Source organism: Notechis scutatus, chromosome 2, assembly GCF_049901735.1.
Source record: "Notechis scutatus isolate UNSWTSFEM ecotype Mainland chromosome 2, rNotScu1.2, whole genome shotgun sequence".
Classification (NCBI taxonomy): domain Eukaryota; kingdom Metazoa; phylum Chordata; class Lepidosauria; order Squamata; family Elapidae; genus Notechis; species Notechis scutatus.
In genome coordinates, this window is record NC_142010.1 from 193,177,639 (window position 1) to 193,249,727 (window position 72,089).

At 39.6% G+C, this 72,089-nt stretch overlaps 1 long non-coding RNA gene across 1 annotated transcript; it reads left to right on the forward strand.

Moving 5' to 3' along the window:
* The first annotated feature begins 9,693 nt into the window (after positions 1-9,693).
* Positions 9,694-39,274, forward strand: LOC148132456 (uncharacterized). The gene is made up of 4 exons (XR_015747344.1): positions 9,694-9,740; positions 30,992-31,117; positions 37,865-37,936; positions 39,140-39,274. It is a non-coding gene; the product is annotated as an uncharacterized LOC148132456 (long non-coding RNA).
* Positions 39,275-72,089: the final 32,815 nt, after the last annotated feature.

The window sequence follows — 72,089 nt, forward strand, 5'->3', positions numbered from 1 at the left end:
AGTCTCACATGTTATACAAAAGCTCATTATTCTCATATAATTTCTGGCAGCTAGAGAGATTATCTCAGTTTACACTGACATGACTTGGAAAATGGTCAAAGTGTTTAGATGCTTCATGTTCTTCTCTATCCTATTTCAGTCTGACCTAGTCCTAGTTCACATTTAACCTGATCTTTTAACCTCCCTCCTTCTCTGATATTTTTACTGCTGTATCAAGACCATTTAAATCCCAGGAATTCTGGAAGTGTATATTTCCAAGGTACTTGACCTTATTATTTGTATGTTAGCTGGATCGTCATCCTAATGGCCTTTACCTCATTGGTATAATCATTGACCTATAAAAGCATCCAGTTATAATAATTAGTTGCATATGTTTATACAGTGTGCACATTTAGTAAGAACTGGAGCAGTTACACTCACTTTACCATACCAATTCAACAGGTGGTGAAAAAGGAGTGGTTATTTGGATTCCCAGCTTAAGGGCATGGGTAAAGCTATGAAATTGAGTCATTGGATACAAGATAAATTTTATAATAAAGTAAATAAATAACTTAAAGCAAAGGGAAGAATGGCTTGTAGAGGCTACTTTTGTTGCTTGTTGTTGAAGCTGTGATTATTTATGGTCCCAAGCTCCTCAACTAATCAATGGGATATCAAAGAGAGTTATTGTATCCCTAAACCTCTTCAGCATAATTGCATACATTCTGCGGCAAGCTGTTGAGTAGTTGGTAAGATGACTAGTTGTTAGAAACTCAGTCATCCTGAGCAAACCTGTTGGGACAAGAGGGGAAGTAGCATGGATTCTCCCACCTCTCAGAAACCCTAGTTAAACATGACTAAGAATTATTGGAAGTAGTAAAGTTGGGTGGGGTTGTAGATTGTGAATGGATCCATATATCTTTGCATGTTGCTTCAAATGTGGGAATTAATAGGCTTGTGGGAGGTAGCCTTAGTAATATTCTTGTTTTTTCCCCCCTTTCCTTTCTTATATTTACAACTGAAATGATATAGCAATAGAATCTGGAAAGATTCTGACAGTGTTTACACATCCCTCCCTCTTATAGCAAAGATAGTCAAGGCTAAGTCACCGAAAGTTTCTTTCTGTCTTCCTTTCCAGGATTTAATTAATGTTTTACTGCTTTCCTTTTCCAAGGTCATCACTGTGGTTTTCACAGAGAAGTGTGTGGGCCATCTCATGGAAGCACCACATTTTCAGGCTCTGAGAGGCCTTCCTTTAGTAAATGCAATTTCCTAGGAACTGCAAGCAACACTTAATTTTGTCATGTTTGTGTGTATTCCTTTCAAGCTGTTTCTTCTTTTTAACCACTGGCACTAATGACCTACAGATGACCCTTTAGTTGTGTAACTAAACAGTTCCAACTTCTTGTTGGTTGACCTGATACCCAAGGAAGGAACTGGGGATGGGGGACAGGTTTTTGGGAGATTAATGTCCCAAAAGCACATCTGGTTGTGGTAAAATGTGCCACAACCCCCATCCCCCAGAGTCACATGACTGCATTTTGGGTGCTTCCTCACCTTTATCATAGGTTGTAGCATCCCACACTTTTGTGGCAGCAATTTATGACATTTTTTTTGCAAGTTTCCAGCAAAAAACCTACCCACTTGGAAGAATGGGTTCACACTTATGACTGCAGTCTTCATTTAACAACCACAATGATTCACTTAACATCACCAGGAAAAATGTCATAAAACTTGTAACATGGCTGCTGTCAGGTTTCCAAGTGATGAAATCTCCACAGCAACAAGAAAACAGCAAAGTCTATCTTCCATAATAATTTCTTTTATTTAAAATAGCAAATTGGCAAAGTCTGTTGTAATTCCAGATCTGACACAACCCGGAATTATACCACATAATATTGGAAGTTAGAAACAACCTCTAAAAGTCACATTCTCCAATAGAAGTAAATCAATGTTGCCTGGTGTCATCAAACTCCACCTCCAGGTCTCAGCAAGGTCAGCTTTCATTCCCTTGGGAAGAAACACCACCTAGCCTGAACAATTCTCTCTATCGCCACTCCTCCCACCTTAGGAATGTGGCAAGCTTGAAACCTTTCTCCCCAATATCAGCAAAGAGAAAGAAAGAAAAGGAATATATAAAAAGGCTAAATAAAATGTCTACACATATGTCAATTTTGGGCTTGACACCTGCCTCAACTTAAATCAAGGCAGTGGGGCCCAATTGTGGTCATAAGTTTTATTCCTCTAGAGTTGTCAGATATTGAAACAGGAAAGGAGGACATGGAGAGGTGGACAGGTGTGGAGAAAAGAATAACACAATGATTGTTTAACTTTCTTGGCATCCATGACAAAAATTACAAACACGTGCAAAAATTGTACTTAGGCCTACATGTATATAAAACTTCTTTTTCCAGCATCAGAAAGATTGGATTTTTTTTCAATTGCAATATTTTTCCAACAAATCTTTATTTTCAAAAACATATGCCGTATGAATATAGAATCCACAACAACATGGGTTTTTTAAAAAAATTCAGCATAGAAACACTGCAGACTACACTGATCATAGATTTAAAGGGTCTGGATTCAAGGTGATAGGCGGAAACAAGAAATAAATTAAATCATGTAAATATAGGCCAGTGGTAGTCAACCTGGTCCCTACCACCCACTGGTGGGCATTCCAGCTTTCATGGTGGGTGGTAGGGGTTTTGTCCCCTACTTTATAAATCACCATTACTGTGGAACTGGTGGGCGGTTAGAGAAAACTTTACTACTAATAGAGATACAAAAGTGGGAGGTAGGTATAAAAAGGTTGACTATCCCTGATCTAAGCTATCAAGGCTATTAATGGATGAGGGAGAGAAAGAAACAGACAATTTACAATGTCAAAAGACATGAAAGTTTCAATGACTTCTATTGTGAAAACAGGGAAACGTCCAAGATATTCAAAACGTGTCAAGAATGAAAGACCAGGTCCGCATGTGAAGGTTTAATTTAATGGATTCATTGCTAAAATCCTATGTACAGGTGTTAGAAGAAAGGAAGTAGGGGAAAAGACACTGGAAACATGGAGGCTGTTTTGAAAGATGGTTTAATGGTGGACAGGATCACATGCCTTGGAGCTCTTGGGTGAAGAAAAAGGGAAGAGATGCTGAGAGTGCCTGGGTTTTATGTCTTCTGTTGGGCTTTGAATTTAAGCTTGTGTTCTGATTGGTTGTCAGACTCCCATGGGGCCATGCAAGGGCAACTCTGTAGGCCAGGGTGGGCAAACTACGGCCCGCGGGCCACATCCGGCCCGTTGGTCTTTTTATGCGGCCTGCCGAAGATTGGTCCGTATGTAACCGCGGCCACTTTATCTATCTATCTATCTATGTTGTGCAAATTGAACTATGATGCCAAACTTGAGTTTTGGAGGGTGTCTCGGAGAAAAAATAGTTATTTTTCCTACCCTGAGTACGGCAGGTGTCTCTTCCACTTAAAAACAAAACTCTTTCCTCCCTCGCTTTGAAAAGGGAACTGTTAACAAATGCAGTTTTTTATATGTATCGTATCTTATGCTGACCCGGCCCGTCCGTCAAATTTTAAAAGTCAATGCGCCCCGAGCCAAAAAGTTTGCCCACCCCTGCTGTAGGCTGTCTTGAATCCCAGGCTTGGTTGAGCCTTGCTGGATGATGTAATGAAAAGGCTTTGGGATTCCTATTATGGCTCTGCCTGAAGGAGGTAGATCTTTGTTATGTAGAATAGACTGGTTCAGGCCTTAATAGCCCATTGACAAAGATGTGGGGGAGCTTCTGCCTCTATTTTAGCATATCCTAAAATATTTCATTTTTCTAAGAGAGGGGTGGGTTTTAACTTCCAACACAGGAATCTTCTAACTAACGATCAGCACCTGGTTAGAGTTAGATAAGGGTCAACAGCAGTCCGGAGGGTGGGGTGGGGGGCTTAGACTTAGCTTGTTTGTGATTACATAGTGATTCTAGGCTGATCCCTCTTTTCATCCCTCCCTCAGCTCTGCCAGTCCTTCTCCTACATAAGATTAGACAATATTTGATTTTAAGACTATGCTTCAAAAGACATGAAGACAAACAAACAGACAAAAAAAGGAGAGACCTATCCTCTTTTAGCCCAATGTCTGATAATCCTATATTCCATTCCATGTTAGCCAATTGGCATCCTCTCTAGCAGTAAGGCCTGAAGTTTCTGCAATGAAAAATAAACCCTTTCCCTGCTTTTCCTGGCTTTTCTATTCTATACCCAGGAGATGTATATGTTATTTTATTTATACATTCTAATATTTTCTCCTATCTACCAATGTGCTTTTGGACTTTTGGTGACTCAACTGCCTTCCCTAAAAATATCCATGACCTTGAATTGGATATATGTTGGCGCATATCCAACAACCTTCCTCTGTTGTGTGAACACTTCCAATGAGGATTCATGGCAAACTAGACAATTACGAAGGAACAGAGATGACATTATGGTGAAATCAGTGTTTTCTGGCCAGCCAAGTCTCTCTGGGTAAAGGAGAGATTATGAGATTGCCACTAGCACTCTGGACAGCTGCTCATTATGAGTAAACAACAAGTATTAAGGTTCCTGCAGCTTGTGAGTGGAGAGGTTGGAAGTTGAGGGATTTCCACCAAGCTCATAGCCACAAAGTAGCCGTGCAGATACAAAATTCTGCCAAACTTCATTTCTTAGTCTTTTTTAAAAAATCGATTTTAATTACATATCAACTATTAAGAACTTTCTGATTAACAAGTTTGATGATATGTACCAGGGGAACCTATTTTAATCCTTATCAAAAGAAGTTTCAAATATGTTGAAACATATTTTTATAAAAACAGTCTCTTTGGGAGGGAATAAACAGTAAAAGAGTGATTAGAACATTAATTTTTGAAAGTTATAAACAGTCTAAGGATCCAGTTGAATTTGAAGTAAGATTTTGAATGTAATCAAAATTATCCTTCCTGTAGGAAAATGCTGTTGTTTTGGATTCTTATCAGAAAACATGATAGGATGGGAATGTGAACATTGGATAGTAGATGGAACTAAAGATTATAACTAAGAGAGAAGAACACTTAAATTTGACTGCTCACAATGGAGTAAAATACTTTTACAGTTGAATTTATTGAATGATATTTGTATAATGGATCCAGACGTTTATCTTTGCCATTATAGATAGACTGTCTTTAAAAGATATTTTGGAAAAAGAGCAAGTTTTACCAGACAAGTCTAAGAAAATCTTGAAAGTGAATTTGAAAATGACAAAATATAAGAACGATATGGAAAAAGATGCTACATTGGATATACAAATGAAATAGTCTGATGACTTAATAATGAAAAGGAATACACAAAGGGCAAACCAAAAGAGTGATTTGGATAATTTTCTTCTATTGGATTTATCAATGAGACTTGTTAAAGTTCTGAATGGTTTTGTGAGAAGAGACAAATAAAAAAATAAAAAGAAAACAATATTTGGGATATTATTTGAAGAGCTTAAAGATTAAGAGTGTTAAAATAAAAGAATATAAAGTAGGTTTATTTAATCAAGGTTATACTCCATTTTGTACCATTTCTGGGAGCCCTTAATGAATGCTTGCTGACTAGGACTGAATAATGAAGTTTTAACTATCTTTTATAGATAAGAGGTGAGATATGGGATAAAGAGATAATTCCTTATATTTTAAAAGAAGGTGATAGGTTGTTATACAGGTAGTCCTCAATGTACCTAAACAATTGTGACAATTGTGCCTAAAATTTCCACTGCTAAGCAAGGCAGTTGTTAAGTAAGTTTTGCTCCATTTCTTCCCACAACTGTTAAGTGAATCACTGTAGTTGTTAAGTTAGTAACATATTTGCAAAGTGAACCTGGCCTCAAGGGATGCTGCAAAGGACATTAAGTGTGAAAAACAATCATAAGTTACTTTTTTCTGTGCCGTAACTTTGAATGGTCATTAAACAAATGGTTGTAAGTCAAGGACTACCTCTACTTGTTTCTATTTATTGTTTTTACACTTGTGTCAGAGGCTCTGAGGTGCTTCCAGGTTGAAAGGATTAGCTGGTGACAACACTGTCACCCTGGGGACGTCCAGTTGGGGACTCCTTTCATGTCCCTGGCAGGAATTGGAGTGAAGGACGAGAACTCAACCCCGTCCCATGGCAGCTTTGAGGTCTCAAATGTGGGCTTGCTAACCTCCTGCTCAGGGTTCCAACTACTTGAACCATTGTGCTCCTTTATTGTGGCAAAGAGAGAAAAGAGATAAGCACGAAGCCTAAACTAGAATTACCATATTTTACACTCCATAAGATGCATCTGACCATAAGATGCACTCTGGGTTTTGGCCTCCATGCGTCCCATTTTTGGCCTCCATGCATCCTATTTGTTACCTCCATGCATCCCATTTTCAGCCTTCGCGCACCCCATTTTTGGCCTCTGCGCACACCGTTTTCGGCCAAAATGGGCCAAAAAACGGGACATGTAGAGGCCAAAAATGGGCCAAAAATGGGATGCACGGAGGCAAAAATGGGCCAAAAAATGGGGCACATGGAGGCCAAAAATGGGGCACACAGAGGCCAAAACCAGCTGAAGGGTGGGGGCTAGCAGGTGGGTGGGGCTTCGGCAATATTCGCTCCATAAGATGCACAGACATTTCTATCCACTTTTGGGAGACAAAAAAGTGTGTCTTATGGAGCAAAAAATATGGTAAGTCTAGCTCAAGCCTGTCAAACTGGCAGTTTGCAAGCCAGTTGTGTCATGTGCAGGCCATGTCCACCCCAGCTCCGCAAAGGCAAAAAATGTTGTCATACATCACGATACGTCACATGATGCGATCAAGTTTGACACACCCGTGGTCTAGCCAGTATAAAATCAGAACTGAATGTGCTATACGTCTCATCTGGTGTGTGATCATCACATGGAAGTGCACTTCCACGTACAAACTGGGCCTAGCATAACTTATTCCTTAAATTCCTGCAAAGCCTGTTTGTGAAATAAGAATTTGCATGGTTAAAAAAGTAGATGCCAATTTTGGTTGTTGCGGAAATTCTTATAAAGCAGCAGCTCGCTTTAATGTCTGTTTCGTACCTATCAACTATGATCCAAAGAAACATCTCAGCTCTAAGAAACAAAAGCATTCATTATATGATATTAAGGAAATGTTTTTGAAAGATTATATAAGATTATTCTAGCCTACAGGACTTACTTTCAGTCAATGCCATTTGACAGCAGGCTTACCTCTGAAGCATTTTATAGGGCAACTTGACATATTCCGGGCAGGTTATTTGCATATTGATGAATTTATAGTTAAACATATTGTAATTTTACAAGGAAGGAGAATAAACAATGATAAGACACTTTTTATAGAATACAGGGGACAAAACATGGCCGAGGGGACATAAATTATATAAAGAAAAATTAGTAATTGGTGTACAGATGATATAGAAGGAAAAATTCAATATGCCAGCTCCACAAGCTCCATAGATCTATGACAATTTATGATATAGATTAGGTACATATTTTAAGAAATCTCTCTCTAAGTTAAATACATATTCAAAAGAAAAAAAATGGAAAAATATTTTTCTTGGCACCAGGACAGCAGAAATATTGATCTGAGTCAGATTTGTGCTTTGATATTAAGTGGTTCACTAGCTTGCCAATTTCAGATCAAGAATGAAGACAGCTTGAAATTATGAAGCTAGTCTTCTTGAACTTTCTGCTGTTGTGCTAAATATTTTGAGAATGCGGAGGGATTAAGATTGTGCCGACATGTTCTTCTCTTTTTCCAGTCAATATTTCCTGCTTCAAGTACAGGTAGTCCTCGACATATGATCACAATTGAACTGAAAATTTCTGTTGTTAAGTGACACATTTATTAAGTGAGTGGTGCGCCATTTTATGATGTTTCTTGCCAAAGTTGTTAAGTGAATTATTGCAGTTGATAAGTTAGTAACCATGTTGTTAAGTGAATCTGGTTTCCCCATTGATTTTGCTTGTCAAAAGGTTGCAAAAGATGATTCCAGCAATGGTTATAAGATTGCTAAGCATCTAAATTTTGATCACATGATCGTGGAGATGCTGGAAATGTAACTGTGAAAAAATGATCATAAATCACTTTTTTCAGTGCCGCTGTAACTTTGAACGGTCACTAAATGAACTGTTGTAAGTCAAGGATTACCCGTATTAAACATTTGAAGCAGGCATCTCTTCAGCTATGGACATCTAATGGCTTAACAATTATTTTCCTTTCTTTGATCCCTGAGCAGTGTGCAATTCTGTAAACATTCGCAGAAAATTTAAAAACCAGAAAATCCAGCTGCCTCTTGAAAAAGCAAGTGGTTTTCAAATTTTTTTACTACCTGTTCTGTGGGCGTGGCTTGGTGGGTGTGGCAGGGGAAGGATACTATAAAATCTCCAGTCAGAGGTGGTATTTGCCGCTTCTCCAAACTACTCAACATTTCCACTACCGGTTCTCCAGAACTGGTCAGAACCTGCTGAATACCACCTCTGCATGGATGACTGAGAATCTCCATAAACATCCTAAAATTGTCACCTAGTCATAATTTCTATCAACTGCTTGTAGTAACTATGACAGTCAAGCCAGAATAAAAGTAATATTCTGTATACATATTCTGTTTTCCGTATTCTAAGAACATACCCTGACAAAGTGGGGAATGGCATGTAATGAAAAAGCAGTGGTGACTAATCGCAGGAATTATTTCATTGAAGCTGTGAAACTTGCCAAAACATTGGCGTGTCTTCCTTCTGTGTAGTTTGATTTAAAATGTCAGCTTCAGCATCAACTTAATTTTTCATAGAACAGTTCTTAACACTGTGCCCAGTGTCATCTCCTAACAAAAAATAATAATAATAAAATTGGTTTTCCTCAAGAGATTTGACTCTTCTTTTGCAATGCAAATATTTTCAAGTGTACTAAACATGTTCTAGCACCTCAATAGAGACACAAAACTATCTGCATGCAAAATTACACAGAGTAGGCAGGCTGGCACAAGTTTATACTAGCACCATATGTGCTAAAGAATTTGAGCCAGGAAACAATGGATGTCTGGACATGATTTACAATTAAAATTTAATTAGATATTGTAATTCAAAAAGAGCTTAAATTGAAAGTTCCCATGAAAATTAATGCTGAAGGTGAAATAAATTGTAAACCCAAATCATAGATGTTTTGCACATACTAATCCATCTCAATAAAGTAAGAGATTGTCTCAAAATTTATTGTTTCTAATAGAAATGACCTTCAGAAGAAGTGAATGGTTGTATACCTTAAACCAGGGGTGTCCAACCTTGGTCACTTTAAGACTTGTGGACTTCAAATCCCAGAATTCCCCATGGTTGGCTAGGGAATTCTGGGAGTTAAAGTCCACAAGTTTTAAAGCTGTCAAGGTTGGATACCCCTGCCTTAAAGCTCTGCTCTACCATTACCTCATGAATATGCTGTAATGAAAAATACATATTGCAGCTGTCCAGTGTTAACTGCAGAACTTCATTATGCTAGTGATAGTTTTGTGAATTGCTGGGCACTGATAGCTGTTTGAGGAATCTGCCCATTTATTGTGAGTGTTACCAGTGATGGTATGCTGCTGGTTCACAACGGTCCTAGCGATCCAGCAGCACTGGTCAGCAATTGGCCCCACCCACCCGCACGTGCCCTTTCCTGTCCTATATCTTCTTTGTTTGTAGCTCAGCTGATAGACGTGGCAGAGTTGCTGTGCTTCAGCTGTTTTACTCACCAGGGCTGACGGTAAGATAAATTTTCATTTACTTTTCAGTCTTTCAATTACCTTTTTAGAATGCTCCGCAAGGGCGAGAACACAAAGAACATTTTAGAACAGGAAACGCATGCCCATAGAACTGGTAGTAAAATATTTTGAATTCCACCACTGAGTGTTATCATTGTTTTTAGATGTTACGTAGTTGGCACACAGGTTAAGACCATCAATCCATCTTCGTGAGGATATATCCAATGGTGAAATACTCCAAAACTCCATAAGAGCTAGATGAAGGCAACTAGATATAGAATTATCCACAATTCTGGATAAATTTTTCTGAAACATTTTAAAGATTTTTCAGAAGGGATTGGCAATTGTTTTATTGCTACATATTTTAATTAGATGTATTTGCTCCTTTCATGATGTATTAAATGCTGCACGAGTCAAAAAGGGGTCTGTGAAAATGTTTGCAGACCCCTCAGGTTCCGGACATGAACTGTTTCAAGTACTTCCCTCGAGGTGACGCTATAGAACACTGCACACCAGAACAATTAGATACAGGAACAGTTTTTTTTCCGAACGCCATCACTCTACTGAACAAATAATTCCCTCAACACTGTCCAATTATTTATGGAATCTGCACTACTATTACTGTTAATCAACTTGACCAATAAAGACTTCTAAACATTATTTCATTCTCCTGCTTTATTTGTTTTTTTAGAGTTGCTTTATAAAGGCTCTGCATATTGATTGGCTATTTTAAGATTAGGAATGTTTTAATAGAACTGAAATGTATTCTTATTACAAGAGCTCAGATCTTGTAAATGGGCAAATTTAAAGAGGAACAACTGCATTTTTACTCTCCCTGTCCTTTTCCAGAAACCTTTGTGAAGGAACAGGAGACTTGAATGTGGAATAAGGCACAGAGAATACAAGAATTGCACTCAATCAGTTTAGATCCTAAAAGGTTAACTGAAGCTTAAAGAAGGAATAGTTGGTATACCTTATTTCCACTGAGAGCCACCAAAATTTCATCCCTCATTATTCATGAGGGCCTTTAATCGTCTGGAGAAATTATTTAGGAATTGCAGAAGATGGTACATGGGAAAAAATATTATGGTCTCTACAACTGTTCTGACCCAACCCTGTTACCAGCAAGAAAACCTCAAACAAACGCAGCAACTCAAACCTTCACAGCTTTAATCTACAAATAAATTTCTTTGTAGATAAAAGATGGCTTGCAGCCAATTAGTCCAACCAGAAAAGCCTTGACAGAATTCTTCAGATAAGCTGGAGTCTCTACACACAATGCTGGATCCTTAGAAAGTTTTTGCTTTCTGCAAAAGCAAAAAACATTTGAAACCAGGCTTATATTCCCTGGAGGGAGGGCCATTACTCCCGAGTTGCCTGTGCTGCTCCAGCTGTTCTCTTCTACGAATTATCCTGCGCTCACGTGCACTTGGCACAGGATTCTCGGGAACCTCATCACTGCTGCCAGCCCCCACAATCTCTGAAGGCAGCAGTCCAGTCCCTGATGGTCCTGGCCCATCATCAGAGTCATTGCTCTCCTCAGCCATCTGCACCTGCTGCCGGCTAACCACAACAACAACATAGGTAGGGTAGGCAAGGGTAGAGATGGGCAATTATGGCCCCTTTATGACCTATGGACTTCAACTCCCAGAATTCCATGCTGGCTCAACAATTCCAAGATTTGAAGTCCACAGGTCACAAAGAGGCCATAATTCCCTACCCTGCCTAATTGGGTAGACCTGGATTGTTAAACCCGTGTCGTCACAGTGTTGTCACATGACGTATTGTGACTTTTTTCCGCTTTGCTAAACCGGCCGTGAAATGGCCAGCGCGTGATGCATCCAGCCCACGAGCCACGAGTTTGACCGTCCTGGGGTAGACTAAAACAAAATTTGTGGTTCTGTGTGTTGTCATAGCATAATAATTGTGTTTAGATGCGAACTAAGCCAATTGTGTTAACTCATAGCTTTGATTTTTTTAAAATGGATTTCCAGACCTTGAAGCAGAAACTTAGCAGGATAGCTGGTAGTCTTACTTTTTCAGAGTGTTTACCTGTATTTAAGGAGCAAAAACTGTGAGAGGGATCTTGGAATCCTAGTGGACAATTATTTAAATGTGAACCAGCAGCATGCTGCAGCTGCCAAAAAGGTCAGCACAGTCCTAGGCTGCATTAACAGAGATCACAGGAAATGTTAGAACCACTTTAGCACAGTTGAGAAAGTCCAGGAATATTTCACAAGAACAGTTCTCCACTCCTCTACTCGTTGTGGAATACCTTATGCCACCAGACTTGAAATTCTAGACCTAGAAAACCTTGAATTACACCATCTTTGGTCTGATCTAAGTATGGTATATATAAAATAATACATTGCAATGTCCTACCTGTCAATGAATACTTCAGCTTCAACCATAACAACACAAGAGCACACAATAGATACAAACTCAAGGTTAACCGCACCAAACTTGACTGCAGGAAATACGACTTCAGCAACAGAGTGGTCAATGTCTGGAATACTCTACCTGACTCTGTAGTTTCTTCCCCAAACCCCAAAAACTTTAACCTTAGACTGTCTACTATTGATGTCACCCCTTTCCTAAGAGGTCTGTAGGGGGCGTGTATAAGCGCACCAACATGCCTACCATCCCTGTCCTATTGTTTCTTTTATTTTTCTTATATGTTCCCATTTCATGTATTCATAACTATGTATATACTTATACCTATTATCTTGTAAGCGATTGACAAATCAAACAAATAAATAAATGAATAAACTTCATACTGCCCTGGTAAGACCACATTTGAAATATTGCATCCAGTTTGGGTCACCATGTTGTAAAAAAGAAGTTGAGATCTAGAAAGAGTGCAAAGAAGACCAGCAAAGATGATTACAGGACTAGAAACTAAAACATATGACAAATGGTTGCAAGAATTGGGTATGTCTAGTTTAATGAAAAGAAAGACGGGTGAAATGATAGCAGTGTTCCAACATCTAAGAGCCTGCCACAAAGAAGTCAGAGTCAAGCTATTCTCCAAAGCACCTGAAGGCAGGACAAGAAGCAACAGGTGGAAACTAATCAAGGACAGAAGCAACCTAGAACTAAGGAGAAATTTCCTGACAGAACAATTAATCAGTGGAACAACCTGCCTTCAGAAGTTGTAAATGCTCCAACACTGGAAGTTTTTAAGATTGGACAATCATTTATCTGAAATATTGTAAGAGTTTCCTGTTTGAGCAGGAGGCTGGACTAGAAGACCTCCAAGGTCCCTTCCAACTCTGTTGTTCTGTTCTGGATTTATCATGTTTTGAGAACACAGAAATTGTAATTTGTTAATTTAGGTGTAGAGTTTATCTTATTGTATATATCCACTCAGAAAGTTCTTTCTCCCAGCTTAAGACAAAAAGGGTGCAGACAGTCCTCAATCTGCGACCATAATTGAAACCCAGAATTTCTGCTGCTAAGTTAGTATGATGAATGATTTTACGACCTTGTTTTCTGTGGTTGTTAAGTGAAGCAAACAGTCATCAAGCAAATTCGGCTTGATTTAGCTTGTCAGAAGGCAGCCGGGAAGATTGCAAAAGGCGATCAGCTGACCCAGGACCTTGCAATCATTGCTGATTGCCAAGTGCCCACTTTTGATCACATGGCTGTTTTGTCAGTGCTGTGGTATCTTTAAATTGTCGCTAAACAAATAACACTAGCACTTAGACTTATATACCACTTCACAGTGCTTTACAGCCCTCTCTCTAGTTTATAGAGTCAGCATATTGCCCCCAACAAATCTGGGTCCTCATTTTACCCACCTTGGAAGGATGGAAAGCTGAGTCAACCTTGAGCCTGGTGGGATTCAATCTGCCAAATTGCAGGCAGCCAGCAGGCAGCAGAAGTAGCCTGCCGTACTGCATTCTGACCACTGTGCCACCACGGCTCATAATAGTTGTAGGTCGAGGACTACCTGTAAGGGGATATGCACCATTAGCAAATGCTTTGCCCATATTTAGCTCTCTTTCAATACAGAATCCTAAGGTCCAAGCTTAACTCTTTCAGAACCATGGTCCGTTTGGCTCAGAGTCAAGCAAGGTGAGAAGGAAGGAACAGAACATCGGTTCTGTTTCGTAGCTTGCTCTTTTCATCCTTTGGAGAAAAGAAAAGGTTATGCAAGGCAGCGAGCTCAGGTTTTCAAGGATTTCAGCCTTTCTTTGCTATTCTAAGTGCTGAAAAATGCTTTGTTTTTTGAAATGAGAAATGAAGCCGTCCTATTCCAACATTCCACATATAAATACCTCAGTTTGGAGACTTAGAATGTAAATGAGGGCCTTCTAAGCCAGTGGACTTCAACTCCCAGGATTCCTCAGCCAGATTTGCCAGGGTTGGAGACCCCTGTTCTAAACAATAGTGGGAGAGAAGAATTTGAAGTACTTGACTGGATTTGCGTACAGACGAAGGAGACATTTTCAGCCTCATCCTTTTGAAGGTATGGCACTTCCATCTCCTGTACATCCTAGCCAGTTTTTTAGATAAACATAGTGAAATCAGAGAAACAAAGTTTTGTTCACTTCATGTTTTCCATCTCTGTTCTTAAAGGAGCACGATTTGTGAATCAAGTTTTACTGAGCGTGTGTAAGACATTTTTAACTGGATCCAATTGTGTTACTTAAAACAGTTAACCTACCCAGGCACTTATCATATACAGGTAGTCCTCGATTTACAACAGATCATTTAGTGACCATTCAAACTTATAACGGCACTGAAAAAGGTGACTTAATTACTGACTTTCACAGTAATGACTTTTGCAGCATCCCCAGGGGCACATGATCAAAATTCAGATGCTTGGCAACTGACTCATATTGTCATGCCCCTGATGGAGACTGACTCCGAGGGAGAGGGGGAATAGCTGACAGGGAGTGGAAGTGTGGCTCCGGAGATTGTGGAGGAGGCTGGGAAAGAGCAGAGGCCGGCTGGGCAGTCAGAGGAAGACCCAGGCCCATTCCTTCTTCATCCTAGGGCATGCAGGGAGGAATGGAGAAGGGAACAACATGGCTTATGGGAAAGGAAGCAGCCATGATCCCCCTCATTGGCTGCAGCTGAAGGGAATAGTATAAAGGAGGGGCATTTAAAACACAGCATTGCTAGAAGCAAAGTGTGTTTTATTTCTGGCTGAGGTTTATCTTGGTTGGCGTTCTTCCAACAAACTGTGCCTTGTTATCTTCTTGAAGTTTGTAATTACTTATCCTGGTCTGTTGTGGAAATTCCTTCAGTGCAGTTTGTTTTGGTTTTTTATTTCTCTGTTATCTGTTCTTTGAGTTTGGACTGTATTTCTTTCTTTTGGAGACTATTTTGGAAAGAGTTTAATCTCCAACTGCGAACAATTGAACAATGAAGCCAAGTTGGAGGCATTAAAGGAAGTTTATTTACGTTTGGGAATTTATTACATGTGTGCCGCTTCCTGGGTCATCACACAGATTTATGATGATTGTAGTGCCCCGGGGTCATGTGATCACCTTTTGTGGCCTTCTGACAAGCAAAGTCAGTGGGGAAGTCTGACTCACTTAAAAACTGGGTTAGTAAATTAACAACTGCAGCGATTCACTTAACACGCGGGTGTCAAACTCACTGCATCACATTGCCGTCACGTGATGCTTCACGATGTTTTTTCCCCTTCGCGGAGCTGGGGTGGGCGTGGCCTGCGTGTGACACATCCAGCCTGTGGGTCACCAGTTTGCACCCCTGATTTAACAACTGTGACAAGAAATATAAAATGGAACAAAACTTATTTAACCAAGGTCTCACTTAGCAACACAAATTTTGGGCCTTAGTTGTGTTTAGCAACTATTCCAGGTCGCAATGGCACTGAAAAGTGACTTAGAATAGAATAGAATAACAGAGTTGGAAGGGACCTTGGAGGTCTTTTAGTCTAACCCCCTACCTAGGCAGGAAACTCTACACCACTTCAGACAAATGGTTATCCAATCTCTTCTTAAAAACTTCCAGTGTTGGAGCATGCACAACTTCTGAAGGCAAGTTGTTCCACTGATTAATTATTCTGTCAGGAAATTTTTTCCTTAGTTATAAGTTCCTTCTCTCCTTGATTAGTTTCCATCCATTGCTTCTTGTCCTGCCCTCAGGTGCTTTGGAGAATAGCTTGACTCTGTTTTCTTTGTGGCAGCCCCTGAGATATTGCAACACTTCTATCATGTCTCCCCTAGTCCTTCTTTTCATTAGACTAGACATACCCAGCTCCTGCAACCATTTTTCATATGTTTTAGCCTCCAGTCCCCTAATCATCTTTGTTGCTCTTCTCTGCACTCTTTCTAGAATCTCAACATCTTTTTACATCGTGGGGTCCAAAACTGAATGCAGTATTCCAAGAGTGGCCTTACCAAGGCATTGTAAAGTGGTATTAACACTTCACGTGATCTTGATTCTATCCCTCTGTTATTTCTCATTTCTGGTCTTGGCACCTACGACTGTTGCAGTATCCCCACCAGCGGTGGTATTCAGCAGGTTCTGACCAGTTCTGGAAAAACAGTAGCGGAAATTTTGTGTAGTTCAGAGAACCGGCAAATGCCACCTCTGACTGGTCCTGCCTCATCAATTCTCTGCCTCACGAGTCCCATCTGATCTGCTGGGTCTTCTTTTGTTGCCCTGCAGAGGAGAACGGAGCTAGAAAGCAGGTTAGTGGGGTGGGGAGGGAATGGGGATTTTGCAGTATCCTTCTCCTGCCATGCCCACAAAGCCACGCCCACCAAGCCATGCCCACAGAACCGGGAGTAAAAAAATTTTTGAATCCCACCACTGATCCCCATGGTCATGTATAAAAAAAATTGGCATGGCAACTGGCATGTATTTTTGACAGTTGCACTTACCCAAGATCATGTGATCACCATTTGTGACCTTCCCATGAGCAAAGCCAAGGGGGGTGGGGGGAAGCTGGATTTGCTTAACAACTGAATGATTCACTTCACAACTGCAGTAATTTGCGTAACCACTGTGGCAAAAGAGGTCATAAAATTGGGCATGTCTCACTTAACAACGGCCTTGTTTAGCCATAGAAATTCTGATCCCCATTGCCGGCATAAATTAAGAACTTCCTGTAGCATGACTTACATCAAATGCATTATGGTTAGACGGGTACTCTAGTGCAGATATATGAATGTGCATGTACATAAAAGGTAGGTGCGTATCCCTCAGTCTTGTGATTGGAAAAAATTATCGGGTTATGGAAAATCACACTTTTCCATAGATAGAAGAATGTATCATTGATGTGAGGATCACTTGCATCTCCCCACAGAGACCAAGATACACTAAAACAAAGAGCACAAGCAAGTTCTAAATTTTCTTACTATTTATCCCACTTGGTTGGAAGGCCCTGTGTTGTGTTTTGTATGTGCCTAGTTCTTACAATGAAGATGATCAATGTGTGATGCAACCAAAGGTTTTGTTTTCCAGGCAACCTGTTGCATAGCCTTATGTTGCTTTAGGGCTAGGAGGGAACAACTTACCTGAAGTCACCCAGGTGATTTCGGTAGCTGAAGGAAGTCTAGAATGTGGCCTTTCCAGCTCCTAATCCAGCACCTTAATCTAGGCTGAGATGGCTCTCTAGCTATATGTTTATATAACAGTTACATATGTGGAACCCACATTATGTATCTGATATTAGCACAATTGAGAAAGTCCAGAAATATTTCACAAGAAGAGTTCTCCACTCTTCTACTCGTTATAGAATACCTTATGCCACCAGACTTGAAATTCTAGAACTAGAAAACCTTGAATTACACCGTCTTTGGTCTGACTTAAGCATGGTATATAAAATCATACATTGCAATGTCCTACCTGTCAATGAATACTTCAGCTTCAACCATAACAACACAAGAGCACACAATAGATACAAACTCAAAGTAAACCGCACCAAACTTGATTGCAGGAAATACGACTTCAGCAATAGAGTGGTCAATGTCTGGAATACTCTACCCGACTCTGTAGTTTCTTCCCCAAACCCCAAAAACTTTAACCTTAGACTGTCTACTATTGACCTCACCCCTTTCCTAAGAGGTCTGTAGGGGGCGTGCATAAGCGCACCAACGTGCCTACCGTCCCTGTCCTTTTGTTTCTCTTATTCTTCTTTTATTTTTCTTATATGTACCCATTTCATGTATTCACAACTATGTATACATTTATACTTATTATCTTGTAAACAATTGGCAAATCAAATAAATAAATAAAATAAAATAAATAAATTTGGAGACAATTATGAATGAATAATTAATGCTGGGGAAGATAATGAACAAATGAAATCAGCTGTTCAGATGCTAAATGTATCTCCTGTTCTTTCTTTTGGCTTCTTATCTTTAAATCTAGCACTTGGCCTGGATTGTTGATCCAATTAGAGGTTGGGGTTTTCTGTAAAGTTGACTATTTGGTGACTCCAGTGACGATTTGAATTTTCTGTATCATCCTAGAATAAGAGAATTTTCCAGGAAGATGGTAGGAATAATGAAGGCTGCAGAAACACTCCAATTAATAATTTCAGTGATCTGAAATGACCAGGTCTGTAAGGCAAATGCTACTAAATGACACCTATACATATTGTTTCCATTTCTGATTGAAGAGTGGGCATGTCAAACAAGCAGCGCAGAAGGATGTTTCCCCAGGATCTTTGTCCTGTACTGGTTAAAGTGGATGTGGAAATTTTAGATGAAATGGCGGACTTCACATAATATTTTGAATGAACAAATGAATGAATCTGTTTGCATGGGTCCTTTTCAGGGAGATTACTAATGTTCTATTTTGTGGGAAATGAGGAACAATATTGTCACTATCGGCCTTTAATCATTGTACTATTGATGCGAACTTATTAACTCAGCAAAAAGTGTTCCCTTGCCACTGATGTGATATTTAGCAGGTGCCCAAGTGCTTTCTTTGATCCAAAATCAAGACTGGAGGTACAGTAGCTTTCTTTATGTATGGATTATAGCAACCTGTCAGTCCCACGAGGTAGATCGGACCAGAAAATCAACTCCATAGGAGGACTTTGAACTATACTTTATTGAGATAAGTTACAATAACAGAATCTTGGCAAGTTTGATTTTACTAGCCTTACCCTTGTTTTGATACTCCAGTGAATCAGTGAGGCATTTGCATGAGATGCTTCTGAATATTATTTTGTTTCCCAAAACTTATAATGTTTTGACCCTTTTTTTTTTTTTTGCCTTGGTAACAGTTCTTGCATATTTTTTCCTTACTATGTACATCATCTTGCTCGACACACAACCTTAACCTAAATAAAACCTGGATTCTGCCATTTGTCTGTGTTATGTCCTAGCCCAGGAGCATCTGTGTGGGAGTGTCAAATAAATGAAGATCGTTCCCCTTCCCAGCAGACTCCTCTGGCCTCAGTTTCTATCAATTCATGTTATATAGAGGAGAAGTAGAAAAGAATTGTTCAAGACCAAAAAAGCAACAGCAGCAGAAACTAAAAAGTCAAATCTCCAGCAAGTTAATTTGTCCCTTCCCACTCCTTTTTTCCACATGAGTTTTGAAGCCATGGCTGTCCACACTGTCCTTTCTGGCTCCCTGCCAGCTTATTAGACTTCCGTGCACTACAAAAGGAGAAAGCAGGACTATGCAATTGGCTACTTTTAAACCTGATGTCCCATTCCAAAATAATACCTGAAAAAAATGACCTGCCTCTGTGAGATTTATTTGTATTATTTCAGTAAACGAATATGATTCAAATGGCATGTTTTTTGCTGGGTATATAAATTGGTCTCAGTCCATTGACAGCGATGAATTGAGCAAAGTGGGCTTTACCAAAAGACCAATGCGGTTTTTGAACCTGCCGTAAATTTTAACCTTCTTAATGATCCCCCAAAGACCTCCCAAAATAAAACTAAAAATACCCGTGCTCCTATTTAATCCCTCTTCAGAAACTGGAGGGAAAAAATGAATTCCTAACTCTCAAAACAGCTGAAGTTCATTTTCTTCTATTTTAAAAAGTGTATGTTACTCTTTTTTTTTTTTTTTTTTTTGCAGAGTGAACCAGTTAAGAGCTTCTTGTAATTAGAATAGCCGATATTACTGACATCTGAACTTAGATGAATTTTTTTTTAAAAAAAAAAACATATCCCAGAAAAACTTCCTGAAATCTGAAAGAAATGTTGAAGCTTTAGAGGCACTTATCTCCTTTTCCATGTTCCATTGTGCATATTAATGCCAGTGCATTTAAAACTGTGGCTCGAATTCAAACACTGAATTAAATGACAAAGGAAAATAGGCAACCAGGGTGCCAAAACTAATACCAACAGCTCCCTCTACTGTCTAAAAATGCTAAAATAATTTTTTTTTTAAAAAAGCAGCTGTTTGAGAAAGAGGCGAGCTGAGTGCTTTAAATCACACAACACTCTGAAGTTTGGGTAAAACAAAATGGCTTGTTTGAGAACTGTCTAGCCTTCTCTTGGCTTTCTCCATCAATAATCAAGCACATATCTTGGTATAGTTTTGAAGTGGAGGGGAATGAGGGGAGTGAATGGGATCAAAGCATATATTATAAGTTGCTGTTGAAAATGTTTTTGACTCACAGAGCCTTTATCAGATGACCAGGCTGTGAAACATATGACCTCCTTCTCTCAATTTGAACACCATCCAAAATTGTACAATATGGATTCCAGATGGTTGACCATTTTCCAAGCTTATGGAAACAGCAGAAAGCAGATGACCAAACTCTGGTTGTTCATTAACCATGACTGGTCCTGAGATCCCAAATTCCATGGGCCCCATTGAAGGCTCCTCCAAAATACTTTTCTGAGTACCAGATAGTGGAGTGGAGTGCAAACAGGCCCAACACTGGCATCAAAATGGAATGGAAACTAATCTTCCTAGGACTGAAATTTGTCACCACTCTGTCTTTTTAACAGGCTCATTAAGACCCATCTTTTAAAATTCTTACTTTAAAAACAAGGTATGCAATGGCTTAGTGGTTAAAGATGCTGAGCTGACAGCCCAGGTTTGAGACCTGAGCGCTTTGCAATGGGGTGAGCTCCCATTTCTTTCCCTAGCTCCTGTCTACTTAGCAGTTCGAAAGCATGCAAATGCGAGGAGATAAATAGGTACAAATTTGGTGGAAAACTAACAATGTTACATGTGCCTTGGCATATAGTCAAGCTGGCCACATGACCACAGAAATGTCTTTGGACAATGCTGGCTCCCTCGGGCAAGAAACAGAGATAAGCACCACCCCCTAGACTCAGATACAACTGGACAGGGGAATAGCAATAGCACTTAGACTTATATACCACTTCACAGTGCTTTTACAGTCCTCTCTAAGCAGTTTGCAGAGTCAGCATACTGCCCCCAACAATCTGGGTCCTCATTTTACCGACTTTGGAAGGATAGAAGGCTGAGTCAACCTTGAGCCTGGTGAGATTCGAACTGCCAAATTGCAGACAGCCGGCAGTTAGCAGAAGTAGCCTGCAGTACTGCATTCTAACCACTGTGCCACCACGGCTCTTTTATCCTTTACCTTTACTTTAAAACATTCACTTTCCTGTTATTGATTAAAGCAGTCCAACTTTTTTACTGTGTTTCCACGAAAATATGATGAGGTCTTATTTTCTTTTGACCCCCGAAAAAATGTCTAGGGCTTCTTTTCGGGTGGGGGTCTAATTATTGATTCACCTCACCACAGCAACACCAACAGCCCCACCAAAGCAGGAGCCTGCTGCTGGCCCACTTCTTCTGTGGCCGCTTGCATGAGTTGCCCCTGGCCTCCATTTCGCCGTCAGAGCCTTCCGGAAAGCTCTTTGCAGATGAGAAATGGGTTCCGGATTGATTTGGGTGGCGCCCCCTGGCTTTCGTTTCACCTTCAGATGCCTTCCGGAAAGCCCTATGTAGCCGATAAAAGAGGCCATGTTAATAAATTAACAGCTGCAATGATTCACTTAACATCTGTGGCAAGAAAGGTTGTAAAATGAGGCAAAACTTGCTTAACAACTGTCTTGTTTTAGCAATGGAAATTTTAGGTTCAACTGCAGTTGTAAGTTGAGATGCCTAAAAAAAGGTGCTGTCTGTATAAAACCGTTTTGTCTGGATCCAAATGACAAATTCATTTTTGCACAGTGGTTTACAAATTGCACAAGTTCTATTTTTAGTCATCTAAACCTTTATGCAAAGAGAATTGTTATTATTCATATCTTATCTGTCAGAATTATATGTTGTCTATAGATATAATAAAGAATGGCTGTTATTCTGACTACCTCATCTTACATGGTTGATGAGCTCACATTCTCCCTTTTTCATAGGAAAACATGTGCATATTCCCCAGAGCACATATGAAGATGCGTGACTAAGAGCAATCTTGAAATTAGTACTAATCTGCCAGATAATCAAATATGTAGAATCCATTATAGTATCAGTGTGGAGTACTCCTGCTGAAAATTGAGAGCACTTCTAGAGTGGCCAAGGATATTCTTTGTTGTTGTTGTTTTTGCCAGCTACACCTAGTGTTACTGAATAGAGATATTTTATTATTTGATTTTTGGTTTTTTTTTAATTACTAGATTTTGCTACATGGAAATACTATGAGAATGAGAAGTGGTGAAACAAAACAAGCAAAGACAGCATTTCATGTCATGGGAGCACAATAATTGTGTTACGAACTAACTAAATAAACTCATTATTAAAAACTCTTCAATCTTCGCTCCAACCGTAGGCTCGTAAACCTGCAGTTCGGATTGGTCCACAAGTAAGCGATCATGATTGGCTGCCTTTGGCTAACCTGATTGGCTGACAGCGGCCGTCCCGGATTGGAAGACTAAGTGCGGTTAAACTCGTTCTCATTGGTTATTGCGGCAGCAGTCAGCTCTATAAAAGAGCTGCTGCTGCCCAAGTTGGTTGCTCTGTTCTGAAGTCACTATTAAAGAGTTGTGTCACTACCCGATGCCTTGTCTCCGTTATTCCGCCCACTCCTCCAAACATAACAAATTGGATGTTGAAATCCTTTTGTACACATCTATAATATTTTACATTCATAAAATTCAAACTCAGGGCTGAGAAAAAACGGTCTGAGATTTTAACTGTTGAGCTTGATGGACCAACATTGATCAACAGAATAGCCATAAGCGAAGATATCTCATTGTCTACCTCTCCCCCTCTCCAAAACATGGCTAATCCATATTTTCCCATTTCTTAGAAATTTATCTCTTTCTCTTTTCATATGGTTAAGGCATTCAATTTTAACTTATACATATAAGTAAGCACACAGAGAGAAATTACTTGGGAAGAACAGCATTTCAAGTAAACTTATCATTTATTTAAAACCTAGAATAATAGGGTTGGAAGGAACTTCGAGGTCTTTTAGTCCAACTCCCTGCCAATGGCAGGAGATTCTACAATCTACACTATTCCGGACTTCCTTTGGGCTTGATGGGATGGATACATTTGATCATAGAAAGAATAACAGAATAAAAGAGTTGGAAAGGATTTTAGCTGTATCCAAGCTCAGAGCTTCAATCAAGGTAAATTCAATTGAATCCAGGAAAATGATTCAAATTTAGGTTGGAATTTACCGGAGGATGAGCCTTTTTCCTCCCATATTTTTTATTTTCTTGGGAAATTCATGCAAATTCAAATTAATGCAAGTGGAGAGACTTCAATGAATATGAAGTCTCTCCCCTTTGAATTCTCATCCAGCCCCAGAGCACGTATATTTGTCTCTCCAGCTTCACTTTTCCTGCAGCTGAACTGCTTCTTTCTTTTGGCTTCATTTTCCTGCTACTGCATGGATGCTCAGCATACATCAATGAAAAATGCATTGCAGCACTTAGTAGATTTAAAAAACACAGCCATCTTCATTTAACTAAGTGGGATCAAACAGGGTAAAGGGTTTCCATAAAAATGTCGCTCCAATGGCAAATGATAGCAGATTTTACGAAGGAGGAGGAGGAGGAGGAGGAGGAGGAGGAGGAGGAGGAGGAGGAGGAGGAGGAGGAGGAGGAGGAGGAGGAGGAGGAGGAGGAGGAGGAGGAGAAGAAGAAGAAGAAGAAGAAGAAGAAGAAGAAGAAGAAGAAGAAGAAGAAGAAGAAGAAGAAGAAGAAGAAGAAGAAGAAGAAGAAGAAGAAGAAGAAGAAGGGGAGGAAGAGGACATGATTCTATACATTCTGACTTGCACTTCAGACTTGAGTTAGCAAACTAACTGCAAAGTAAGGCTCATTGGAACAACAACACTTCACATGGCATGTAATTAGATCTTGGGAATAAAGTGACTTAGAAAGCATTTTATTGAATAGTTCAATGGGAAAATCATCCCAATGTGCTACTGCTGTGGTGGTGTTTGTTTGTTTTTTAAAAAAAGATCCATTCATTGGTAGGAATAATTGAATATGGTTTGTCATTGGTTTTGACTGTATTTTTTATGTTTCCAGTCTGGTTTACAGAGATGGAGAGCTCTCGTCCAAGTCTAATCAGAGCTTGGTCTAACTTAGTTTCCCAGCCTACACAAAATCAGGGATTAAAAATAAAGCTACCATCCTATAAATAAACCAATGATATGATCACATTTGGAATTAATGGATACAGAATGTGAAATAAAATACCCCAAACATTAAGGATTAGAGAAGCTGTCATAACAAGAAAGACTACAGCAACTGGGACTTTTTAACTCAGAGCAAAAGTGGTTAAGGCAGGACTATGGAGGTATGTGGAAATATCTGTATCTGCCTGTATCATCTAGAGATCTGTATAAAACATTATAGTAGAAAATGTACAAGACATTTTTTCTGTCTTACAATGTTAGCTCTTAAATCTTTCATTGAAACTAAATAGGTTACTTACTCCTCTAAGAAATAGAGTAATTTGACTACTTTCTCACAGAGAAAAAAGGAAAGCCAAGCCTCACATATTTGCAGACCTCTGTGATTTATTCAGAATATGGTTTATTAAAAATAGTCCCCAAACCTGAACTGAATCCATTTGATATTGACCAAAGTATTTTAGCTTGAGTTGCTTTGGAGCTCTGAGAAATACAGATTTTTTTTAAAAAAAATTTTTTTTGCAAATCTCCATTTTTATGCTATCAAATTATTGGCCTGATCTTGTCTTCCAGAAAACTCCATCACCCTCAGTTCAGTCAGTTCTATCTGGAAGTCCTTGCAAATGGATTTAAGAAAGATTTATTATGATCAGATCCTCTGGAAATTAGAAAGCAGGACTAATGGAAACCATTAACATCTGAACAATCAGATAAAGTGGAGATCAATATAGTATATTAATAGGCTGGAAGCAACTGAATATAATGTAAATATATTTCACTTAGGATAGCTAGACAGTAAAGAAAAGTGGGGGGGAAATGAAGGAGTCCCTACATATTTTAAAAGCTGTTTTCTCACAGCCAGGACATTTTGGTTAAAATCATTTAATGAGATATTTAAAACATTAAAGCCATGTGATGAATGTAGCTGGGTCTGGTATCAGAGTAAATTTTCTAATGATAACAAATTTTTCAACAATGAATAATGTCTATATATGTCTATTTAAAATGAAAACCCATAAACTCCAAGGAATCTTGTTCCCAGCAAAATGGAAGGTAGCTTACAGCTATCTTTTATCTATAATGAAAATAAAACAATTGCCTATAACAGTCCAATATGATATCCAGTCCTTTGTTGCCAGTTTGTGTCCCAATTCAAAGTCCCAATTGTTATCTGTAAAATCCTAATAGTACACGAATGAAGGCAAATATACTGTACATGTCCCAGAATAATGATGCAAGGTTGAATCTTGGTTGATCACTGGGACCAGAGTTTACACTTCTGAGCTTTTGGATTCATGCTGGAGCTCATCTTCAGGGAATTTCTCTCTATTGGAAGAGATACTTTGGGCTGTTCTGTGAGTCGTGTTTATGTAGTCCCTTCCTATTGGCTAATTAATGTGTTGACGCTGGCAATTGGCTAATAGTAATAATAATGGTACAGTTCTGTATGTGCCTTCTCTGATTATGAATATACTTTGGGTAAGGAAGTATAAAACCATCGAATACATGCTTTATGAAGATGTGATTTGAAAGGCCCTTCCTTTCACATGTCAACCTGCTTAAGGTCACCTAGAGATCTGCAAGGAATCCACCTGAAGTTCTCTCTTAAAACATTCTGTTCCATGCCAAAGATCTGTAGTCCTGTCAGACCTCAAGGCAAAAGAAGAAGCAATGGATGAAAACTATTCAAGGAAAGAACCAACCTAGAACTAAGGTGAAATTTCCTGATAGTGACAACAATTAACCAGTGGAATGGCTTGCCTCCCAGGGGAATGGTGCATGCTGCAACACTGGAGGTTTTTAAGAAGAGATTCGACAACCATTTGTCTGAAATTGTATAGGAACATCTTCTACTTAAGCAGGGGGTTGGAGTAGAAGAGCTTCAAGGTTCCTTTCAACTCTACTATTCCGTGGAAGATGCTACTCTTTTGAAAGTGAAGGAAGAAAAAGAAAGAGAATGAAAGGGGAAGGAAGGAAGGTAGGTAGGTCAAGGATTTCACTTTTGTCATAGAGAAGCAGAAAAGTAGTACAGTGATTATATTAATTAATAATAAGCCATGCACAACAGTACAGAAATAATGTATTTTCTATTTCATACTGCTGGCCTTTTTCTTTTCAGGAGTCATATTACATCATAAAATTGGAGGGAGAATGTGTGGTTATTTATGACTAGTAAAACAATAGGACTCCTCATCCTACATAAACATCACAGGAAAACCTCAAACAGGAAAAGAAAAATCAAAGACATTGTTGCAGAATTACTTGTGTTGGATCCACATTATTTATTGGCCAGAAAAAAGGTCACCTATCTTGCTACATTATTGATTTTGATAGATCAGGTCAATGTTCAATGCCTATTATTAAATGAATATTCATGCTTAAGGAACTAATTGTGATTTAAATGTGGTCACATTCCTTGGAACTAATACAGACTATGATTCAAGAAACTTTCCTCCTTTTTTAAAAAACAGAAAATTTTGAAAACAATTCGTTTGCTTTTTTCAAGGTTAGGTTTTAAGCTAAAAATATAGTTAATGACAGTGGGATTCAAAAAAATACTGCTGGTTTTGTGGACTTGGCATGGTGGGCGTGACAGGGGAAGCATATTGTAAAATCCTCATTCCCACCCTACTCCAGGGGAAGGATACTGTAAAATCTCCATTCTCTCCCCAATCCACTAACCTGCTTTCCAGCTCCATTCTCCTGTGCAGTGCAGCAAAAGAAGATCCAGCTGATCAGCTGGGACTCAGGAGACAGAGAATAGATGGGGGTGAGGCCAGTCAGAACCATTTTTGCTGGTTCTCCAAACTACTCAAAATTTCCACTACTGTTTCTCCAGAACTGGTCAGAACCTGCTGAATACCACCTCTGGTTAATGAGTTCTCCTTGGATGTTTTCCTATTTTATTTTATTTTTACCTAGGAGAATACTTATGAAAACCAAGATGTCTTAAACCAGAAGGGACTGTCTTGTGTCTTTTGGAAAGTTTGCTTTTTGTGTATACATACTGAGGATTGCATACTATAGTTTACACCAGGAGTGTTGAACTCAAGGCCCGTGGGCTGGATCTGGCCTGTGACGTGGTTGGATCTGGCTCGCGGGGCCGTCCTGGTCTACCCAATGCAAAGAGGAAACATTGGGCCAGACTGGCTTCGGGCCAGTCTACCCAATGTGAAGAGGAAACTTGCCAGCAGTTTGGGGTGTGGCATCAAATTAGCCATGCCCACCCAGTTGGCCACACCCACCCAGTCGGCCATACCTGCCCGGGTCCCCAAGGTCAACCACAGCCCTGATGCAACCCTCAATGAAATTGAGTTTGACACCCCTGGTTTACACTATTTAAGAAAATGTTAAGTAAGAATTCCTATCAGACTTTAAGAGATAAGACAACTAATTTATGTAAAATGAAATTTTATGACCTCAAGCACACAGCTGAATCAACCTAAGACCCATGTAGTTCAGCATACGCTGCAAACAGGGATGGGATTCAAATTTCTTAACAACCGGTTCTAAGGGCATGGCCTAATTTGTGGGTGTGGCTTGCTGGTCATGTGACTGGGTGGGTGTGGCTTGCTGACTGGGCATGGCTTGGTGGTCGCATGACTGGCTGGGCATGGCTTGTATGTAAATATTGTAAGGCAAAGCAGATTGAGTTGCTTGCAGAATCACAGATTCACTCGCAGATCTACCTTTCTGCAATCTGCTGCCTGAGTCTGCACTGAAAAATAGAAGCTTCAGTCCTGCTCTCAGGCCACTTCTCCCCCAACCCCCAACCCCCTGAATACCACCTCTGACTGGGCCTCAGGAAAGCCTCTTGGGCAAAGGCAAAGCAGTACAACAGCGATTTAGATTAGCTAGAAAGGAGGTGCCAGTGGCGCGATTTGCTGATTCTCCGAACTGCACAGAATCATAACAACCGATTCTATAGAACTGGTCCGAACTGGTAGATTCCCACCCCTGGCTGCAAAAATCTCATATCTGGGTGGTCCACCCAAAATTAGGTAGTAGTTACTGCAATTTACCTTCTGCCTGTTTTGCTTTAACTATCACATTCTTTCCAAGAAAGGAAAGAAGATTTGGTGAGAGAGAAGAAGCTACCTGTAACCGAGTAGGCAGTATATTCACTTTTACATAACCCATCAGTTCTAAACAATTCCGGAATTCTCTTTAATGATTTTTACTTTTATGGATTTCTTTATATTTTTAACAATCTGTATATTGTCAGATTTGCACCAATGTTGCAACAGCAACACAAGTCCAATCAGCAAATATATTAACAGATAAAGGCCTCGAAATAGCTAGTGTCAGACACCAAAGGCCCATTGAGACTGCAGTGACAACAGCTATTATTTAGTTTTTCTTATTGGTTAGAGTTTTTCGTTCCCAGGACCCGAATCAAGCTCTTTCTTCATTTTATGCTCACAGCAACAAGCCTGTAAGTAGTTAGGTGAGGAAGTTTCCACTAATTTTGAAACAGGACCTTGTGTTTTCCTAGTTCTATCCCAGCATCTTAACCACTACTCCACATATAGATTTAAAATTGACTTATAAGTGAGAGGGGTGGCATATAAACTTAATAAATAAAATACTTTTTAATAATAAATTAACACAAATGGAAGTTCCAATACATGTCTCCCTCTCTCCTTCCTTTCCTTCCTTCTTTCCTTCCTTCCTCCCTCCCTCCCTCACATAGACGCCAAAATTGATTATCAAACATGCACAGATAATTTCTCTCAATAATTCTGTGCCAGACAATTTCTCAATAAGTATAGAGCTTCTCACTATGCATAGCTCTCTTAACCTTCCTCAGATACCTTTATCCACAAAGCTAATTACCCAATACTCAATTATCAACAAGTGCTGCTGTTAATAAAAATCAAGTGTTCCTTCATAAAATGCCATTTTAAAAAACCGTTATGTTCCCTCCCCTCCCTCCCTCCCTCCTTCCCTCTTTTTCTTGACAAAATTAAATTTCAGATCTCAATTTCTGGAATTAATTTTGAAGCTGATAGGGAGGAATGGTGGCAGGCCTTCTAATTACACGTTCCAAATCCCATATATTTCCTTCAGAGAAACACAAATGCATTTGGAGAGCAAGGTAAAATGAGGTGAAGAGTGGCTCTGACCTATTCAATGTCCTCTCCTTAGTCATTATGAATATATTTTATAGGAATGTGAGGTTTTAAATGTGATTGATATTTTGATTCTGCTTCACTATTAGTTAAGTGTACCATTAAAACTTTCCATGCCTGACACAACCAATATTTGTTTAATTTAATGGAATTGAATGGCATATATTTCAACCAGTAACGGGTAAAATATAGCCTGATCTTCTTGATGGAAGAAATGTTTGGAGCTAATGGTGGGAGAACTCAAGGTCATGGATCTATTCCCATCAGTATAATGACTGTGGACATTTTGAAATGAGCCAAATTAATGACAAGTTGTAGCGATGCTCTTGGGATGATCTTTTTACAGAGACGAGTCTTGCAGTTCTCCTTGTTAGCTGGTCATTATTTTCCTTAGAAAGAAGATAACATTTAAGCAAGGATTTCTTTGGGACCTTCCTTCACTGGCTCCAACTATAGAATATTTTGTATAGTTAGTCCTTGACGTACAACCACAATTGAGCCCAAAATTTCTGAGGCTAAGTGAAACAATTGTTAAGCACTAATTTACAATTTTGCACCAATTTACAACCTTTATTTTGGCTTGAGGGCAACTGCCCTCTGACTGAGGGCAATAGAAGAAGGGGATGACAGAGAATGAGGTGGCTGTATGGAGTCACTGAAGCAGTCGGTGTGAGCTTAAATGGACTCCAGGGGATGGTAGAGGACAGGAAGGCTTGGAGGAACATTGTCCATGGGGTCACGATGGGTCAGATGTGACTTCGCGACTAACAACAACAACCTTTCTTGCCACAGTTGTTAAGTGAATCACTGCAGTTGTTAAATTAGTAACATGATTGTTAAATGAATCTGTTAAAGTCCCATTGACTTTGCATGTCAGAAGGTTATAAAAGGTGGTTATATAACCCCCAGGACACTGCAATCATCAGAAATATGAGTCAGTTGCCAAGCATCTGAATTTTGAATACATGACTATGGGGATGCTGCAACAGTTGTAACTGTGAAAAATGGTCATAAGTCACTTTTCAGTGCCAGTGTAACTTCAGACAGTCACTAAACGAACTATTGTAAGCCAAGGACCACCTGAATTTGATGGCAAGGACAAGTCACCTATTTTCAATAGCAATAGCACATTACAGCACTCTCAAAGTGGTTTACAGAGTCAGCCAACAATCTGGGTCCTCATTTTACTGACCTCTAAAGGATGGAAGGTTGAGTCAATTTTGAGCCGGTTAGGATCGAATTCCTAGCAGTGAGCAGAGTCAGCCTGCAATACTGCTTTCTAATCACGATGCCACCATGGGTCAGGATGGGTATTACCCTGAAATAGGCAGATAAGTAACCACAGGGCTCAAAGGTAAGTGAAGCTGAGTCACTATTCAAAATTCAAAACAGTCTCCTTTGGAAATATCAATTCAGACTCAGCTGGCCAACTGGGAAGAAGAATGGGCAATTCATGATCTCAAGTATGTCAATCCTGATTTCAGGAAAGGTATTGAATCAAAATGAAGCACTGATTAGTTGAAGTAATAAGTGTGTACACTTTGAAAGGTCTTTTAACCCTCTTGTCTTGTCCTGTATTATTTACATCTTTTTGCCACAGCTTTGCCACCTTTCTCCCACTTAAAGTTTTGGTGCAGGACGGATATTGATCCATTTAACAAAATGTAATTGAAGATTTCTGATGAATTGGAATGGATCATATCACTTTGGATTGTTTGAACTGGAGGTAAGTACATCATAATACACTCACACAATTTCAGTACTGAACTAATGTTCAGCATCTGCAATGTCATGTATGTCCACTCCATCCAAATCCTCATGTGATGACCCAGAGTATATCAGAAATATAACAAAAACCAAAACATAAAATAAAGTCCTTTAATGCCTTTAACTTGGCTTCACTGTTTAATTGTTCACAGTGGAGGAGTAAACTATTTTCAAAATAACATTTTAAAGGAAAGAAACACAGTTCAAATTCAAAGAGCCGATAACGAAGCAAAAACCAAAAACAAACTGCACTGAATAAAGTTCCACCACAGACCAGGATAGATAATTGCCAACTTCAGGAAGATAACCAGGTACAGTCCGTTGGAAGAACGCCAACTAAGATAAACCTTCTTTAGGAATAAAACACTAATTTGTCTCCAGCATCTGTTAGCACGCAGGTCCAAGCTCTTATGCAAATCTCACACCTGCAACCCATGAAGAGGATCGTGGCCCTCTCCTCCCAAGTAGACCACGTTTTACCCTAATCCTCTCCTCCCTGCGTACTCTAGGATGGATAGGGGATAGGCCTGGGTCCTCCTCTGACTGCTCAGAGTCAGTCTCCACCAGGGGCATGACACCTCATTTCTCCACTGCCTGCGCATGCAAATCGATGCTTTGCTTTAAAGGCTTTGAAGTGCAATTCAGCAACCTCAAAATAGGTGTTGCTTCTATTAGTCCGGCCATCACCTTCTGTATCAGCTGCAGTTTCTGAACAGTCTTTGTGGACAGTCCTACATAGACTCCATTGCAGTAATCTAACCAAGTAGTGTTGTCTGGCTAGGCATATGAGACAAAGCTGGACAAAGCCACCTTTGGTCATCATGTCAGCTTCCACCAGAAAGTGCCAAAAGCAACCCCCCCACAAACCACGGAACACCTCTTTTAGCATAATCTCACTAATTACCAGAGGGATGTTACTGGATGACCTGAAAGGTTACAAACAGGAACTCCATTTTGGTAGGATTTAATCTGAGCTTAATTCTCCCCAACTCCATAGCAACCATAAAGGATTTCTACAACATTCTAGTTCTGCCTGGTGTGGCAATAAACAAGGAATGTTATTGGCATATTGATGACACTTCATCTAAAGTAGACATTAGTATAGGAAGAGCCCTGTGATTATCTACATGGCAGCAACCAAGGGCTGCAATGCTCTTGCCCCAAGATTCCTGCTTAGAACCACCTAATCAGGCAGGAGTGGAGCTATCATAAGAACGCCAAACTCTTTTAGGTGGACCAGAAGGATACTATGATCAATATGTCAGAGTGTTTACAGCATGACTGCTATTATGAGACAACCCAGGAGCAAAACATAGGACACAGAGGTTTTGTCTTTTAACAGTGGTTTATATACAAGACTACTATATACATACATACACGTGTTAGGCAAATACCAGGCAATCAATCAATCATCAACTCTACATGGAAAACTACAATGAAGATAGAACACGAGGAGAGAGAAACTCCCTCATATGGCCACTCTTATATAGACAGCTTCTTAAAGTGGCAGTACCCTGCTGACTCATTCTTAGTTCGTCATCTTGGCTTACAGCCTTACAGCAACTGGCCAGCTATTAAATCTTCATTACCTTAATAAATAGTACAGAATGCTGCCAAGAAATCTAACAGGACTAATTTCCTCAGTCAAAGTTCTGACAGAGATCATTTGTTAGAGTGACCAATACCGTTTCTGTACTGTATCTGAGAATGAATCTGGTCTGCATCTAGTAGCCGGTGCTGTCCAAAGCTTTAGCCACTGATGGGACTTTATTTCTCCTGCCAGTGGCTGGGCCAATGAGTGGAGTCTGGTAGCCGATTCCACTCTATGGCCATATTTGAGAATACTTAACACCCCTCCTCTCCTAGTTAGTGTTCCTCCAATCAGCACTCGCATACCTTACATAGTCACGGAAGTAGGCGGGGCTTCGAGGGGTGCGACTGGACCTGTGCAGCTCACTAGTTCCTGGGGTGGCAGCCCGAGCAGACGGGTCCACCACTGCTCTGGTCCCTCCCTGTCTCAAAGTCCTCTTGTGGCGTGGCAGGGACCATTGAGCCTGAGGCCTCAGAAGTACACTGCGGTACCTCTTCTTTGAAAGATAAGTGTTCCCGCGTTCTGTCCGGGTTTCAGGCTAGGCAGTTAGTTCTCTTGTTGAGCTCTGTGGGTAGGGCCTGAGTCAGGGACTGTTCTGCTGGAGCGTGTTGGGTGTCTGGCTGGTTGTCTGTGCTAGTGACCTGGCCTCTGATCTGATCAATGTATCTCTCCCATAGTCTCCCTTCTTCAGTTTCTACCCTGTATGATCCCTGTGACCCTGGCTGATACCCATGTGGGTACCCCTGTGTAATTGTGAGTGTAGACCGGGTCCCCCATGGTGAATTGCCTGCACTTTCCCTTGGAATCTATGGGTGTCTCGGTGCTGTAGTTGGGATGGACTCTGTCGAGTGTTGATCATAGCCTTTGGCCCATGAATAGTTCTGCGGGGCTACAGTGTGTTGTTGCATGGGGTATGATGTGTTGGGCCAAGAGCATTTTATCGATCCTTTCTTGTCAGTCCCCTCAGCCCATCTGCTTGAGTGTTTCTTTGGTCATTTGGACCATTTTCTCCGCTTGTCCATTTGTTGCCAGATGTGCAGGTGCAGACAGTGCATGCCTGATCCCCAGTCCAGCCAGGAATGCTTCGAACGGCTGCGAGGTGAACTGCAGCCTGTTGTTGGAGACAAGGATGTCCAGCAGCCCATGGGTGGAGAATAGTCATCGGAGGGCTCTTATGGTGGCCTCTGATGTAGTGGACATCATTAGTATTATTTCCAACCACTTAGAGTACGTGTCAACGACTATGAGGAAAGTTTGCCCCTGGCAGGGCCCGGTGAAGTCAACTGGTACTCAGGCGCATGAGGCTGTGGGTGTCTCCCATTTTCTAGGGCTTGCTGCTGGGGGGGCTGGCCTGGTTTCTTGACAGGGGGTGCAGATGGTGACCTAGGTTTCTATCTCTATGTCCAGCCCCACCCACCACGCATAGCTTCTGCCAGGGCTTTCATTTGGACTATCCCCAGGTGGCCCTCGTGTAGTAGTGTCAGTATTCTATTCCTTAGTGGGAGCGGAATAACTACTCTCTCCCCACACAGTATGCAGCCCTTTAGTACTGACAGCTCAGTCTGTGTCAGCTCCTACAGGAGGTTGCTGAAACTGGTTCAATAAAACACTTCACTCACAGTCTTGATGTAGCAATGTATGTTTATTTTGGCTTCCTCCAACAGCAGCAGCAAAAAAGTTTACTCGGAAAGTCCGAGTAAAGCCAGCGCTGAGAGCGTCTGCCTCTCAGTGCTGTTTATATTTCCCGTTCACCCCCCATTAATTAGCTAACATTTGCCCTTAGCAAAACACCCAACATCCATCTACAGCAATCTCGTGCACTACCACCCAACCCCCCAAATAACACCTTCCACCTCCCCGAGTGTTGTCCTTCCACCCCGATCCATTCAATATCCCCTATGTGGAATGCTGACCAGCCGAAATGACATCCCGAGGTATTTCCCGTCTGGTAAGAGTGGGAGGCGTTTTGCTTAGAGCTTTGCAAAACGCTGAACAACTGATAAGGCAGTTTCCCAGCCAGTCGCACCAAAGTGGGGAGGGGCAGTTATGCCTGGCTTCGTTGGCTGTCATCAACATTGATTCGGGACCTTCAAGGTAGATAGCTCTCCCCCCAACCACAGCAATGTGCCGGGCTTCATTCCATCAGCAGCATTGTTGAAGCCCGACAGTCTGTTTTTATATGGTTTGAATTCATCCCCTTTTACTGCTTCCTTCCACACCCAGTTTGAAATCTGCGCCATAATTTTGTTGCAGGCTGTGAGTCTCGCGATCTCTGTAGATGTCATCAGTCCAGGCAGAATCTCCTGCAATAGTAATACTGTGGTGGATGGCGCTGTGTCTTTGGCTAGGTCTGGAAGGGGACAGCGGTTCTGGGCATCGGCGTGTGAGATGTCTTTTCCTGGCCTGTGGATTATGCGGTAGCTGCATGCAGCCAGGAATACAGTCCATCTTAACATCCTGGGTGATAGGATGTTTGGTGTGGGTCTATCTCCGGTGAGGATGCCCAGCAAAGGTTTGTGGTCGGTGATCAAATCGAATTGTCTTCTATAAAGGTATTCATGGCAGTGCTTAACTCCTGCGACTGCGGCAAGCGCTTCCTTGTCAATTTGGCTATAGTTCATTTGCGTTTTGGACAGTGTCTTTGAGTAATATGCTATGGGGGCTTCTGTCCCACTGAGTAGTTGGTGGCTGAGGACCACTCCAATTCCATAGGGAGAGGCATCACATGTGAGTGTCAATGGTAACGTCTCACTGTATTGTATGAGAACACTGCTGAATGTCAGGATGTTTTTAATCAGGATGTTTTTAATTTAAGTGTTGGCCTCATGTTGCCCCCAGGCCCAGATGATTGTTTTATCTAACAGTCTGTGCAGCAATTCTGCAATGATCGCCTTCTGTGGTAAGAAAAGATTGTAGAAGCTGAGTAACCCCAGGAAGGCTTGCAGTTCTGTTTTGTTTTGTGGAGTGGGGGCTTCCTGTATCACCCTCAATTTCCCGTTTGTGGGTCGGATGCCAGATGTGTCTATCAGGAAACCCAAAAACTCCACTTGGGGGATGGCTAGATGGCACTTATTCCTTCTTAATTTCAGCCTGGCTTCCTGGAATCTGCCCAATACTGCCCTCAGTCTCTCTCTCTATCTCTATGCCCCCTGCTTTCAGCCGGATGATTACATCATCAAAATATGGGATTACCCCTGGAATGTTGTGCAGTAGCCTTTCCATAATACTCTGAAACAGGCCGGAGGCGATGCTGACTCCGAACTGCAGCCGCTTGCATTTAAAAGCACCTCAGTGTGTGACAATGGTCTGCACTTCAGCGGTTGCCTCGTTGACGGGCAGTTGCTGATAAGCCTGGGCCAGATCTAATTTGGTGAATATAGTCCCTCGGCCCAGGGAGTGCAGGAGGTGCTGTACTACTGGCACGGGATAGGCACTTTGTTGGAGAGCCTTATTCAATGTTGTCTTGTAGTCAGCACAAATCCTGACTGACCCATGTAACTGGGATGATGATTGGGGTCTCCCATTTGGCATGGTCCACCAGCTTGAGGACCCCTTGGGCAATTAATTTATCTAATTGTTCTTCGACCTTGGCCCGGAGAGCAAACAGGATTCACTGCGGCTTGAGTCAAACTGGGGCAATATTGGGGTCTAAATTAAACGATATTGGGGTCTTCATGTACTTGCCTAGTTTGTCGTCGAAGACGTCACTGAATTCCCCTTCCAGTTCTGCAATGTCTGCTGCCGGGCGCAGGGGGGTGGTCTCTGCTGCGTGCACGCCGGGATGTTGATCTGCAGCTGCTGGAACCATTCTCTTCCTAGTAGACTTGGCAGGTTCCAGTCTACTACGGTGAGAAGCAGGTTTCCTTGAAATTGGCCGTATTCTATGTGGGCTGTCTTCTTGCCCAGGACAGGTATTCAGCAGCCCTGGTAGTCCTTTAATATAAAAGTCTGTGGTTCCAATTAGTCATGCCGCAGTTTGGGTTGGAGTCTTTTGAGGGTGTCCCATGAGATGATGGATATGTAGGACCCCGAGTCTACTTCCATCCAGCAGGGCTTGCCCTCGATGGATACTGTGGCCTTTATTTTGTTGGCCTCGTAGGCATCGGTGTGTCACACCTGGGTCTGGGCAGAGCCAACGAAGGTGAAATGTGTTTCTTCTTCCCTGGCGTCACCTCTCCTTTTGAATTTCCCACCAGGGGTCTTCTGCCCTCCCCTTTGGTGGCCATTTTGCCTCGTGGGTGATGATGCCCGCCTGCCTTGCTTGTTGGTCAGTTGGATGGCTCAGCATACCTCTGCGATGTGGCCTCTGTGCTCACATCTTCGGCAGATAGTGTCTTTAAAATGGCATGTTGACGGAGGTGATTTCTTCTGCAACCCCCGCATTATTTCCTTGTTTCCGTCTGGCTTACTGGACTTCACCCTGTGCACTTCTCCATTGTCGTCCTCACTTGCTTCTGAGGCAGAGTCACTTTGATTGGGGTGGTGATCGGTCTTGGTTGCATGGCCCATCCCTCTGATCTACGCTGCCGAGTTGTCAGAGGACTCCACAGCTCATGCCTCATCGATGACTTCCTTGAATGCGACATCCTCCTGGGCCAAAAGTCTCTTTTGTAGTGTTTGGTCCCTCATTCCCAGGTTGATTTGGTCTCGGATCATCCCTTCTGTTTCTGGGAACCTGCAGTTTTTTGCTATCTTCTGCAGATAGGCTACAAATGTGTTTATTGTCTCCCTTTCTCTGGCTCTACGTGTAATAATTGTGTCGGCTTGCCAGGTAGGAGGGAGAGTGAGCGTAATGTCCCTTGAGTGCTCGTTGGAGTTCATCCCAGGAAACACTCCACAGGTCGTCCGATACGAGGGCATCTGCCATTTCGTAAATTTCAGAGTCGCAATAGGTCAGGAATAAGGCTTTTTTCTGTGCATCAGGGGCTGCTTGGAATCTGTTGACTTCCAGGTGCATGTCGTATCGGCCCATGTATGAGGACCATTTCTCCTTTGCCGGGTCATAGGGGATCGACATCGGGCAGTGTGCCAGGCTAGTCGATGGGGTCGCGATCATTGCGATGGCTGGTAAAATGGTGTCTGAGTCCCATGAGGTGTCCTTTGTTCTCTCCACAGCTCAGAATCCCACCTTCGTCACCAGTGTTAGATGGGTCCACGGGAATAAGAGGCAGGATGCAGCAGGAGCAGGTAAAACTCTTTTTTATTGTTGTTTAAGTAAAAAAAGCTGCTCAGCTGTGGCAGGTGCTGGCTTTTGTAGCCGGTGCTGTCCAAAGCTTCAGCCACTGATGGGAATCTGCTAGCCGACTCCACTCTATGGCCATGTTTGGGAATATTTAACAGAGGGCATGATATGCATTGTAGTTCATCTCTGGAGGGGAGGAGACAGGACAGACACCTCCTGCAGCATCCTGCGGGCCAAAATGGGGTGTGGGGGGTGCACATCGCCCCCGTGCCCCATTTTGGCTGCGGGCCGGTCCTTTGCTATTTCCAGGCTGGCCCTGCGGATCAGATTTAAGCATCCTGTGGGCTGGATCCAGCCCATGGGCCTTGAGTTTGGCACCCCTGATCTAAGTAATCCATTTATTAACATCTTCTATAGCTAATTCTCCATTATCTTCCCAAAACCTTTGCTCTAAACCTCTATTGATGGAAGGGAAAAGTTGTAAGAATCAGCTTGATTAATAGATGGCTTCTTTAGGAGAGGATTTACCACTGTTTCTTTCAAATGTGGGGTTATAATATTTTATATCAAAGAAGCATCACCCTCTCCCATGTTAGAAGGAGCATGAAACCTGTCTGAAGTCTTAATAATTAAAAGAGATATAAAAATAACAGACTTGACTAGGATAATTTTCCCATATTGGATTTACAAAAGAGATTTGAAGGATTTTGTGAGAAGAGACAAAAAAAATGAAAAGGCGGCTTAGGACATTGTTTGAAGAGATTAAAAATGGAGATTGTTAAAAGTGAGAGGAAGAAATATTAAGTTGATGTATTTGATCAAGATTAAAATACATATGTTGTTATCATTTGTGATCTGTTAATGGCTCATCAGAACTGAATGAAGAGGCTTTAAGGATTTGTTTATAGATAAAAAAAGATGGAATATAGGAAGAAAATCATTTGTTGTATTTTAAGAAAAGGTGATAAGTTACTAAAATTGTTTATACTTATTGTGATGAAGGGGAAAATCATTTTTATAGATTTCTTTTGTGTTTTCTTACCACCTTTTTCTTTCTTTTCTATTTTTCCCTATTTTTTTATTTTCTGCACTTTCTATTTTTTATTTTATTCTTAGATTTTTTTATTTGCATTTGTAACTTTTTAATTGTATTTTTTAATAAAATTACTATAAAAAGGAATAAAATATTTTGTTTTTTTTTCCTTTAGGGACCTTCACGATAAATCCCACTATAAATGCCAATTCAAATATTGGGATAAACACCTTGTTATGACTTCATTCTTTTTGCAGACATCAGAATCCTCAACATCTTGAGAATTAGTTTATAATATGCAACATTTAATATCTAACCTAAATAATAATAAAAATAAAAATTTCCTAGTTCGAGTTCTCAGAATCTTATTGGGTTCTTGGATTCTTCTGGAAGCAATCTTATGACAATAAAAATAAAATAAAACAAAGAGATAATTTCCCTTGCTATATGGCTTTTCTGCATCCACAAATAATATAAACTTTTAATTTTTCATAGGAATGGATTCTCTATCTCCTCTTCCCATCTTGATTCATAAACCAACTACCTTCTCAAGCTTGAATTCAAGTCTGCAAATTCCTTTCTGAGTAAATCTGGAATTCAAAACAAGAAGTCAGTTGATACATTATAATTTCTTAGTGGGATTTTTTTTTGGGGTGGGGGGGAGGGTAATACTACCACAAGAAAAAAGTTGAGAAAATGTTGCACAAAAATTCAAAATCTCCAGAAATTACCAAATTACTAGAGAAATCATTCACAATATTTACCTTGGTTGCTATGTTAGTCTTCTTAATAAAATACCGTTCCTACATAATAAAATAAGAAACATGTGTTTCTTCTATCATGCATTTAATTCCTAGTCAGCCATAAATTTCAGCGGGTGGCCTTGGGTCAGCTACCATCTTTCAGAACATTTGAGGAGACACACAAGAGAAAGAAAGAAAATCAGTTATCATTTCAATGTCATTCAGCAGAAGAATTATTGGATGGCAGGATCTGTAAATTAACTGATTGCAAGTATATTTTTTTAAAAAAAGATTGAACAATGTATAGTAAATATTGATATTATTGTCAGCAAAGAAATATGGCATCTGTTCTGATAGGTTATTTTTTTTTCTATCTTAATTCTGATGAGTTCTGGATGAGTTAGGAAGAGAATAGAAGCGTAGTGAGTCACATGAGAAACATACGACTCAAAATGAGTTGTAAATAACTTGAGAAAATAAATGATTTAGTTGTGCTCACATTCGTCCAGTTTTTGATTCTTCTGGAAGCAACTTCCCCACATTTGCTTCCAAAGAAATTGGTGGAGAAATGATTTTTCATCTTAAGATGGGACCACCCAGTGAGTTTGTGACCAAATGAAATTTGAATTAGCAACTTTCCAGTACACAGCTCTTACCTAATGCTTTATATTCAAGGCTTTCAATGAGTTAAGACAATATATAGCTAGATAGTATATTAACATGCCCAGAAATAAATTTGAAATACCTGAAATAAATTTATTTCTTGTCAGCATCACATTGATTTGATGGCAGCAACTGATGATCGGAAAATTTGGGGTCCTGTCCAAATGAAGTTCCATCTCACAGCTATGCTTGTACTCCTTACCCCTAAGCTTAGTTTCCATTTTTGTTTCTTATACACAATTCATGCGCATAAATTCAATTATCTTCTTCACTGAACAGTTGATGGATGGATGATGACAATGTGTTCAATAATATGGACAGTTTCTCTTTCATCTTCACCCGTGGTTCCAAATCATAACTGAGATTGCAGTTTTCAAGTTATAATCATAGATCTACTAGCAAAAATGAAACACAAAATAGGGAAAAGCAGGACTTTATTAAATGCCACAATAAGCCTATTCCAAAAACTGGTGGCTAGCACTATTATTTCTTGTTAGAGTGTTTTTGAGAAAGAGTTTGAAAAAGAATTTGCTGTAGTATTATTTTCAAGGGAAATATACATAATGCAGCAAAATACTGTAAATTCATTGCCAATGTTCCTGACAATTTCGCAGTGGTAGTAAGGCTATAAAAACAACGGCACTAACTTTTTAGATACAGATACAGATAATCAGAGTTGGAAGGGACCTTGTAGGTCATCTAGTCCAACCCCCGTACCCAAGCGGGAGACCCTACACCATTTCTGACAAATGGCAGTCCAATCTCTTCTTGAAAGTCTCAACTGATGGTGCTCCCACAACTTCCGAGGGCAAGCTGTTCCATTGGTTTATTTTAAATTAACTACATTTTAAAAATGGCAATAGGAACAACTATTTCCATTTTAAAAAATGGAAGAAGTTGTGCTACATTTGTATGTGCCCTCTTCAAATTTTTTTGCAGTAATTTATGTTAAAGTTTATAAATACAAAGATTTAAATCTAATACAGACGAAGAAAAATATAAAAAGCAAAAAAGTGCAAAAATAATATATATATATATATATATATATATATATGTTATGTCCCACCTTCTAAAGTAAACAGATAAGGCTGAAAGCAACAGTACTTGTAAAGAAAGGCAGCAAACAGGAATTTTCACAGATAGCTCCAATAAGTAAAAGTTCCAACGAACTAAATCCAAGACTCAACAAGATTCTTCAGATCAAAATCCTTCACAAAATAATTCCAATAAGTAGAAGTTCCAACGAATTAAATCCAAATCCCAACAAGATATTTCAGATCAAAATCCTCCAAACTGTGCTCTTCAGTTCTCCTTGCAAATAGACACTTTGTTCCGGACAAAGTGCAAAGTCATATCTCTCCTTTATAGAGTAACTAATTAGTCTAATTGCTGGTCTGCTCTCCTACTGTATCCTCGTTGGTTCCTCCTTGTCAGGAGACGTCTTGTCCTGACATCTACCCAGCAATCATCCAAATTATCATCTTCTTCACCTGAAGATATCATTGGTTCCTCATTATCACCCGTTCCCGGCTGACCACCTAATTGAAGGGTGGAGGAGTTTGAAGGTTCAAGCCGATCTTGCAAATCAAATGCATTCATCTCCTCCTCATCGTTAGAACTTGCTGATTCATATAAGTCCTCCTCGCTGGAGCTGTCATTCAAAAATCTGTAGCAGATGCCGGAATCACAACACTATCCTCACCGCAGGGCCCTTCCCCGGGTCTGGCGATCCGGATGCGGTTTCAAGGGAAGCGTGCATGAAAGTCTCGAAGCAGATCCGAAGCATGAAGTGTAGACGCATCCGTCCAGGAACAAACCTCCGAGTCATCTACCCTCCTCCTGACCAAATACTGGAAGCGACCTTTGAGCCAACGGGAATCAAGGACGTCGACCACCGTATCGTCAACAGCAGGCTCCTCAGAAGGCAATGATAACGGACCCGGTTCAGCAGAATCACGTAATCGACAAACAGAAGAATCAGGAATCAAAAGAGATCGATGAAAGACGGGTGAATACGCATGGATCGTGGCAAAGTGAGGTGGTATGCCACGGGATTAATAACTGCCTCAATCGGGAACGGACCAATAAACCGATGATCAAGTTTTCTAATAGGGCGATTGACCTTCAGATGTTTTGTAGATAGCCACACTTTATCACCCACAACTAACGGAGGTGTATCTCGACGGGACCGATCTGCAAACCGCTTATAATCTTCTTTTGCCTTGTTCAATTGTTGTATCAGTAGACGGCGAACTGCGTGTAGTTCTTCCAAAACTCTCGGGTCTCAGGAACCGGGAATCCATCATAGTTAATGGGAAGAAACGCGGATGATAACCCATATTTGCAAAAATGGCGTGACACGGGTGGAGGTATGCTGCGAGTTGTTAAACGCGAATTCTGCTAACGGGAGGTATTTCACCCAATCGTTTTGTCGCAAATTAACAAAACATCTCAAATATTGAGTAAGAATCCCAATCACCTTCTCCGTCCGCCATCAGTTTCGGATGGTGCGCTGACGCTAAACATACTTTCACTTGCAAAGCCGCCATTAACTGTTTCCAAAATTCTGCCGTAAACTGGACCCCACGATCAGAAACCACTCTATCAGGCAGTCCATGTAGACGGAAGATATGTTGCAAAATAACTGAGCCAGAAAAGGGACGATGGTAATTTCCGACAGGGAATGAAATGGGCCATTTTAGTCAACATATCCACTACCACAAGCACTGTTGTGAACCCGATGAAGACGGTAAATGTGTCAGAAAGTCCATAGAGATCGCTCCCCATGGTCTACTTGGAGTCGGCAAGGGTTGCAAAAGTCCAGGAGGTCCACCGGATGCTGCTTTCGCTTGCCTACATTGAACGCAAGAAGCGCGTAAGAAGACACATCATGACGAACTCGAGGCCACCAAAAAGTCCGAGTGACCAAATGCAAGGTCTTGTGTAATCCAAAATGAACAGCAGCTGGGTTATCATGACATTGTGTCATGATGAGAGCCCTCAACGGTCTGGTAGGCACATATAATAAACCCCGATATCGAAGCAGATCGCCTTCAAAAGACCATGGAGAAGTTGGGCCAATGTCCTCCCGTCTCTGCTGCGCCCACGCATCCAAACGTTGCGCTCTCGTAGTTGGGCCCGTAAATCTACCGGTTCCTGCAGTACGGCTAGAGATTCCGGTGGTAACACTGTCCGTAAAGGAAGAGGATCTTCGGCACAAGTATACTCCGGTTTCGAGATAATGCATCCGCCCTCCGGTTCTGACCACTTGGAACGTAAGTAACCGAGAAATTAAATCTGGCAAAAATAACGACCAACGAATCTGCCTTTGATTCAATTTCCTAGCCGTGGTCAAATGTTCCAGGTTCCTATGATCTGTCCGAACCTCCACCTTGTGTCGAGCTCCCTCCAAATGATGTCTCCAAGTCTCAAAAGCAACCTTAATAGCTAACAACTCTTTTCCCCAAATGGTATAGTTGCGTTCCGAAGCTGTAAGCTTCCTAGAATAATAAGCGCAAGGAAACAAAAAGAGCGCCATCCTCCCGAAGCTTGTAACAGCACTGCTCCGATAGCGACATTAGAAGCATCTGTCTCGACCACAAATGGGCGATCCGGATCAGGATGCTTCAATATGGGTTCAGTTATAAATGCTTTTTTCAAAGTGTCAAAAGCCTGTTGTTGTGGAGGCCCCCACACAAATGGAACCTTCTTACAAAGAAGCTGGGTTATGGGATCCATTATCTTCGCAAAACCTGGAATGAAAGTCCGATAATAGTTGGCAAATCCTAAAAGTCGTTGCACATCTTTAACCCGACGAGGAGCTTCCCAACTACACAACGCCTCAACCTTTTTGGGGTCCATAGCAATGCCCACAGGAGAAATAATGTGTCCCAAGAATTCGATAGACGACTGAAAAAGAAACATTTTTCTAATTTAGCATAAAGTTTATGTTCCCGAAGACGCTGAAGCACTTGACGCACCTGCTGAAGATGTTGCTCTTTAGATTTTGAATAAATCAAAATGTCGTCCAAATATATGACAACAAACTTATCCAACATGTCTCGAAAGATATCGTTCATTAAATGTTGAAATACAGCAGGAGCGTTGGTCAAACCAAATGGCATAACGGTGTACTCGAAATGACCATAACGAGTGCCAAAAGCCAGTCTTCCACTCGCCTCCCTTACGCATCCGAACCAAATTGTAAGCTCCACGTAAGTCAAGTTTCGTGAAAATTGTAGCTTCCCGTAACCGCTCCAACAATTCGGAGATGAGCGGTAAAGGATAGCTATTTCTCACAGTGATAGCATTTAAGCGTCTATAGTCACAACAAAGACGAAGTTCTCCCGACTTCTTCTTGACAAAGAGAACGGGTGCTGAAAGAGGGGATGACGAAGGTCGAATAAATCCCTGAGCTAGATTTTTATTCAAAAATTCTCGAAGTGCAACTAGTTCAGGCTCAGACAAAGAATACAACCTCCCTTTGGTAATGGAGCGTCCGGTATCAAATCCACGGGACAGTCGTAAACACGATGTGGTGGTAATTGATCTGCCTCCTGTTCACTGAAAACATCGGGAAATCCGACAGCTCTGAAGGAATCGAGGCAGCAGAAGCGACAATATGTTGGCCTGCGCAGACATGTCTCAGGTGGTCCACACATTGCAGGCTTGGAAAAGAAACAGCGTTCTGCGCCCAAGCCACCAACGGATCGTGTAGACGCAGCCAGGATACTCCGAGCACCAAAGGAAGATGGAGGTTCAAGTGATATAAAACTTATCGCCTCCTCGTGATCCCCAATACGCATACGCAGTGGTTGGGTGGCAAAGCGAATAGGTCCCGACTTGAGTTCGCGCCATCTACGGTTTCCACCTGCATGGGGGATTCACAGGCACTAAAGGAACTTTGAAATGTTTTACAAAATCATAATCCATAAAGCTAGTCGTAGCCCCTGAATCCACCAGTGCCACGGCAGGGATTCCCTCCTTCCGAGATTGCAAGAATATGCGAGTGTCCAAAAGTAAATGTCGAGGAGGGCCAGAATTAACTTCAGCAATTTGAGATGAAAGTGAATACTGTGCCCGACCTAGGGTTTCCTAAGGTCGGGCCTACCCCGCTTCCCGACGGACCAGCAATGGGTTTTGATACAGGTCCACGAGTCCCCTTCCGAGTGCAGGAATTTGCAAAATGTCCCGAACCCCCGCAATAAAGGCACAAACCTTCCTGAAATCTTCTCGATCATTCCTGAACTGTTAAACGAGGGCGGAGTGCGCCTATCTCCATCGGCTCCTCTTCTGGAATTCTGGATTGGAAAACCCTCATAGACGGGGTGCGTGAACGAGGAAACACAGGTGGCTCTGCAACGGTCCGTTTACACCCACGATGTTGTAGGCGAGCTTCAATACGTAAGCATTGAGTAATCAATGTGTCCAAAGTTGAAGCACGCTCTGCATGAATTAGTTCATCCTTGATAATGTCGGACAAACCCTCTTGGAATGCTGCCATGTGAGCTGGTTCATTCCAGGTGGAGTCCATACACAACAAGCGAAATTCTGCAATGTATTCTTGCAATGAGTGTTTACCTTGAATAATATCCCTCAATTTTCTGTCCACAGTTTGAGATTTAATTGGATTCTCAAACATAACGCTCATCTGTTGAATAAACCCCTGGAAATCGTCCAGTAATGGACTATCTTGTACTAATAAGGGAGTAGCCCATTTGGCAGCCTGCCCGGTTAACAAACTAATAATAAAGCCAATTTTAACTCGATCGGTTGGAAAATCCTCCGGCCTCACAGAAAAATACAATTGGCACTGACCCAAAAATGTTGAAAACATGTCCGTTTGCCCAGAAAATTTATCTGGCATAGCTATCGGAATTTTTCTCACAGGGGGTGCAGGGGGAACTCCAGCTGCAGCTGAAACAGTTTGAGAATTGGCAACGAACGATAATAATTGTGTTACCTGATTTTGAAGGGATACGTTGCTCTGAAGTAATTGATTTATTTGCATCTGTTGCTGCTCCACCAATTGTTGCATTTGAGTTGAATCCATCGTTGCAAAGATGGTCTGTTGGGTCCGGAACAAAAATGTTATGTCCCACCTTCTAAAGTAAACAGATAAGGCTGAAAGCAACAGTCCTTGTAAAGAAAGGCAGCAAACAGGAATTTTCACAGATAGCTCCAATAAGTAAAAGTTCCAACGAACTAAATCCAAGACTCAACAAGATTCTTCAGATCAAAATCCTTCACAAAATAATTCCAATAAGTAGAAGTTCCAACGAATTAAATCCAAATCCCAACAAGATATTTCAGATCAAAATCCTCCAAACTGTGCTCTTCAGTTCTCCTTGTAAATAGACACTTTGTTCCGGACAAAGTGCAAAGTCATATCTCTCCCTTTATAGAGTAACTAATTAGTCTAATTGCTGGTCTGCTCTCCTACTGTATCCTCGTTGGTTCCTCCTTGTCAGGAGACGTCTTGTCCTGACATCTACCCAGCAATCATCCAAATTATCATCTTCTTCACCTGAAGATATCATTGGTTCCTCATTATCACCCGTTCCCGGCTGACCACCTAATTGAAGGGTGGAGGAGTTTGAAGGTTCAAGCCGACCTTGCAAATCAAATGCATTCATCTCCTCCTCATCGTTAGAACTTGCTGATTCATATAAGTCCTCCTCGCTGGAGCTGTCATTCAAAAAACCTGTAGCAGATGCCGGAATCACAACACACACACACACACACATATATATATATATATATATATATATATATATATATATATATATATATATATATATATATATAAATATAAGACTCCCCCCTTTCTTTCTAACAAGCACAACAAGATGAGCAGCAAACAAATTTAACCCACAAATATATAAATAAAAAAATAACTTATCACCTCCTGATAGCTCAATAAAAGATCTCTTCTTCTCATTCTTATCTTTTATCAATAGACAAATTATAAACTTATCGTGCATATTAAATATATCATATATAATTTAACCTTAACCAAATAAATCAGTTTTATATTGCTTTCCTTTCCTTTTAATACAGTAAGATCACTCTAAAAATACAGCAAAAGAAATATCTTCCTATAGTCTATATTTACTAATAAATAAATCTTCAAAATTTTGACATTTGGTTAAAAAAGGTTATTAAATGTTACCAAAAACAAAAACATATTTTTAATCTTGATCAAGTAAATCCGTTTTATATTCCTTTTGTTTACTTTTAAAACACTTGAGTTTGATTCCTTCAAATAATGACTCATAAATTGATTTCTTATCATTTTCTCTTTGTCTCTTACTAGAAATTCCTTCATTTGTTTAAAATGTTTCTTTTATAAATCCAATATAATAAAATTATCCAAGTCACTGTTCTGATTTATTATTTATACGTCCCCTTTAATTTATTGGCAACAGCCTATTTCATTTGTATGTATGGTATCTTTTTCCATATCATTTTTGTAGTCTAGCATTTTAAAATCCATTTTCAGATCCTCATGCAAATCAGTTTCAATTTTGTCCGGTAACATCTGTTTCTCTTCTGTAGCGTCTGTTAAATATGTTTTAATAATAACTGATAATCTTAAGTACAATATCTGAGTGCATTATTTCCACATAGCCTTGAATTCTTCCACAATCAAATACTATTCCTCCATTGTATTAATAGATAATTTGTTCTTGAATTGTCATCTTTAGTTCTCTCAGGTTTCCTCTTAGTTAAGCTTCAAATTTCCCTCATATCATGTATTTTTTCTAATCAATAACACTTTCCCATGGGGTGATTTCTCTCTGTGTGTGTGTATGTGTGTTTTGTGTGTGTGTGTGTAAAATTATAAACAACCCACAGGAAATATGTATTCAAGACCATCTGGTCCCTTAATATATTTATAACTTTTCAGAATCGACATTCTAGTTATCCTTTTGCTGTTTATTCAAAATTAAACATTTTTCTGTTGAAGCTTTCCTTCAAGGATAGAAAGAAACTCATCTGATGAAATGAAACATCTCCTTCTGAAGGTTCTTAACATCAAAAAACTATTAACAAGCAATTTCCTAAGGTGATTAAGAAAGAAAGTATGCAAACCATTTGAGAGGTCTGAACTGCAGGTTAGGTGGGATGACTATCCCCTGGCTTGTAGAGCTCTAAAAGCACCAAAGATTGTTGTCTTATGGTTTTCTTGTGGCAAACCTCTGTATGGAGTACCTGTAGGCAATCCTTGCCCTGTCTTTGCTCCAGAGGGGAATTCCAAAGAGCCAATCCATTTATCAGCTCCTCTTTCAGCTGAGCCTGCTCAGCTCTGCAGAACTGTCTTCAGTCTGCCATTAACTTCCCTGGAAGTTGTTTCCTCCCAAAATAATGATCCAAATTTCTCTGAAACTTTTGTCTCATCATTGGTGTCAACTATAAGAATTCTTTTTTAGTTCTCAATTTCAAGAATTCATGGTCTCACATTGTTCCCATGGGGTAAGAGAGGCTTCTTATATTGTTCTAAGCTCTAAGGTGGTTTGTTTGGTTTGGGTTTTAGCCAGTTGTACACATCCAGTCAATTGTTGCTTACCCACTCAACTTTGATGAATAAAGACATAATTTAAGATGGTGGATGATTTCAGCCCAAGCAACAAATAGAAAAGGATTTAGTTACTAAATAAAAACTACTATTTGCTAACTTCATCCTGAGTTGTGAGGCCTTTATTTATTTGACACAATTGGATCCCATCTAAGATATGACAATATAGCAAGCAAAAAGCATGTCCATTTGTTTAATAATGGTGTGAAGCTATAAAAGATTGCTATTGCCCTAGTCTGATCAGAAGTAACCACTAACATCTGGCACCAATTGGCTCTTGCTTTGCAGGTGGTCTTGTCAGAAATTCATCTGTTAAATGAAAAACATTCCTGCCCTTACAGGTGGTCCTAACAATTTATGCTTCAGTCACCTTGGCAGTGCTCCTGCTTTGATTAAACAGATAGTTTCTGGGGCCAGAGTTGTGAGTCTGCCAACATTGGCATTAGTTGAAAAGAAAACAGAGTTTATCAAGTATAATGAGTGATATGGGGGAAAATATACTTTGTTGGTCCTTCTAGAGAACTGATATGGACAACACTTGGTCTTGGGGCCACGTGATGAGGAAGATTTGGAAGTTTCTGGAATGTAAGAAAAAGGAATGCTATCAACGACAAGCAGAACTACACTTTATAGACTATGCCCAGATGCCATATCTTAGTAAAATTGTGCTCACCAGTAGTTGTTTTGGTGCTACATATACTTTATGTGGAATTTAATTTTAATTTAAAATGCTTGGCTTTTGTCTGACTCACATAAATCATATTGAGTGAGATAAAAGAAATATTTGATCTTCATCATCTAGGAATATATAAAGGCATATACGTCAGAGATGCCTGTTTTAAAAATGTCAAGCTGGAGGGAAATTAAATATGTGGATTTCATATGTCAGGCAAAATTAAGAAAATATTGGATGCAAAGGTGGGGGAGATATATAAAGCCAACATCTTTAACACATTCTTCGGCTCAGTATTTGTAAACAGCAATGGATCATGCCCAGTATTTCCTAGCCGAACCACAGATAACTACAATGATCTAATACATATCGATTTTACAGAAGACAATGTTGAAAAAGCACTATGCAATCTAAAACCATCTCTATCTATTGGACCGGATGGAATATGTGCCTACTTCTTAAAAAAGCTATCCACTGCCATAGCCAAACCTCTAAGCATAATCTTTGAAAAATCTTTCAGGACCAGCTCCTTGCCTAACCTATGGTCACAAGCCACGGTCATCCCCATCTTCAAAAAGGGAGACTCCAGCCTAGTTGAAAATTACAGACCAATCTCTTATGCTGCGTCACCTGTAAAGTCATGGAATCAATTATTAACCAATCCATTATCCTCCACTTTGATACAAACAATCTACTCTCCAATAAACAATTTGGTTTCAGGAAAAAACTATCCTGTAATCTGCAACTCTTACACTGCAAAAACATATGGACGACACAACTCAATCAGGGCAAAGCAATAGACGCAATCTACATAGACTTCTGTAAAGCCTTTGATTCAGTGGTACACGACAAACTACTCCTAAAAATAAAATCCTATGGTATCTCTGGACAACTATATAACTGGATAGAAGCATTCCTGTCAAACAGACAACAAATGGTCAAAATTGGGAGTGTCCTATCAAATTCTGTACCTGTCAATAGTGGTGTCCCCCAAGGCAGTGTTCTAGAACCAACTCTTTTCATACTCTACATAAATGACCTCTGTGATCATATTAAGAGCAACTGCATTCTTTCCGCTGATGATGTAAAGCTGTTCAATACCACAGACAATACTGCTACCCTTCAAAAAGATCTTGACTATGTATCAGAATGGTCAAACAAATGGCAACTTCAAATCTCAACAAATAAATGCTCTGTCTTACATATTGGCAAAAAAAAAACAACAGAAAATAAAATACAAGCTGAATAGTCAAGATCTTGTTGATGATCCAAGCTCTGTAAAGGACCTTGGAATACTCATCTCTAATTATCTAAGTGCTAGAGCCTACTGTAAGTACATAGCCAAAAAGGCATTAAGAGTTGTTAACCTAATCCTACGTAGCTTTTTCTCTGGTAATATCACACTACTAACTAAAGCATACAAAACATTTGCTAGACCAATACTCGAATACAGCTCATCAGTCTGGAACCCACATTACGTATCTGATATTAGCACAGTTGAGAAAGTCCAGAAATATTTCACAAGAAGAGTTCTCCACTCCTTTACTCGTTGTAGAATACCTTATGCCACCAGACTTGAAATTCTAGAACTAGAAAACCTTGAATTACGCCGTCTTCGGTCTGATCTAAGTATGGTATATAAAATCATACATTGCAATGTCCTACCTGTCAATGAATACTTCAGCTTCAACCATAACAACACAAGAGCACACAATAGATACAAACTCAAGGTTAACCGCACCAAACTTGATTGCAGGAAATACGACTTCAGCAACAGAGTGGTCAATGTCTGGAATACTCTACCTGACTCTGTAGTTTCTTCCCCAAACCCCAAAAATTTTAACCTTAGACTGTCTACTATTGACCTCACCCCTTTCCTAAGAGGTCTGCATAAGCGCACCAATGTGCCTACCGTCCCTGTTCTATTGTTTCTTTTATCTTTCTTATATGTACCCATTTCATGTATTCATAACTATGTATATACTTATACTTATTATCTTGTAAACAATTGACAAATCAAATAAATAAATAAATAAATAAATAAATAAATAAACCAGCAATCCCTCAGCAGCAAGATTGAAGAAAGCAAACTGCATAGTTTTCACACTGTATCTTTTAGTGGGTTTCACCTTAAAATTAGAGTAAACCTTAGAAGATAATTAAACCAAGAAAATCTTTTATACCCCTCAGTCCTGCTTTCCCCAAAATTAACTGTGATCATTAGCTACTGAAAGGTGTCCATCATTGTATTAAATAATTAAATCCTGATGCTGAATTTAATGAAACTTACACTTAATCTAGCAATAATAAATAAATAATCAATTAAATATAAGATAGGTCTGATTTTGAACCTCTTCTTGAAGTGTGGCTTAAATTCTTGTAGATCAGGAGTTTCAAACTTGTGGCATCACGTTGTTATCATGTGACATATTGTGACTTTTCCCCTCTTTGCTAAACTGGGGGCATGGCCAGTGCATGATGCATCCGGCCTGGCCCACAAGCCGCAAGTTTGACACTCCTGTTGTAGATTAAAAAGAATAGTTTAATTCTTATCCCTTTCTTCAAACCTCATCAGAACTGTTCTGTTTTATATTATTTACTTAGAACATGATTACATAGTGTGGAAAAGGAATTTCACGAAGGCAGTAGTGTCACAAAAAACAAGAAAAGCCCAAGGGGAACATCAGGTCAGCCAGAAAACAAACTTACATAGGAAAAGGAATCAAATAAAAAGTATTAAAGAATCCCTATAGACAAAAGCTTAAGTAATTAAGAAAACTAGACAAATAGGAAAAGGAAACAAAAGATAATTTAGAAAACCCTTACAAACACAGGACATACCAAATAAGCAAAACAATCAGACAAAAGACACAAAATATAAATTACAAAAGGAACAGACAGGAGATTGCCACAGAACAAATATGAAAAACTATCTTAAAGCTAAAAGAGATTACAGAAAACCAATAATACAATCTGGCCATCCCACGGAGTTTGCCCTCCGGCGGAAATAAAGACAAACTCAAACAGGATTTGAAACATTAGGCACAAATACAAACACTCACACAAAATCAATTTACAAAGGGAGAAAAGGGTATAAAAAACCAGGGACTTACCATAAGAAGCTAGCTAGCCCAGGAACGCAGACTTCTTGCTGTTCTCCCCCTTCCTGAAAAATAAAAAGATCCAGCTTTCAAGCAGTTGTCCATATCCTTGTGCCGGAGCTCTCCCAGCGGGAAAATCGAATCCTCAAAAGAAAGGCATTTTGACACCTTTCAACAATAGAAAAAAAGAAAAAAAATCTAATAGAGGACCAGACCAGATAGTATATGGAAGTCTGTACTTTTGTGCATATACATGCATATCAGAGATGGTATTCAGGTTCTGAACAGTTCTGGAGAACCAATAGCGGAAATTTTGAGTAGTTCAGAGAACCTGCAAATACCACCTCTGACTAGATATTTTACAGTATTCTTCCCCTGCCATGCCCACCAAGCCACACCCACAGAACCGGTAGTAAAAATTTTTTGAATCCCACCACTGATGCATATGTACTGTAAAACATTGGGAGTTTCCAATGGAAACTGGTATTCAGGGAATAGCTTGTTATTCATTGCATCCCTTTCTATCTACATAATGCAAATATACTTATAGTAGATATTAAGTATTGAATTCTCTTTCCTAAAACACTTTAGCTATGCTGTCTTGATATTGTTTCTCCAGGTTAATTCCATGATCACAAAATGATATAACAGCTGAAATGATTTGTTTTGAATCTATTAGCTTTCAGTAGGAAAAGATAGGGAAATACTGTACTCTTTTTCTTGACTGAAAGTTAATGGCAAAATATTTGATAGCGTCCATATGTTTGCTATTAAACGATTGTCAACAGGTAAAGGTTTTGGATTGGGTAGAGATGCTGAATTCCTCACTCCATTTTTCACCTTACAATAAAAAAAAATAGAACAAGATTATAGACACAATCAAAATAAACTCTTCATAATTTCACAACTGAAGCCTGTATAAATCACAAGTTTAAGATTTAAAAAAAATATTGGGAAGGATATAATTTGAAAGTTCATTAATCTATCCATCTATCCATCCACCAGAAGAGCAAGAACCAGAACTATGTATCTCCCTCGACACCCAAAGCAGTAAAAAAAGAAGGAGAATATTTGCCACCCATCAATTATGGATGGCTCACAAAAATCGTAAAAAGGTAAATGTAAAAACTGTTAAAATTAAGAAGACTGAAATAAGAATTTAAGTCACAATGTGACTTCTCTAATACAAAGGCAGCAGCTCGGCTCCAGTTTAGCTACGATCAGGAGTTGCTGGGATAAAAATATTATTTGGACCCTCACTCATATCATAAACTATGACAGTAGGGCAGCCTACTGATCTTTGTATCTGCTCTAAAGAATGCACGTTGCTCATGATCGTAACTGTGATGGTTACTCCATTCCCACCGACGTGTGTTCAGTATTTTGTCCTCTAGACTCTTATATTAAATCATAACTCAACCAAAGATTTACCACCCATCAAGTCTGGCAAGACATTACCTGTTGTTGCTAAGTTTTCTCCACGTTGTTGTGAACACTAGGAATCTGAGTTACAGATTTTTATTTTGGAAATATTGTTTCAGACTCTGGCATTACTTTTTTTTTTTTTTTGAACTTACGTATACATTTCAGTTTCAACATTGAAAAATTGTTACCTCTTTTTAAAAGCTGTGTGGTTTTCTTGCGTGATAATAATTTCAATGCAGCTATTTTACAAAACTCTTACAGACAGCTGGAAGAGACATTTAGTAAAGGAAACAAATTAACTTAAGCGAATTACATTTTAATTTCTCTTTTCTCTCCACTAATGCACATCCCAACAGATGTGAGTAATGCGTATGACATTTCTTCCTGTCTTCTTCTTTTGTTTCTTTTTGCTGATTACAAAATCATGAGGAAAAAAAATCCCAATGATTGAAGCAGAAGGTGGTGGGTTTTTTTTAGTTTTCTGTAATATTTTCAGGTTTTTGATCCTTGTTTCTAATCTCTCGACACAGATTAGGAGAAGGAAAATCAAGTGAAACCATATAGTAATATTTGCTCCTTTTCACTTTTGTATATTCCCTGTTGCAGTACCATCTACCGTGTTTCTCATATAATAAGGCCGGGTCTTTTTTTTTTTTTTGAGCCCCGAAAAAATGGCTATCAGGTGTTGGTATTGCTTTGCAATTTAGAACTGATGTATTTATTTCTATATGCAACTGTGCCTATTTGTATACATTCTTATGCAAAAAAAATTTTTGGGGGGGTGGTCTGGTAGGAAGCTGGAGATAAAACCTTTTCCTATTCTAATTTAACTTGCAGTTAATACATTGTTCAAAACAGAATTCTCATTTAAATAAAGGCAGAAATGCATGTTTCTAGTCCCTATTTTTATTTCATTCCCATAACCTCTTAGCAAGTGCAGAAGGCATTGCTCCTTTAAGAAGAATGGGGAACCATCTATTCACAGTTGAAGAACCTTCTTGGATGAGAAGTGAGATGTCTTCAAAGAAAAATCAGAATCTAGTTGCCTCTTGGAAAAGCACCTTTGGACTCTATATACTAAATTAACAGAATGACATACAGATAATCTTCGACTTACCACCACAATTAAACAACACAGTTAAGTGAGTTTTGCCCCATTTTATGACCTTTCTTGCCACAGTTGTTAAGTGAATCACTGCAGTTGTTAAATTAGTAATAAGATTGTTAAATGAATATCACTTCCTTATTGATTTTGCTTGTCAGAAGTGTGCAAAACATGGTCATTGGGGAACTGGAACTGTCATAAATGAATGCCAGTTGCCAAGCATCCAAATTTTGATCATATGACCATGATCATAGTTATGACCATGCTACAATGATCCTAAATTTGAAAAACAGTCATAATTCACTTTTTTTTAGTGTCATCGTAACTTTGAATGGTCACTAAACAAATGGTTCTAAGTCAAGGATTACCTATAATAAAAAAAAAATCCTCCAGCTTTTTTGTCAGTGGCTGTTCCCTCTCTTCAGTGAGGCAATCTGGGGTCTTGAGAGCTAGATGAGGAAACAGTACTGATACAGGAGTATACACAGGGGTGGGATTCAATTTTTTTAACAACTGGTTCTGTGGGCGTGGCTTAGTTTGTGGGCATGGCTTGGTGGTCATGTTATTGGCTGGGCGTGGCCAACTCAACATTACTCACATCGAGGCACACATCTCCTTGCCTGGCCTCTCATGACTGTGAGGATGCTGCAACAGTCGCAAGTATGAAAAATGGTCATAAGTCACTTTTTTCAGTGCCATTGTAACTTTGAATGGTCATTCCACACAAGCAAAGTACCAGCAAAGAAGGGGGAAAAAACTCCAGAGAGGTTCCTGAGACAGGAAATCTAGTCCTGCCAAGAATGTAATAAGGGTTAACAGAGAGGCAGTTTCTGTAAGCAACACCAGAATGTTTCCTTCCTGCCTTCCTTACAGGATTAGGCCAGTAATTTCTTCTAACAACCGATTCTCCAAACTGCTTAGAATGTTAACAACTGGTTCTAGAGAATAGGTGCAAACTGGTAGAAACCCACCCCTGAGTATACATTAAAACATGATGACAGTTCTTTCCTTCTTACTCTTTAATTTAGTACATTTGTTTTCCACTACAAGAATAAACGTAAAGTGAATTGCAGAAGCTAAGCAGTAGGGCAGTATTATGCACATAAGCTGCCAACCACGAGGCAAAACTTTATGTGCAAAACATTAATTCCAACCTTCTTCGAAACCTTTATGTGAATGTAACTGCAAGAAATCTATGACTATATATAAATGTGTAGTAAACAAATAAATAAATGTGTACACATGCTATAAGATAAATGTGCCCTTAAGCTAAGTTGGATTCTTGGTGATTACGTTCATGTTGTTTTGTTAATGGTACTGCAGAAGTGGTACTGTTGCCTTCTGTTTATTTATTTATCATTACTGAGTCTAAGCATAGGTCCTGGAATTGCCACTTATCCAAGGACTAACAAGGACTAAACATGTTTAGTTTCTGAGATTAGGTCACTAGAAGCTCACACTTCCCAAAATATGAAGAAGCAATGGAAATTTTATATCTGTTTGTGGACTTAAAGCTGGTGTCTTTTTCTCTGACAATATATGGGTGATAATAAAGATTATCTCCATGAGTGATTTTGTAGCAATACTCTAACGCTCCTGTTAGCGATAACACTTAGTATTTCATATTCAATTCAGGATCAGTAATGGTTTGGTAATATTCAGTAATGGTTTTGGTAAAATAGTACTCCACAGAGCTTCCTGTTAAGACACTTGAAGCAGGACCCCAGCAAGATTTCTGTTAAATGGAGGGCTGAATGCATGTGGGAAAAGATAGAGGCTATCTTTACATAATAGGATATTTGATGTAGTCCAACAGAAGTTTTCCTCAGACAAGACTGCCAGACAATGATTAAGTTCTTGGGACAAATGCTCAAATTTGTACAAATTTGAGTGGAGTCTGCTATTCAACAAAGTAATTTAGAAACATATGGTGGAAGCTAGTAGGTGTATCAAAGAGATCCAAATTATGAGTGAATGTCATTTAGCTAATAAAGTAGTACCTATAGTTGGCTAGCACACCATGTACAAAAGTATTGGCATGTTTCAGGCTATGATGACTCAAGCTGGAAAAAAAAGAGATCTATAAATACTAAAACAGGAGATGAGAGAGTTACAAAACGTTGGTTATGGATATAAAGAAAAACGATCTTCTTTCTTTTGAGGTTATCCAATTAAGCCGATTTCAAAAAAGTCAAAGAAAAGTTTGTGTTTCTTCATGCAAGAAAGAATCTGTGATATTTTGCTCTTCTAGACTTTAGCTTAATAGGACGATCTTGAGAAGTTAAGACTTGTTCCTTCCAGGTAACAGGTAGGGGATTAATGATGATCTGATATTAGAACTGATTTGACAAATTTACAGTCATGAATTAGAAGAAGAATGAAACACTCTAAAGCAGGGGTCTCCAACCTTGGCAACTTTAAGACTTGTGGACTTCAACTCCCAGAATTCCCCATGCTTGGCTGCGGAATTCTGGGAGTTGAAGTCCACAAGTCTTAAAGTTGCCAAGGTTGGACAACCCTGCTGTAAAGGTAGCCCTTTACTAAAAATGGATCTTCTGTGGGATTGGATCCATTAAGAGAAGCTGGGTGTTCTGTTTTTCATTTCTTTGAAATGTAAACAATGCTTAATGGAAGTTTCAGAACATTCCATGGATTAAATTATGGGGAACATGTCTGCTGTCATTAATTGTTTACTCTTGTTTGAAATCTTTAGCCAATCCTGGGTTTCTGATAGGTTGCCTCTGGTTATAGTCATGATGATTATTTGATGACTGTAGCTGTTCACAGTCTGTGGTGAATGAGCTGTCACAGTTTATGGCAGATGGTCATTTCTTTGTCATTGCTCACAACCTCAGATGCCATGGACTTCAGCAGAAGCAGGTGTGACACAAGTTAGAAAAACAGATCATCACTTGTGTCCAGAATTTAAAAATCCTGTATATTTATTAGGGTGCTATGTATACATACCTTTCTTACACTAAATCACACTTTGAATTATGTGTTCAAAATGTTGGAAGCGGATGCTTAAAACATATACAATTTACAAAACATCAGTCAGATATTATTGGGAGCTTTGTAAAAAAACAACAACAGCTTTTTTGCTTTCTGGAAATACTGTATGACTCTACCAGAGATGGAAGCCATCCTGTATGATCTGTCCTGCCAAATTCAATGTCAGAATACAGCTTGAAAAGAAATTCATGTCTCTTGGCCCACAGAGAATTCTCTTTCTCCATTTGTGCATCTTGAGAGCAACTACAAATATTTCAAAACAAACTTTGGATTTGCTGGTTGTCTACTTTTTTTTCCATTTAAATGAACTTCTGGTTTTAGCAATTCTGATAATTATGTTTTATGGATGGTTGATTATTTTTCATTTGGTCTTTAAACTTTGCTGGCTGCCTTGAGAGACACAGAAAGAAAGTGGGGGTGTTTTTTGTATTCAAAAAATTAATGAGATTATGCCTATCTGCAAAATTGTGGTAGCCTTCTAGTAATTTAGAAGGGAGAGAATCCAACAGGCACGTTGTACCATAATATCACTTTCTTACAAAGTGCATTAAAAAGATTTGCATTTCTTCTGACAACATTCAATATTTCTTTAATACTTATTAAGTGGCATCTCATTTAATTAGAAAAAAATTCAGTTAATTAGAACGTCTTGTACAAGCAATATCTTGTCATATCTAAATATCTCATCTGTACAGTCAAACTACCCCCCCCCCCCAATTAATCCACTGCAAAATTAATTTCCCTAATTTCCTTTTGGCTAGCTGCTGAGTATTTCATATTTAGTGATTCAAATGAAGTAGCATTTCATTCAGACTGGAGTATAGCATTCTTTTAACAGATTCCTTGCTAGTAATTTTTCTCCCCTTGGTATGATTTTGTATTAGTTATACTGCAGATTGCTTCAGTGTGGTTCCTTTCTTTTCTCTAAAAGGCTGGAAATTATTATATTTCATATCTGCTATAAACAAATAACCTAACATTTTTGTCTGAAACCTTCCTTGGGGTTAGATTTTCATCTAAATAAAATCCATAATTATAAAAATTGCAGTGAAAGAAAATCTGTTAATCTACATTTATGTCTGATACTATTGATGTCATTTACATAAATATATGATTGATATTTTTATTTTTTGGGCACAGTTATGTACAGTTTTTCTCACCAGATTTTGGGAACAATTAACGTCTGTTATTTCAGGGGATGCTGAAACACAGATTTGGTCTGTTGGCTTCTGAGGCTGTTAAATGGAGGTCCATTAAATTGAGGTTTCAATGTATTCAAATTCACAAACAGATAATTGGATCTAGAAATTAAGGTTGCAATCCAACATCCATTTACCTGGGAATAAATCCCATTGAAGCCAATTGACTGACTTCTGCATACATTCACACACATACACAGAAACTCACAGACTTTTAAATCATATTGTACTTACAGGAAATCTATTTGAAATCAACAAACATAAGTAAGAATGATTAAAGCTGAGTTCCCCGAGGACATTAAGCAAGATTATTTTAATTATGGTTTATTTAATAAACCCTAGCTATTCATTTCACACATAATGCTAAGCCACAATGGTAGGTTCATCTTTCACAGTAAGTAAAAAAAACCCAGCAAAATTTAATTTAGTTACACAATTTATAGGGCTGCGTGTCTTGCAAATGTGATTATGGACAGCTACCATAGTATTAAAAGAAAGAGCAAAAGAACACGGCAAGAGTAGAAACTCTAATGTAAGTCGTACAACTGAGGCCAACCACAGTCATATTCATATTCTCAAAACATTGAAAGATGGGTTCACCCAATGCCCTGATCTTATGCCCTTAGGAAGAGCCAATAGGAATGGGCCATCTGAATCCTGAATGATAAGCTGTTCCATAGGGCAGCTGCCATGACAGAGAAACCAGTATTCCTGGGTCTTGTCAGATGGCATTGTTTCAGAAAAGGCACTTGAAACAACATTAGCCTCCCAGATATTATGGGATAGGCTGAAAACTAGCATAGATAAGCAGTCCTGCAGGTCTCCTGCACTATGAAGGACTTTATAGATAGTGGCCACCATCTTGAATTGCCCACAGAAGCCTATGCAGCTTAGAAGCTGCGCTGTTACAAGGCTGTAATGTGGTGCTGGGTGGGTCTGGGTGGGGATGAAACCCCCTGCCCACTGAAGAGATAGTACACAGTTAGAAGGCTGCTGAAAATATTCTTTATAATTGAAACACCACTTTGTCTAGGGCAGAGGTGGTGAACTATGGCCCCTTTCTGACTTGTGGACTTCAACTTCCACTATTCCTGAGGTAGCATGGCTGACTCAGGAATTCTGGGAGTTGAAGTCCACAAGTCCTAAAAAGGCCATAGTTCCCCACCCCTAGTTTATGGTCAAGTCTAATGGTATTGATTTGTTTGTTGCATGACCAAAAAGTCAAGTTTGGCCTGAGGTTACAGGAAGGTTAACAGGTTTGAGAGATACAGAAGAAATCAGTAAGAGATGATTGCTTGATAAAAGGTGGTTTTAATGCAAACTTCCCCAGCCTCGCACCTAGTAATTGTGTTGATGGTAGTTACCAGAATTCCCAGAGGAAGATGTTAGCATTTGCAGTCCCAGCATATCTGGAAGGTTCTTAGTGAAGAACATTGTTTTAATGCAAAGTGTTTCTGTCTATACATTGTCATCCAAAAATGTATAAAATGCATATCTTAGTCTATAACTGCTGATGGAAATCCATCATTTTAATACAGTACAATTTGTAATGCATAGCACACTGCCAAATGCTTAGTACAAAATGGAGTTGACAATGCCATAAGTACTGCCAGAAGAACTATTTATTATTGTAGCAATATTATTCTCCATGAAATGTACTTTGCATTTTATTAAAAATCTGTCGCATATTTGGCTTTTATTGGCAGTTCTAAAAATCACTGTTTTTCCAAAATATCTGCAACTCCAATATACTTGGGAAGTGGAAAATGCAAAGGTTTAAATTCCAACATCTATACGTGGTAGAATTTTTGGATTTATTAGGATTTGCATGTCTGCTTTATGCTCCCGATTCTTCATGCATTGATACAAGCTAGCTTTTCTCTTTGGATGTAATATAAAAGATTCTATTTTTCTAGAATCCTTTTATGCCCGTAAATGTATTACTGAAAATAACTAAAGAAATCAATTACTTATGCACCTAAATCTATAGTATTTTAAGATATACAGAAAGGTTATCATTTACTTCCAAGCTTATTTTTACACTTTATAGTGATGCTTTATAATTTACATTATCTAACTATTCATACTCAACAAACCTTGATAGACATATGTGTCAAAGACTCCATGACAGTTTAAAGTACAATTGCAATCATGGTGAATTGTAGCTGGGAAGGTGCCAGAAACCTACAGACTCTAGGAAAGGTGAAAATCTTTCCTACAGCAACAACATATACATAATTAATGGTATTTCATCATTGTTAAACTGCTTCAAATGTGTCTTTTCGTGCATTACTTTGTTATATAAACCGGCAATTAACATAAATGTATTTATTTATTTAAAATATTTATACAGCTGCCCATTTCATAATTGATTCATAATATTTGGAACTAATGATGGGGTTTCTTGGACTCCAATGACATTTTCCATTGTTTGTTTGTTTGTTTGAATATTTTGTATTCAGTTTTTATCCTATAATTTTAGTTTATACTAGCACTGGTTTTATGTGAACATTGCATATAATTTTGAGTATTCAGTGATTGAAGAATGTCTTTAGTCAAATAAATCATCTCCATCAATTTATTTATTGTGTTTTTAAACTCCCCAACAACAAATTCATTAGACAGATTAGAAAAGAATTAAAAACAAAAGAATAAAACAGCACAAGAAAAAAGCAGCATAGGAGAAAAATGTGGAAAACATCATCATATAATTGGATGAATGAATGAATGAAACAAAATTCCATTTCTTGAGAATTGAACTCCCAGTTTCCAGATTGGTACATCACCCATGGGTTAATTAGAAGCTCTGGAACATACCTTCTTACCTAAGAGATTTTGGGAAATGGGGTTAACCTGTTCTGTGACAACCCCCTATTACAGACTCCTTGAGAGATTAGGTCATCCCATTCTCCTAGATTTTCCTGGGCACTAAAAACTACTATTCTATGGGCAAACTCTTGATGTTTTTTGAAATTGTATGGTTTCATTTTGTTCACAAAGTGTTGCAGTGAGTAGGCAAACAAAACCTTATTCACTCCAGAAAGTGCCAAACACTGATCCCACATTCACTCCAGGTATGCCTAGTTCATAAATCTGCTTTGGCCAGAGAAATCCACACCTTTCCTTCCTAAACAAAGCATGTCTGATGATATATCTGAAGCAATGGATGGAAACTTCTCAAGGAGAGAACAACCTAGAAATAAGGAGAAATTTCCTGATAGTGATTCATGGAGCAGCTTTCCTTCAGAAGTTGTGGATGTTCCGTCACTAGAGGTTTTTAACAAGAGATTGGATGAACAGCCATTTGTTCAGGAAGGTATAGGGCAGTGGTGGGATTCAGCCAGTTCGCACCAGTTTGGGAGAACTGGTTGTTAACTTTCTGAGCTGTTTGGTGAACTGGTTGTTGGAAGAAATCATTAGGGCAGAGAAGCGGTTGTTCAATTATTTGAATCTCACCACTGGTATAGGGTCTCCTGCTTGAGCAGAGGATTGGACTCCAAGGTCTCTTCTAATTCTGTTATTATTTTGTTTTAGAGGTTGGCAGGATGTCTTAGAGCAGTGGTCCCCAACCTTTTTTGTACCACGGACCAGTACAAAATGATCCACGGACCGGTACCGGCATCAGCACGCACGACCAAGGCAAGGCGAGCCAAGCAACCGGCCAGCCAGCCATCCCCTGCTTCTCCCCGCCACCTTCAACTCCTCCTTTGTACCTTCTCATGGTCAATGGGCTTTTCGGGCTCTTTCTTAATCTCCTCCTGAGTAACGTGAGACTCCACCGCCATCGGGACGGCTCTTCGTTCGAAGCCGCCCCCCCCCCTTCGATGAAACTAAGGCGCGAGGATTCCTTCAGCACCCAAATGCCGCTTTCCAACCAACGACCAACAAACTCACCTGGAAGCACTTTCTCAAGCGCTGTCGAAACAAGATGGTGGCGCCCAAGCAAAATAGGCAGCCCGGTACAAAATGATCCACAGACCGGTACCAGTCAGGGGCCCGGTGGTTGGGGACCACTGTCTTAGAGTTCTTCTCTTTTGGCTAGAAAAAAGAACCATTAGTAGTTTGGGAATCCTTGCCTCAAGAAGACGGGAGTAAATGACATTGCCTAACAAAGAAATTATTCCCAACCTCACCCTTGCGGGTTAAAATGTTATCAAGGCAAAAGTGGGGAAGAACGCAGACAGAGAAGTAAAAAGTAGAATATGGAGAGATTGGAGATGTGGGATAGAAAACAGAAGAAAAAAAATCTAGAGGAATCAGTCCACATTGGGCACTGAAGGAGCACGCAGGAGAACTGTCTTCTCAAGGACTTGGAAATACTGTATGGATGGAAGATATTCAAGCCAATTGTGGGGGGGTGGGGGGTGCCTAGACCTGTGGCAAAGATGAAATTAATTTGTTTGAGTGAAAGAGAGGGAGGGACCCTAAAGAAAGCTCAGAAGATTCTAGAAAATCACAGGAACTGGAGTTGCCATTGTAAAACCTCTAAATCTGCAGGAAACAAGGTTTATCTAGGTCAAAGGTCTTCAAACTTGGCAAGTTTAAGACTTGTGGACTTCAACTCCCAGAATTCCTGAAGTAACATGACTGGAGGAGGAATTCTGGGAGTTGAAGTCCACAAGTCTTAAAGCTGTCAAGTTTGAAGATTCCCCCTGATCTAGGTAGACTCAGAATAATAGAGAATGATAAGCTAGACTACAGCATCAGGGCGCATTTCAGTGGTGGGATTCACATTTTTTTACTACCGGTTCTGTGGGCGTGGCTTGGTGGGCGTGGCAGGGGAAGGATACTGTAAAATCTCCAGTCAGAGGTGGTATTTGCTAGCTCTCCAAACTACTCAAAATTTCCGTTACCAGTTCTCCAGAACTGATCAGAACCTGCTGAATACCACCTCTGGCACACTTACTTTCTGTGAATAGCCTGTTATGAATTCTGATATTTTAAATGGGTCTGCTAATTGCTTTCAATTTTTGTATCAGAATTCAGTGCATAAACTCAATATTTATATATTGGTTCCATTTTAATTTCTTAAGCCTTGGACCTCTCTTTTTCCTGAGGCACCCTATCTCATTTTATGGGAGTTTGATGTGCAGTACACTGTGATGTTATCAGTGCTAAACATCTTTAGTCACCTATGGGTAATTGTTTTGAGCATCCTGATTACCTAAAATAAGAGGTATTTTTTTAAAAAAAAACAACTTATTTTTTCATTGTTTTACTTTTTAAATGATACAGTAGATACTTGCTTTTGCTATTATCAAGTGTCATACAGCAGAGATGTGAGCGGTAGGTGTTTATTTGAGTTACCCAGGCAATAATTAAGTCTTTCTTCCACCCAGGGTCTTCAAACTTGACAGCTTTGAGACTTGTGGACTTCATCTCCCAGAATTCTTCTTCTTCCAGTCATGTTAGCTCAAGAATTGGGAGTTGAAGTCCACAAGTCTTAAACTTGCCAAGTTTAATAACTTGCCTTGCCCCACTCTGAGTTCAAGAACAATGGGAGGGTTTGTACATCTTCAGTGACCACGTCACACAAACAGTCTGATTGGCTGCAAAGGGGCCTGTGACATCAAATAGTGATCCCAACCAACCCAAAGGAACAAAATGTTTCAGTTAAAAATGGAGCCTGAGCAGCAGCCGATGGAGATAAATGATTGGGAAAAAGCCAGCAGCAGTTCAGTTGTTCCTAAGGTAAAATGCTTTTCATATACTTTTTGATTCCATGAAAAATAACCTTCATAATGATAATTGTCACCCTACAAGTGTCTTTTGCTGACTTTATTGTGCAAGGCTATAGGGGCAAACGTGAACTCTCTGGCACATTGTTCATACCCATAATTTTTCCATGGATTTTCTTTTAATAATAGCCTCCCATGCTATAACAACAGCTGAGGAAGTTTTGCTGTTGAAGGACAGTTGATTAGGGTATTTAAAAAACTAAAACATTTTGAGCTATATATTATACTGCAGTGCTAAAGAGGTGAGTGTAGGAGTATCCATGCAGAGAGAGCGATGAAATGTAATAATGATATAATAAAATATATAATGATCTATTTGATTATAAGAGCAGTTGTTAGAACGCATTATTGCAGGCTAATTCTGCCGACTGTCAGGAGTTTGATCCTGGCTGGTTTAAGGTTGATTCAGCCTTCCAGCCTTCTAAGGTCAGTAAAATGAGAACTCAGACTGCTGGGGGCAATATGCTGGCTTTGTAAACCACTTACAAAGGACTGTAAACCACTGTGAAATGGTGTATAAGTCTAAGTACTATTGCTATTGATTACTATCATTAGTCCATGTTTTCTTGGCAACCTTTACAGAAGTGATTGGACAAAAGCTACTTTTGAGATTTTTTCCTTTCCTTTTAACTTCCTAGTCTGTCCTATGTCCATGAAGCTTCCTGGTAGTCATTCATACAACAACAAACCAAATCCTATTCTATCTGAAGAACAAAAAAGAACAAACAATGGTCACAAGGAATGAGAAGGGTATAAGGAAACAGAACAATCTGTCAAGGAGCATGGAGTCCATTTGCGCTAATACTGAATATGCAATTCTATACACACTTAAATGTATTTTTGAACATAGGATGACATCATGGGACTATCTCCCAATTCATTTTACATCAATGGAAATGAAAGTTGCCTGTTCAAAGGATTTTGTTATCCCAGGATGTGAGGTTTTTTGGTATCAGCTCTATTCACATTTTTGTTATCCATGAAAAAATTGATTTCTCTACAATCAAGAGGATTGCGGGGGGAGGAAGAGTGGCGATGGTCCTGTGCATGTGGCAGGCGAGTGTACGTGCACAGCTCCATTTGCTCACACAAATGGAGATTTGCGCAGGCGTGCGGTCACCCATTGTTCACACAAGTGAATGCTTGTCCACCGTTTCCCTGGCCTGGTTTTGAGCCAGGCTGTGGCCCGGTACTGGGCCAAGGTGCAGAAGTTGGAGACCCCTGCTCTACAATAAGAACATTTGCTGGGATGTTCTTTATGTATAAATTGATTCAATTTGCAACTGCATCAGATAGAAGCATCCTTATGAGTTGCAACAGAGATGTAGACTCTTCACTGTTATCCAGGATACTTATTTTGAAAAATGAAATAAACTACACATTTATCAGAGAAGGTCAGGATTCACTGGATGGCTGTGGTAACATCCAGTGAATCCTGGATGAACATCATGAATGCAATTAAAGACTTCCTAGATACGTTGGGCTAGAATTAACAGATGTAACGTTCAGGAGGGCTATTGCTAGCAGGTCATTCTGAAAATGGTAGTCCCAATACTTAAATTTGAGAAAAAACTGTGGATAGATAACAGCAACAATGCTGTGAATTTTCATTATAATGGACTGAGAGGAATTAGTGTCTGTTATTCATAATTATCTGTTAAATACATCATTTGTGTAACAATGTGATTATATTACAGGCATACATTTCACTATTTGCATTTGCATAACAGCATCATGCACACATCACATACATCACTGTAAATATTTGTTGCATTGCATGTGAAATCCATTGTTATTTAATGTAATTGTAATGAGGTTTGGGAATCCCTTACCTGAATGGAGTAGCCAAGTTTTCTAAAACATTTTAGTGCAATAAAAAAGAAGGATTAAAAACCCCTTTTCTATCTATGAAGTGATAAAGCAGCCAAGGCAACAGATTTTTGCTTCATATCCTATTGGAAGACCAATTTACAGACTCCTTGACTTTTTCAGAGGTTAGAGCAGAGTTGGGCAACTTATTTTTTATCCCAAGGGCAGCAAACATTTTCCAAGTGGCATGTCAGAGGCTGCATTCTAAGTAGATGGGACCAGGAAATAAATTGGATTGGATTGGATTTTTCCTTAAAATTAATTGAGATAAACTAATTAAATATGTTACTATGACTAGTCTTGTGTACAGGGTAGTCCTTGACTTACAACCCAATTGAGCCCAAAATTTCTGTTGTTAAATGAGACATTTGTTAAGTGAATTTTGCCCCATTTTATGACCTTCCTTGCTATAGTTGTTAAGTGAATCACTGCAGTTGATAAGTTATTTACACGATTGTTAAGTGAATCTAGCTGCCCCATTGATTTTGCTTGTCAAAGGTTTGCAAAATGTGATCTCATGACCTTGGGACATAGCAACGGTCATAAGTATGAACCAGTGGCCAAGCGTCTGAATTTTGATCACATGAGCATGGGGACGCTACAAAGGTGGTAGGTGTGAAAAATAGTCATAAGTCACTTCTTTCAGTGCTGTTGTAACTTTGAATGGTCACTAAATGAACTGTTGTAAGTTGAGGACGACCTGTATTTCACCATTTCTCCCTATATCACATTAAGCATTAAAATTTTGGTTGAAACTTTTAGACACACTCCAATGGCCACACCCATGGATTTCAAGTGGAGCTCTGCATAGGTGGTCATCAGTTTGTGCATCTTTGGCCGAAAAAACAGAAATATTGAGGGAAAAAATGGGCCACCTCCAAATAAGTTGATGTTATGGCCTCTTCTATGATGATAAAGACCTTAATACCTTCGCATTGGTACAGTATTGTTTAGTAGTTGTTTCCCAAGTGGTAAAGAGATTTCATTTTTAAAATCACACAAGTAGTGAAAAGTAGCGTTTCAAAGTTACCATTGTAACTTTGAAAGTGAGCACACGGAAGATTTTTCTTTGTCATGGTGCCTGCCATCTGGAACAAGTCTGAGAACAGACACCGGAGAGATGGTTGGAGCACTTGTCCCATTCTGATTAATTACTTTTTCTTCATTAAGTCAAAGATTTGGACAAGTCCTTTGAAGGGACAAGGTCGGTCTCTCCTTAGTTCTGGAAGCTGTTGGGGACTGGAGGCTGGAGCTGAGAAGGTGGAGTCTTGAATATCACTCCCAGTCTAGTTTTTTTGTAAACAAGAGAAACACTGAAGATCTTTTCCACAGGGTGAAATACCTTTTAAAAGATGGTTTAAAACCATGCTCTATGATCCTTGATCCATTTTCTAATTGTGTTCTTTATTGTCTGTGAATGGCGACATCTCAATTCCAGGATTTTTAAAAAATGCTTTATGGCAGGGCTGTCAAACTCACAGGCCATGGGCCGGATGTGTCACACGCTGGCCACGCCCACACCTGGTTTAGTGAAGGGGAGAAAAGTTGCAATATGTGTCATGTGACGCCGCCATGACGCTGCGAGTTTGACACCCTTGCTTTATGGTTTTTGATAGCTACGGGAAGGTACTTGGGGAGGTCAACTGGAGTTTGGATCTTATCATTCTGCTGATAAACAACCAACTTTTCTCTCCTTTTTAACAGATGTCCTGATCAATAGCCTAGATAGGGTGAAAAAATGTATGTAAATGAAGAAAATAAGGCTTAATCCAGACAAGACAGGAGTTTGTTAGTCAGAAGAGAAGCCAAACCACAATTTGGAATACAAACTGCCCTGAATGGGATATGGCTTCCATTGAAAAACTAGCTTGGAAGTACTCTTAGATGGCATAGAGATGATTTTGTTCCATTTTAGCATATCTGCCAGTTGCAAACCTTCCTGTGGAAATAGGTTCTAGCTTTAATAAAGTGCTTTGGTGGTGAGATTGTGTTATGTTTTAAAGTCTGTTTACGAACTATTTTCCAGTCTGTTCTGGATCCAGTTCAATCTGCTGATAATTACCTATGGAATACTTACCTGAAATCCGAAACGCTTTTGGGTGCAGGAAATATAAAAGTCTGCCTAAAATTCATAATCCTATTTTGAGGAAGACTTGTAGATCAATGGTAAAGAATTCACTTTGTGTGCAGAACATCTCAGATTTCATCCCTAATACTTTCAAGTAAGCCTGCTAAAACCTGGAAAAAAAATGTTAGTTAGACCCATGTTATATTACATGTATGAAGGGTCTGATTCTTTTAAGGCAGCATTTATACATTGCATTGAAACAGAGCACAGCTGACAGCATTTCTTTCATAACAATATCTTGATTTACTTATTTGTCAAATTTATATGGCTACCTGTCTCGTGTGAAGTGACTCTGGGTGGTGTGTAATAAAGCCTACTATTAAAACTTACTACAAAGTCAGTTAAAAAAGAATTAAAACAGTAAACATAGATGAAAAACAATTGATGATAGAATTTCTAGTCTTGATCTTGTTTTCAGGAGATTACATGAGCCACGCTGAACTTTTGATTGATTGCTACTATATTCTGATTTTCCTGAAGTAAATGTTTTAGGTTCTGGTTTTACTTTCTCTTGAATGTATGGGATTTACATATTGCTTTTTAAATCTGAGTCTTGTATATCATCACAAGTCTTCAGCAAACAACCAATGAGTAGCTATTTCTAACTAATCTCTATCTTCTCCTTCCTAAGGGAGCTAAATCGACACATCTCAAACCCTACAGAGATTGGAACTAAGCTCCAGGGATCTCAGTAGGATTTACATCCGAGCAATGGGTTTAAAATGTCAGGATGTATGGCTAAGCCTAACACTGAAAAGGTACACCAGAAATAGATTTGGTTAACTGCACTGCACTTCATCTGAAGTTCCTTTTCAAAGATGTTGGAGACGTGTCACCAATGAGTCATGCTTAGAGCTGGAGGGAAGCCCATTATCCAAGAGGCTCTGCTGAACATTTGTTAAGAGTCAGCACAAACTAGAGGATACTCGAAGACTGATTGATGGCCGGTCTCCTGGATTGGAGTGAAATGAGATGCCTGCAGAGAGTCTCTCAGGCAACAACAGGGGTTTTTTGTTTTGTTTTTTGTTTTGTTTTAATTGGAAGGGGTCCGGTTGACAAAAGTCAGAGCTGGAGAAAGTTGGCTAGAGCTGGATCTCAGCATGTAGAACAAGGAAAAAATAGTCGCCCTTTAGCTGTGTTTTATGTCTGCGTCCCCTGTGTTGGTGGCTGCTTGGGATTTTAGTCATGGTTCAGTTCAAACCCTTTCCCTTTTCAAGACAGAAGGAAAGCGGTTGTGTTTTTCTTGCTCAGCTTCTAGCCAATTAATTTTGTTCTTGTTTTATTTTTCTTCCTTAAGGAAAAAAAAGAGAGACCACGTTTAGGATGTTTGGGAGAGGAATATTTAAAGACAACTTGTGCGGTCTGCCCTCAGATTCTCATACTATAATTTATTAGAATTCCATTTTTCCAATTTGCTTTTCCCTCCAGGAGTGGGGGCGGGGGAAGTAAGCAGAGTAAAGCAATAACAGGGCTCCCTTTCCAACACTTCTCAGATAAGAAATGGGTCCTCAAAACAGCATATTTTCCTCATTTGGTCCTAAATTCCCATCTGCTGGCAAAGACATGATATTTCTGCTTTCTTTGGGCAAAAGCTTTGCCTATTTCACCTGCAGAAAAAAACAAACAAACCCCTGGACCCTGTTTTTTGGAGCTGTAAACTGGACTTTATTGCCAATCATTTTGCTTTTTCACAATTGGCTCTTAACTATTGTATAAGAAAGAGGAAGAGAGAGCATTTCACATGCCCAGAGAATGGGTATGAGTTTAATGATGTAGACTAGAGTATTTAGAAATAAGAGATTGATTAGTTATTTTTTTACTTCTTTAGAACTTCATAATTCTGGCTTATCTTTCTACTCAGGAACCATCGTTAGTTAATGGCTTAGGGCTTAGAATTTTTCTTCACTTTCATCTGTGGCACAAATATGCCTTGGCAACTTCCTTTTCCTGTTGTCATATGACATTGTCTTCATAACCTTCCCAGCCTATTCATTGGCCAGCTTTAAGTAGTCCTTAATCTGGTGATTATTTAAGTGGTGCTTTCCCCCTTATTCAATCACAGGTTTTTCAATGGGCTCAATCTGATGTGCTTTGTCATACGTTCTATTGGCAACGCAGGCTGTTGATTCCTAAGGAGTTGGGCCAGCCCAAAACGTAAGCTGGGATGACTCATCCTTCTTTCTGGTCCCTGAACGCCATCTTCCAAAGGCTGTTTGGGGTACTGAAAAGATCTGGTTCCTTCAAGTTTGTTACCTGCTAGATTTCTGAGTGATCCCTAGCCAACAAACCTGGATAAGCTTGAATAGTAGCTGAACAATTGTGGCGGATGTGTTGTGTAAGAGAGGCACACAGCTTTCTTTTTTGCTGCTTCACAATGCAACTCTCCTGATATCTTTATTTTTGAGCGCTGGTTTTGTATATGCGGTCAGTATTTTACTGAAATAATGGTACCTCTGTCCAAAAGAAACCCAACTATCAGCTGGTAGCAGCTGCTGCTTTGGCCCCTGAACTCGCTCATGCAAAACCAGAGTAATATTTTAGAGATGATTAAAACCTCCTTCTTCCCTTGTTCCCAGCCACATCCCCTCATTAGAAGAGTGGTTGTTGGATGTTTTCCCACTCCTGGTAACTTTTGGTCAAAAGGAAGGAAATGAAGTTGGCGTCTTTAAACACGGACAATTCCCCCCCGCCCCATTTCATAACCCGTCATATAGATGGGAGCTGCTAAAGAAGTACATTCAGAAATCAGGCACTAACATGCTATTAACTCATGAGTACTTCTAAATGTAGCCATTGTCTTATTACTTGTGTAGGATGCAAATAATTTAAGGTACAGCCTTTAAGTGTTTCAGGTAGTCCTCTACTTACCATCACAATTGAGCCCAATATTT